The following is a 51,484-nucleotide window of genomic DNA, read 5'->3' on the forward strand; positions in this document are numbered from 1 at the left end:
CGCGCTATCTCAGAGTGGTACTGCGAGAAAAGATAGAGCAAGCGATAAAAGGCAAAATCGGGGAGGATCAGGCAGGCTTCACGGCAGGAAGATCATGCATAGACCCCATATACATACTGGAACAACTGTTGAAAAAGAAAAAAGCAAAAAATAGAGATACATTTGGCATTTGTGGACCTGAGAAAGGCGTATGACTCTCTACCAAGGTCAGAACTATGGGAGGAAATGTACAAATTAGAAATACAGAGGGAACTCATAGAAGCTATAAAAGCTCTGTACAAAGAATATAAACTCTTTATTAAAATGGGAACAAGAATCACAGGAGACTTCATCACAACAAAAGGGCCCCTGCAGGGTTGTTCCACATCTCCAACCCTATTCAAAATATACTTAGAGAAAGCCTTGACTACATGGAAAATAAAATACAAAGGCATGGGAGTACCGGTACGGAACGAATACCTATATACGTTAAGCTTGGCAGACGATCAAGTAGTAATTGCACAAGACCAAGACGACCTCAGCTACATGATGAAGAAACTACAAGAAGAATATACCAAGGCTGGTCTAGATTTTAACCTCGCAAAAACAGAGTACCTATCTACAAGTGAAGAAGACATAGAAGATCTACAGATTGATGACAACGTAACAATCAAAGGAAAGGATAAATTCAAATACTTGGGGTTTATAATTACGAAAAAAGCAACAACAGAGGAAGAAATTACACAAAGATTAGGACAAACAAGAACAGCAATCCGACAACTTAACTCATTATGGTGGGATAGACACCTAAATATGAAGAGAAAAATCCAGATTTATAAAACATTAGTGCGAAGTATGACATATGGGGCTGAAAATTGGATCATCAACAAGAAAAACAGCAGTAAGATAGTAGCAACAGAGGTGGAATGCCTGCGAAGATGCTGCAGAGCAATAAGAATGGATAGGAGATGTAATGACGAAATAAAGCAAAGAACATCATAAGAGACAGACATACTAACATATATGGAACAAAAAAGACTAAAGTGGTATGGACATGTGGGAAGAACTAGCGACAGCAGATGGATAAAGAGAATAAGCGAATGGAGCCCCATAGGAAGGAGGAAAAGAGGACGACCTCGAACATCCTGGAGGAACGAAGTAGACGACGCCATGAGTAAGAGAGGCCTAAACGATAGAGAATGGGACAACAGGGAGAGATGGAAACGGTTGAGCGAGGGAAGGCAGTGAATACTGTAGAATCCCTGAATATATTATTAACAATTCAAAATTCAATATTAACAATTCAAAACAATATATTCAACTGAAAGATAACAAATTTTATTTCACTAATAGAATGACTTCAGCTTAACTGACTTATCTGTACAAATAAGTACGGAATACGAGCACTGTTGTGTGCCAAATTTGATTTTATTCCTTTTATTATCTTTTATTAATTTTAGACTTTTTATTCATGTTAAATAAATTTAACGATATTTAACATATTTTTTTTTGGCAAATGGAATCTAAGACATGTAGTTATACAAACCCAAGTAAAAAAAACATATTCTTCTTGTTGGTATCACTCACCGAGGTTTATTTAAAGGTTTTTTGGTTTTTACTTTATAAAAAGTCAAAGATCACGGAACAATGGGAGGATAAAGTCGCAAAGAACGCGCAAAGTTTGCTAGACGTGAGAACCTGGAAAAATCGGTGCGGGACCGGCAAGGTAGGAGGCATAGTTTGGATATGCTTTGGATAGCCATATCGAGCCTTGGGGGCCAAGGCTCGATCTGGCTATAGTGTCATCGGAGAGAGAGAAAGATAGGTAAAGAGAGAGAGAGATAGTCAATAATCATAGTTATGAAATTTAAATGGGTCTAGGTAGGTAAATTTGTAAATAAAAAATAAAATAAATATGTAGATAAAAATAAAAAGTATATATATTTTAGATAATATTAAGGCTGCCTTGCGGCCGCCATATCAATTAAATGGTTTGTACGCGCTATCTCAGAGTTTTTGTAATTATTTATGCGGCTAGCAGCAACAGAAAACCGTTCGTGATCCAAAAATATTTCTTACAAATTCTGAATAGAGTCATTCTTTTCTTATTTAGCTTAATAATTTAGTAAAAATTGACATTTTTTAACAAGGGATTAAATTGAGATACTAATTTTTAGCTAGGCTAAACTTCTACGGTTGTTATGTACTGAAATATACCAACCTATATACAATTATTTGTACAGATCGTCAGTTAACCGAAACCGGTGTAAGTTCACCGAATAAACTACGTCACATATTATTCATCTTAAGTCTCTATTTAAAACAATATACTCTTACACTCTTATTTTGTTACCGATTTTTGTTTTCACGATGGAATAAGAAAATAAAAAAAGGTTATAATATAGCGAAAGACTGTTCAGTTTTGCAGGCTCGAGAGTCCTTAAACCTCCAAGGGCCATTATTTTCTTAGAGTCTAGATGGAAAAATTGACTACACGGAATTGTTGATAGGTGAAGAGAATTGTAAGACTATGTGGCGTTGCTGGTGCTGCTTTATTGTTGATGAGGGACTTTTTTTATAACAGGAGAAGCTTTAGTAATTACCGCCCTCTGATGAATTTTTCCCGATGGATATAGAAAATTTTATTTTTGCCGAGATAAAATCAAAACCATACTTTTTGGAATTGGTAAATTTATAGGTGTTTTTAAATATCGTAATAAATATATATATATATATATATATATATATATATATATATATATATATATATATATATATAAACAGAATATTTATTTTAAAGCGATTTAATTACCAATACAGAAAAATTAAAGAAAACGGTAAACTCTTGAAATAATAAATTGAAACCACTTGTTTTAAAGTTAACAACATCAAAATTTTTTCGATGTGAAACGACTAATGTTTAAACTGTTATTATTTATTTGTGTTTTTTTTTTAGTAGTCATTATACCCACCCCTAACCCTTATGCAAACTTCAGTTATATTAAGGCGGGAAGAAATATTGTTGTTAACCATAATATTGATACTGGTAATGCTAAGCTAATTCGTCAAACACTTCGACGGTTATCACAGACGAAGAGAGAGGAAGCTAAAGGAATCGCTGAAAAGGAAAAAGGAAATGAAGATAGACAGGGCGATAAAACCCTGTACTAGCTCATAGCTCTCTGCGGTATTCCTGTGTCTTTATCCTGGTTGGTTCTGATCAAGAAAAAAGACGAAACGAAGTTCTGTGTGAACTACCGTTTGCTGAACTATGTTACCCAGAACAATAGTTATTCACTGACTCAGATCGATGAGACATTGGATACTTTAGCTAGAAGTGAATTGTTTTCTACTTTGGATTTGAAGTCTGGATACTGGCAGGTAGAAATAGACCCAGTAGATAAAGAGAAGACAGAATTTACCATAGGATCTAGGTTGTAGCAATTCAGCGTTATACAATTTGGTCTCTGTATCTGTAATGCTCCTGCGACATTTGAGAGGCTTATGGAGAACGTCTTGAGAGGGTTATCTTGAAGACGATAAAGATAAGACCATATAAAGAATTTAGAAAACGTTTTTGATCGACGTGAAGCTTACCAATTGATGTTAAATCTCAAGAAGTGCCAGCCATTTCAAAGTAAAGTCAATTATCTGGGTCATTTAGTCAGTAAAGATTGTGAAGTTGTGGATAAGACAAAAATCGATTTCTTTAAGAAATAGTGAGAATCGACTAACAAACATCAAGTGTACTTACTATCGAAGATTTATTAAAAAGTTTTCAGATATTGCTAAGTCATTAATGCGACATAGAGAAAGCAAGGGATTCTTGCTGATGTGGAGACTGGAGACTTTCAAAAATCCCTTTGAGACCTTAAAGAAGCATTTAATTACAGCACCAATATTATGGTATCCACTACTAAAAGTAGAGTTTAGATACATATGCGAGCCATGTGGGAATTAGAGATATTCTATCTCAGATTCAAGGGCAACAAAAACGAGTCCTTGAATAATTTAGTAAAGTCCTTTCAAAACCTGAGCAAATTATTGCGTCACTAGAAGACAGCTTTTAACAATACTGAAAATAGAAGAACACGTCTATTAGTGCCTTTGGTAGACCTCTCTGTGAAAGAAAGTTTTTAATCTGAACCGACCATGCCGCCCTTAAGTGGTGAATGTAGTTTAAGAATTCAGGGAGTCAGATAATCAGATCGATTGAACGACTCGAAAAATACGGTTTCAAGATTAGGCATCGAGCTGAAGTAAGTCACAGAAACGCTGATTCTCTTTCTCGAAGGCCGTGCCCAGTGGAGTGTTCATACTCTAATTAAACAGAAATAAGCAGCAATACTAAAAAACAGCACGGTTAATAACGGGTGGATGCCTACTACGACCACGCGCTATCTCAGAGTGATCCAGTTTTACAGAAAATTTGAAAATTTAAAGAAGCAAATCGTACATTATCTTGGCAAGAAATATCAATCCTATGCTCAGTAGTTAAGACGTATTGTGCCCATTCCTTTAACATGAAAGACAGCTTACTTAAACGAACTGTAAAATGATGACGGTTAAGAAAAGGGGAGACAGTTGGTGATTCCAAAGAGCAGAATAGTCGAAGTACTTCGTCAGTTACACAACAGTCGATCAGGAGAGCATTTTAATGTAAAAAAACCCTTCAGAGAATTTTTGAACGGTTTTATTGGATGAATAGTTCCGATGATATAAAAAACTGGTGTAAGAAATGTACTACTTGTGCTACGAGTAACGGAACTTACCGCAAAAGAAAATCTTCTATGAGACAATACAATGTTGGAAGTCCGTCTGAAAAAATAGCTCTGGATATTGCTGGTCTATTTCCAGAAAGTGAGAATGAAGGCAAGCACATGTTGGTCGTAATAGATAACTTCACAAAGTGGGTCGAGCTCTACGCAATTACAGACCAGAAGGCCGCTGCTGTTGTAAGTGTTCATCAAACAGTTTATCAGTCGATTTGGGGTGCATTTGAAGATCCATAGTGACCAAGGAAGAAACTTCGAATTATCTCCGATCTATTCCAGGAAATCTGTGATAGACTGGTCATTAAGAAAACAAAAACTACAGCCTATCACCTACATTGAATAAGACAGTTGGTAAGTATTTGACAAAAATGGCATCCAATGGTAAAAAACGGAAGAATGTGCAGCAGTTCTGGGAAGGTCCGTACCTCATTATGCAGAAAATTGACGATGTTTTCTACAAAATAAGCAAGATGTTAAGGGGAAAGCCGATAATAGTACACCATAACCGGCCGGCGTCATTATAAGGAGACCACGACGTAGATTAGGAAGTGGAAGTAAAAAAAAGTCCAAAAAATATCAGACCTCACGTTTGAGAAATTTATGATTGCCTATGTAGGTACCGGTAAAGCAAGACATGGTATTACCACTAAAGATAAGCAAGATGTAGTCGCACTTGATGACTACTCACTGGCTCATACCATCTCGGCCATTATTAAAGATGTACCAGGGTTGGCATCCGCCTTTCGCAGAAATTTTAGTTGAGTTGCTGAACTTCATTGCCAACTGCTAGCTCCCGGAAGAGCTTTAAATGTCCAAGATGCATCACTTTACGTTTTGTAGCTGGTAACAAAAGGCACTGCCGATGACCAACCTACCTACCAAGATGTATGTGAAGCATTACTTGAGTTGAGAGAGCCCGTACTGAAGTCCAACGTGCAAAAGATAGCCATGCCAAAGCTAGAGTGCCGTCAGGTTCTAGTCTTACAATCCACATAGTTACTGGTGCAGTGAGAAAACCGTCCTTTGTTACTTTTGTACAGTTGGTAGTTTTAAAACAGGGTCCAGTTGCTAGTACCAGCATCCAGTACTAATATCGATAAGGTTACAGGAGGAACCATCTCTTAGGGGAAGCAATGTTATGTTAGCTGCCTGTCACCGACCTGTGACCTTGAAGATTCGAGAGTCGACAGGTATATTTCCAAACCTTCGCCACCAATGGTAAAGGCTTCGAAACTAATTTGATAAATCGAGAAATGTCAATCGGAGGTAAACAAACAACCGTTACTTACCTGAAGTCCCGTAGAAGGTCATGGAAGGTTTTCGATAACGGACAAAAGTATAAATTCAGAAATAATTTAAATTTAGTTTAGTCGGTTGTATAAATTCGTTATTGTAAGTCTAACAGACATTGGTGGAAAAAAATAATACTATAATATATAATAATAACCATTAAAAAAACAAAGGAAAAAAAACTACTGAAATTTTAACTGATATACGATTTATAAAAGAATAGACGCGGAAACAGCAGAAAGAATATTAAGGCAAAGTAGAGTAAAGGGAGCTAAGACAACAGTAAAAAGAAAAATTGATAGTCAAACAAGTCGAATAGAAGTGATGCAAAGAAAAATAAAAGCATACCCATACCCAGTGATGACAGTAATAGTGACATTGAATTGTCTGATGTTGTGGATTCCGCGATGTTAGTCTATTTTCAGAAGTAGATGAAATTTCTGACGAAGACATATCCTCACAAATGGTGGAAGTGAATTCATTTATTCTCGTGAGGTTTCAAACAAAGAAAACTTCAAAATTTTATGTGGCACAAGTTACAGAGGTTTTTTTTTCTGGTCAAGAATAAAATGTAAATTTTCTAAGGCGTCACGGAATACAGTTTTCATTTCCTACAGTTACAGATTCTGCCACAATTACAAAAGATGTTGAACTCATTTTAACCCAACCAAAAAGTGCTGGAGCAACACAACGAACAGCAAATTTGATTACTTTTAAAGCGGATTTATCATCTTATAATATTTGTTAAAGATTAATATTACTTTTCTTTTTTAATGAATATTATAAATAAAAATATAATAATTGCAAGTAATGACCACGGTACCTTACCTTTGTGGCCACTGTACAATCTAGTTTGGTACAGTGGCCACATTTTTTGAAAAAACAAAATTAGTTACTCCTGCATAACCTGTATTTTTTTTTGGATTAAAGAGTACATTTTTAATTTACCAAGTGCTTTGACGTTGTTTGAGTTGATACTCATTATTAATATATTATGATTTATATTAAAGTTATCTTGAATTTACTTGAAAGGTGGCCTCTGTACCAGCCTCTCCCCTAGTTTTTAATTGTCGGTATAGGGAAGGAGCGATATTTATAGTTGGTTTGTTTTATACGTATAAAATTTTCCAAGGTATTTTATTAATATAGTTTAACTGTATCGAAATTGTTGACATTTATTTTATTTCTTTCTATCTCTGTTGTATGTCGCAAACTCTGAAAGGTTTTTCAGAACTCACAAAGAAAAAATTTGAACATCTGGTTGTAGTTTCATGCATATATAAAGAATTCTAAGCAGAAAACCGCCATATCCTGGACTATAAGTGATAATTAAAAAATTAATGTAATATTTGAATTAGTCAATAAAATTAAACTAAAAATCTAAATCAGAAGTTAAAAATATAAATATATTATAAATATAATATAAATATAATATAAATATATTGTAAATATAATATAAATATAATATAAATATAATATAAATATAATATAAATATAATATAAATATAATATAAATATATAATATAAATATAATATAAATATAAATGCGTGTTCAGTATTACATGTTTGAAATTAATAATGTGGTACAAAGAGAAAAACTTTGCTCTCCACCTACGTGTGTTTATTTGTTCCTTTTTATTCCTTTCAAATACAAGAAGTCGTCGCTGGAAATAATTTTTAAACAAAAATAAATCTTCTCTCAAGTCAGATACATAAATTGACGTATTCAATAAAATTCAATACGCTGAATAGAATGGAGGTGCTGACATCATGTCACCATATTTCAGCGAATGAATGCATTTTCATTTCTAAATCATTTTCAGTCTGTTGCGGCCGATTCTGTTGTCGCATTTTCTTTTATCGTATTATTCGTAGACTGCGGACTGCGTTTCCAAAGAAAGATATTTCCCCTCTTGCGAAAAATAATTGCCCGTGAAAAAAATATTGGTATAAATCAACAAACTCCAATAGAGATAAATTTTACCAACCATAAGAATATGTCTATGTATATATATATATATATATATATATATATATATATATATATATATATATATAATATAAATATTTATGTATATATATATAAATATATATATATATATATATATATATATATATATATATATATATATATATATATATATATATTAACAATAAGTCAACTAATATAACAAGTTACAAGTTATATAAATATTTACTCTAAAAGAAAACTCATGTCACTACCAAAGGACATGTGATGAAATATTTCATGACCAAATCGACAGCTTTCAATTAATGGAAATTCTTGATAATGCCAACGAAATCGGACGCCCGCAACAACAAAATGAACATAGTAAACTGTCTGATAAAACTAAAATAATGCTAAAACAAAGAAGGAAAATGAGAGTAAGTAGCTACATACAGAGAATACAATACACAGAACTTTGTAAGACAATAAGGAAGAGTATTAAGGAAGGCATAAGAAAATACAATGAAAGATGGGTAGAGAATGCAATTGAACACAGGAAAAACTATAAGAAATATAACTATAAGAAAACAAGAAAAGCAATAATCATTGGGAAGAATCAAATCGTTGCTCTAACAAACGAAAACACCAGAATTACAGATCGAAATACAATAATAAAACTCGTGACTAAATTCTACAATGAACTATACAAAGAATTTGACACACTTAAAGAAGTAATCAGTAACCAAGAAAATGTACCAGAAGTCCTTCCGGGAGAAGTGGAATTGACAGTTACATGAATGAAAAGCAGTAAAACAGCTGGAATAGATAGTATAATAGTCAAACTGATTAAATACGCTGACAATAAAACCTAACAAATCTTTTTAGGTTTTACAAAGCAGGCATATTTACGAACTGTCTAAAATTGAGATGAGTAATAGACCACTGAAATACCGCAAATATAATTCTCATTCGTAAGAAAGGTAGCAAAGAGGATATCAAAAGCTACAGACCTATAAGTCTACTAGCAATCATATACAAGACATTCACAAAGATCATCAATAACAGATTAACAAACGCATTAGATGCTGCACAGTCGAAAGAAAATGAAATACCGCTAGCATTAACCTTCATAGATTTCGAGAAGACTTTCTCGAAGGCAGTAATAGTCACTTTGACCAACCAAGGCATTGACAAACCGCACATAGAAACTTTAGCAAATATATACAGACAAGCAAAAGCTAGGGTAAAAATGTATAAAAATACTTAAGAATTTCACACTATCAGATGCGTTCGACGAGGAGACTTAATATCACTAAATATATGACAGGAACTGTCATTACTACCTGGAACGTACGCAGCTTATTCATGTCTGGGAAATTTGCAAACACTGAAGCCGAGATAAGAAGAATAAAAATAGACATCTAGGGGATGAGTGAAGTAAGATGGCCTGGTTTAGGAAAACAAAATACAAAAGATGGACACATCTATTGGTCAATAGGAACCGACCCAAAACATTAATATGGAACGGTTATATTAGTATCGGACAAAATTGTCCAGTCAGTCATAGACTTTATCTCTCTAAATGATAAAGTAGCAATGTTGAAGTTAAAAACAACTCATAAAAACCTAAATGTTATTAAGGTCTATGCTCCAACAAGTGACAAATCGGAGGAAGAAATTGAAATCTTTAATGACAATATAAAAATATTGCGACTGAAAAAAAGGAGAGATAACAATGATTATGGGTGACTTTAACGCCAAAATTGGTCATGGCGCCGAAGGAAGCAACATAGCAGCACACGATCTTGGTATCAGAAACAATAGGGGAGATAGACTGATACAATTCTGTGTAGAGAACAACCTGCTAGTAGCAAAGACCTTCTTCGAACAACATTCTAGAAGGCTATAAACTTGGAAATTACCTGCAGACAGAAAAGATAAAATTGGTAGAAATAAATTTGACTTTATTTTGCTCGATAACAACTTCAAGAAGTAAATAAAATCTACTAAAACATATCCTGAAGCTGACATGCATAGCGATTACAATTTAGTTATAATGTATTTTAGACTAAAAAGATTTCATAAAGTTAAAATAAAAATGTCTATAGGCCCCAGGTCGACTCAGCCTGAATAAATTGAGTACCTTGGGTAAAACTAGGGGTAATAATAGGCGGTTGAAGCGTAGCACTGGCCATGTTACCTTCCTTGTATACCGTAGACCCTAGATATAGCAGACTACCCTGCTATACTCCCAAAGCCGCAAAGCGTATAAAACGGGAGACTATTATTATAAAAGGGCAAAAGTGTCGAGAAAAATAGACATCTCACAACTGAAGAACCCTGAAAAGAAAAATTAAATATGTATCAAAATTGAGAAAGAAATAAAAACGCTAGAGAACTTGGTACATACAAACGTTGAAGTAACATAGACTGCTCCAAAAACTAAAATGCCATAGATACAAAAAGACGACATCGGGTTCACGAAAAACAACACAAATTAAGAATAAATAACGCAAGAAAATAAAACAAACCCAATAGAATACAAACGGGTCGATAAAATCATTAGAGAAAAGTGCAGAGAAGCTAAATAAAACCAAATGCCAAGAAATTGAACAACTTCAGTAAAGATACGACACCCTTAATGTCCATAAAAAAGTGAAAGAAATGACAGGTAGACACAGAAAGAGACAAGAAACAGTATTAAAAAATAATAATAATGGGAGAATGATAGGTATATATATATATATATATATATATATATATATATATATATATATATATATATATATACATATATACATCTCCTTTTTTGGTTGATTATCTCGGCCTTGCGGTAATCCAGTAATGAGTATTGGACAACCTCACACGTCTATTCTAACCTAACTTTGTTTATGTTTGAATAATAATTTTGTCCAATTCATCTCCAATATATATTTTTTTGTTTTTCTAATTACCGGGTGATCCAGTTTTATAGATCTTGAGTCTATGGTATTTAATTATAATTTGGAGAATATTTTGATCGGGAGATTCAATAATGTTACAGATCTTCTTCTTGTTCTCATTGCGCCGTCTCCTTTCGAAGGTTAGCGATCAAAATGTCAATTGTAGTTTTGGAAACTGCTGCGCGAAAGATCTCTGCGGATGAGCGGTCGAACCATCTCCTCAGGTCTTTCAGCCACGAGTTCTGGAGTCTTCCTACTGATCTTTTTCCCTGTACTTTTCCTTCCAGTATAACTTGAAGTAATTCATATCTTTCGCCTCTCAACACATGACCTAAGTATTGCATTTTCCTCTCTTTTATTATTCTTAGTAATTCTTTTTGTTTACACATGCGACGAAGTACCTCAACATTAGTAACTCTTTGTACCCATGGAATCCTCAACATTCGTCTGTATATATACATCTCAAAGGCATCTATTATTTTTTCTATTTCAGTCCATTGTCCAACTTTCACAGCCATACAGTAAGACAGAAAAAACGTAACATCTGATCATTCGGATTCTAAGCTGAAGACTAAGGTCTGATCTTGTAAAAAATGTTTTCATGCTCATGAATGTTTTCCTTGCTTATTCGATTCTTGATAGGATTTCTTTTTTTGGATTACACTGACTATTGATATTTGTTCCCAAATATTTTATGGAATTTGCCTGTTCTATTATTTAACCCTTGGCATACACCTGTACGTTTATTGGTGTGTTTGAAAATACTAAAGTTTTAGTTTTGGAAACGTTTAGATGTAAACCGAACATTTGGCTGTGGTGAACTACCGCATTTATTATATTTTGTAGTTCTTGTGAGTTGCTTGCTATTAAGACGGTATCATCAGCATATCTGATGTTGTCTATGCTGATTCCGTTAATCTTAATTCCGCCTTGGACCTCGTCTAATGTTTCTCTGAATATAGACTCCGAATACAAATTAAAGAGTAGCGATGATAAGACGCAACCCTGTCTCACTCCTCGTCGCATTCGTATGTCTCCGGATGTTGTGTGCTCTATTTCAATTGTTGCCGTTTGGTGCCAGTATAGTTTTGAGATAATTCGCAAGTCTTGTTCGTCAACTCCAGTTGTTCTCAGAATTTCGATCATCTTTTGATGGTTAACGCAGTCAAATGCTTTTCGATAGTCAATAAAACATGCATATACATCTACATTCATGTCTCTGCATCGTTGCGTTAACACATTTAAAGCAAAAAGAGCCTCTCGTGTTCCCAATCCGTTTCGAAATCCGAATTGAGTGTCACTCATCTGGAACTCGCACTTCTTATAAATTCGTGTATGGATAATTCTGAGAAAAGTTTTAAGGACATGAGACATCAAGCATAATATTCGATAATCATCGCATTGTGAGGAATTCGATTTTTTTGGTAATGCTACAGATGTTGATTTTAGTCAGTATGTTGGTATTTTACCTATGTCATATATCTTATTGAATAGTGCTGTTATTAAATCTAGACTTTTACTTTCGTTATCTGCAATTAGTTTAAGTATTTCGACATTGATATTGTCTGGACCGGTGGCTTTTCCATCTTTCTGAGATTTTACTGCGTGAATCACTTCTTCTTTGGTTATTTCTGGGCCTTTTTCATTTATTCGATTATCTGTGGATGGTGGAGAGCAAGGTCTACCGTCGTCAAAAAGAGTTTGTATGTATTCTTTCCATCTCTCTAGTTTGTCTTCTGTGCCCATAATTATTTCGTTATTATCATTTTTTAATATTGTTGCTTGTCTCTTTTTGTGTCTACCTGTCATTTCTTTTACTTTTTTATGAATATTAAAGGTGTCGTATTTTTCCTGAAGTTGTTCGATTTCTAGGCATTTTGTTGACATCCAGTTACAGACCTATGTATGGTTTTTCACAGAAATTTGTCTTTTAATTTGCAAATAGATCTTATATGTCACAAAGCTATGAAATGGCTTGGTTTCATTAAGACATAACAAAGATTTTTGTAGGATTCTCTAAAAATCTCTAAAAATCTACTTTAATCTGCTCTCAAGTTGAAAACTCAACTCTTTTTTGTTTGCCATTTACGGAAGCATGTATCAAAAAGTTAGAGAGAGTTCAAAGATTTCTGAAATACTGGTCTTCTAAACTGCGTAGACCATATTCTTATTCTGATGTGATCAATTTCTTGAATCTAGATTTTTTTCTTACCATAAGAGTTAACTTTAACTTGATAATTATTTTTAAACTTAATAATCCAATCTTTCCGTTTACTGCTTTCGACTTCACTTTTTCATGTTTCCCATCACATAATTAATTATGGTTTAAATATAGGTGTTGTGCTGCTTCTCATGCATGCTAATTAGTTACCTCATTAGATAGATTTGTTTAACTTGTGTATCAATATCTTTAGGTACTATTTGAAGCACGAAAATGCAAAATTATACTTTGTGTAAATAAGTGTGTATTTGCAACTTCTTTCTTGCTGGACTCTTGTTTAATTTTGGCAGTGAGTTTGCCCCATTTGTTATCAATAAATAAAATTTACTAAAAAATACTGGATTTCTGTGAGATAATCCACACATTCAATCTATTGTGTTACATTCTAGCATAATTTTGCAGTTTTCTTGTGATGATCTGCAACCAGGAAGAACAAAACCAACTGTATTATAACATCATAAAAGTATGAATACCAAAAGCAAAGTCTACAGGCTATGACAATGATGCGAGTAACTAAAATACATTAATTTACTAAAGTTCTTTTATTGTGATAAAAACAAAATGAAAATGCTTCCCAACAAGTATAAACTAAGTTTAAAAGATAGTTGTCGTTTTTCTTGTGATATTTAGATATAAATAACATACGTTTATAAATGTATAAACATTTTAAACTATATTTAGTGTAAATACCATTTGGAAAAATATCACATTAAGTACTATTCGCACATCATCAAGTCCAAGTTATTTAAACAACTTAAAGAGTCACAAATCGATTTAGATGTTAGAGGAAAATAACATTTAGTGCATTATATAATATATAAGTTATTCGAGATGTATGTAAAAATAAAAATTTAATAATTTTATTAGTCTTTCAAATCCTCTCCATTTATTTCTTGGTGAGGTTCACAAACAACTACACCATTTTAAATTTCTTCATTTAGTTTTTCGGCAAAAACTGAATCTATTTCAGATATTTGAGTCAGAATGTTTTGGTTTTGGTTAGCAGTTCAATTTCCTTGAATAATTTCACCTAAAAAGTAACTATGGTATGATATTCATAATATAGACAATAAATGAATCAATCCTATTAACAGTAAAATAAACAATCTATAGTTATGCTATGCAATATTTTCTGCAATGAATCTGCTTATATTTAAAGTAAAAAATATTCCTTTTTTTTTCTTTTCTTCCTATTTCCATGTTCTTATATCTGTTAAACCAAACAATTAGACAACATTCCAGTAGAGTATACAATTAAAAATGTTTTTTAATAACTTACTTTATGAGATCATTACCTCGTTTGCTCATCATCAAACATACCAAGTATAATATCTTTAAATAAGAACAGGGAAATGTAAGTACATAATAAAATGAAAATATTTGTACACTGTTATGTTTCCAAAAACATGTCACACAGAGACTGTTGTATTTATGTCTATAAATAGGAAAAATATTTTGATCAAACAAGAAGGGTGCAATAACAATCATTTCTCATGTAGCTTATAAATTTTAATTACAAAAACCATATAGTAGTAACAATAATATACCGGATTGTAGAAATGAAACCTCTAAAATGTTTCAGATATAATTATTGTGGCTAATCCATATTTACTTACTTAAAATTGATTTGCTTCAAGGGTTTATATAATTATGAACGACACATATTTTGAAATATCTGGACGGTTGTTAATTTCATTTTAAATTTTACTTAAAGTGTACATTTCATTCTTGAGAAGCTGTGCACTATCTGTCGTACAAATGTTTTAACTCTTTCATCATATATGTTGCAAGGATAGAAGTTCGATCGCCAATATTTTTATGACATCTTACTGTTCCAATCTGCTTATATTCCTTAACTGTTCTGTACATAGTTGAATTCGCAAAAACTAAAATTAGCACATTACTTTAGTAAGTCTTGATTTTAACAATAACTTCTGCAAAACTAACCTGTTGCTTGTTTTATTTTTGCTACCATGGCTGTTATTTTCATTCCAGGATTATCATTTTTATAAAATTAATGGGAAATCCCAGTAGTTCGCTATATACCATCGTTTAAAAAAAACATACAGAAGTTAAAACACTTCACCATTGTATTTTGGTTTATAAAATAAACATGTAGTTAAAACTTTTTAAAACTTTTACAAGTGTCGTCAAAATTTATACAGTAGCAGCATAACGTTTTCGATCTAATCAGATCATCTTCAGTGCCTTATGTACTTGAAGCTAACAATGAAATTAGATTTCTATGACATCCATATATGGGTTACATTTTTCCAAACTTAAATTATGTGTTGACTCTAGGTCGATGACAATGGATAAAATATTACTTGAGGAACTACATGTCTCTCTGTTCGGTTTCTAACACGTGGTTCTTGTCAGTTAAGACGACACAGACCAACTGGCTGAGGTGACAGGAATATAATTTAAGCAGACAGCTAAACATGACATAGTATTGGTGTGTTCCGCGACTCATGTAATTATTAAAAATTATAAAAATTTTTAAAGTTGTTATAATAATACCTACTATCTTGCTAATGAACCTTTAATTAAAATTGAATCTGTTTAAATGATAAAAAGTTTTATTTCCCTTTAAATCTGCAAATCTCTATTATTGAAAAAAACAATAAGTCAGTTATTAAGTTAATGGAGTTAATGTTTGAGGTTGAATCTATGACATCATAAGTGGTTTAAAATTGATAGATATGGAAATGAAAGAAATTGATGTGGTACTATCCAAATAATAGTGTAAGAATAATATAGATAATTGTATAAATGAAATGATTAAGTTGGAATCACTGAAATTGAAGTTAAAATTTTTTTTTTATTATTTTATTATATATTTAAATTTGGGTAATGGTGGTTGCCTAACAACAGTAAGAGACCTGGTGTGTAAGTATATGATAGTTTAAAATTGTTTTTCTTTTATTATTAGTTGGTAAAATGAATAAGCTATTAAATTTTTTTTGAGATAATAGGATAACAGGAGATTATATTCTAACTATAATTATATAGTGTTTTGATGGTGTTAATGTAATATTGCCATATTGTGATTGTGAAGTATGTTAAAATTAGTATAAATGCAGATGAGAAAGAATGAATAAGAGTATTAATATAGGAAAGAGGAAATGTAAAATGTTAATTGAGTAATGTACAGTAGCAAGAATAAATTGGATACTATTGTATTGTACATTGTACAGTAAATTGTACATTGTACAATTGTACAACATATTGTAATTGTAAATTACAACACAATATTTTTTTTTGGCATTTTTCGACAAATTTACTGTAAATGTCTTTAATGGCGGCAAGTTTGTCTGACGTTTCACGGTCTCTTCTTGTCCTAAAGTCGTCAAATCGCAGAGATCGTATTAGAAATAAAAACCTTCTATAACTAAAGACGGCTCTAGGTATCATTATTCCTGTACCGTCTTTTGCCAATAGCTCTAAAACATTGACACGGTTTTCCATTTTTATAGAAATTAAAAAAAGTACACCAAAAAGGGCTAGTATTTCATTTCGATTGGTAGGTTTGCCATGTCTCGGTCTTGAATACTTCATAACTACTTTTACCTGAATAAATAAATTAGTCGATGTAACAATTTCGTCAATCATCTCAAGAGAAATGGATTTTAAAAATGCTTCCATCTTTGAATATGTCTTTTTGACATGTATAGTTGGCCTAGGTGATATTTTGACAATATTTTTAGATTTAGTTTTAGTATCTGATACAAGCTCTTTACTACCCCATATTGTGTCATTATTTTAACTTATATAAAATCTTTTGTTTTCATCTTCTACCTCATTCGATCTCATGTCTACATCTATCGCCATAACTTCCTCTTCAAATTCAATTTCAGGTATCTCGGACTCGCTCTCATCAGAAATATGATCAATGTGCTCCTCTTCACCGTCGCTTTCATCACTAAAATCCACTATTTCTTCTTTATCATCACTCCATATATGTGCTGCTATTTCTTCCAGCTCATCCTGACGTAAAACTTTACAGTTTGTAGCATTTCTGTTCATAAAAAATATCTATAGGTAATACAGTTTGCTTTGTTTCACGAAAAATACGGTGATATAAAAATATCTAAGATCACTTACATGATTAGTCGCACAATGGAACAGGGGTCCGAAAAAACGTACGTACGTATATCAAAGACTGATACACACTGAAGGTAATTTTCTAGTCGGGTGATGTCGGTATAAAGTGTTGCTCACCATTGTCAGAAAAGCATACCTAGGGACATCATTCAATATAATGATGAATATGTAAACCATTTCAAAATGCATCAACAGTGCAGACCTCTGTTCCCCGACGCGACTGCCGCAGGGTTAATAAATTGTCTGTTACCATTTTGTGGTTACGAAATGCCAGGTTACGAGATGTCATGGAACCAATACGTAGTATTATCTACACTAAATTTTAAAAATTAACACAATATACTATATTGACATTATATTACACATAATACAAAACTGAAATATTTTTTTTTACAAAAAGAGTACAATTATATCAATTTTTATATGTCCTATTAGATGTATAAAAACATTTTCAGACAGATTTTAAGCTTTTAGTTAACATCTAAAAAATATTAAAATTAATAATAAGCAATTGCATATTTATTATAGACAAAGATGTCCCCAATCTTCCCTATTCGACTCACAGAACGACCCTTTAGCGGCATATATTCTTTACTTTCTTCATAACTCAGGATTACCGTCCTTCTAACCTTATTTATAACATGGAAAAATTTAATGTCACGCAGATGTTTCCCGACGAACAAAAGAAAATTTTTCATACTTATTGCTCACTAGTCACAACATATTTCCTTTCTAAAGAGTTTCGGCTAAAAACAAGATATGAGTTTATTTTTATATTATTTTCTTTATGACGTCAATCATTTAAACCTGTTATTCTGGTCATATTCAGAAAGGTTTTTTTTATTAAAATATACACTGCTACAGAGAACTGTTCTCATTTGTCCTTGATTTGTACAGGAAAAGTCATTTGCATGATTTTTTTATTTAATACTAAAAATTTATATTTACTTTATATCCTGATCATCTTTGAACTAAATTTATTTTAATAGGCACATAGTTTTCACTTTTAGGTTTCTTGTTATCTAATTATAACGGCATTAGAATAACTACTGTATGAGACTCAGTTTATTAAGGATCAGGCTTGTTAGTGTTGGAACCAATCCGACACTTTGATTTAGACTTTGGACTATTTAAGATATTTAAGATTATTGGTCTGTTGACTGCTTTGTAAATTCTGCCTTTCATTTCTTTCCCAATATTTTTATTTCTCCATATCGTTCCGTTCAGGCAGTTAGTGACTCTGTTTGCTCAAATTACCTAATCTTCCACTTCTGTTTTGAGCTTTCCGTAGCTAGATATTGTAATGCCTAGATTTTTAAAAGTAGTAGGTAAATAGTAAGTAAATTTGCTGTTATAGAAATGTATTTAATCTTTTTTCGGAAAACTAATATATTTTATAGCGATTAATGCAGCATATTTTGTATATCATCTTCACTTTGAGAGAACGTGTTGCGTCGTCTGCATAGCAGATTATTTTAAGGTGTTTTCTTCCCATTTAGTATGCTTTTTTATTATTTCATTTATAATAAGGTTAAAAAATAGGGGACTCATAGAATCCTTCTGTCGTATTCCTATGGAGTCTAACATAGTCTTGGAACAGGAAATTAGAAATACCAGAAGAGACAATAGAAGAAATATTTTTAACATGTCCTCACAAATATTATCGCCTATACAAAAGATCTTGCTATGCTATAGGCAAGCTACAAGAAATGTACACCATTTTCTCAAATACTTAAAAAAATATGAAATACATAAAGGCCTGCGAATAAAAAAAGAAAAAACCAAAATGGTGACGTCAATACCCAACAACAGAGCTAAAGACATCGGTTCTTATTCACTGTTGTTAACTACTTTTCACACTTGATACCCTAATAACCAATGAAAACAAACTTATACTGCCAATGCTATCCATATGGATAGGAAACATGGACCATCACCAAGACAGTTGAAAAACACAGTCCGCAAAGATTTTGATGTCTAAGAACAAATGTGATTTTCTAGAATATTTTTTGGCATTAAATCCAAATCCGTTGCGATTTTTTTCCTATCACCCATAGTTTTTTTGCTACATATATTGCATAACTAGGCTATACATTTAGAAATGTGATGCTTAGAAGGTTTTATTATCTGGTGACGAAATTGTTGTGACTTGTTTAAAAATGTGTATCAACATTTTTAAACAAAAATGAGTGCAAAATAATTATTTCGCAGTATTGATAAAGTACCTAGTCGACGGGAAAGTTTATCTGTATACATTTGGCAACCCTGGTAATTATGGCAGGAGGTATTAATTAGCCTCCTGATGATAAGCTTAGTCAAAATTGAAGAGACAGAAAGCGCTTCAGTTTCAATTAGAAGACCTTGGGACTAGAAGGGGACAAGCCACAATTTCGTCAAAAATGAGTTAAGTTAGAAATCGCACACTTTAAAACCATATTAATGTCCTAAACAAAAAATTTCAGTTGTTTTCTCATAGTTGGCACCGCTGTAGTAATTCCCGTTGTGTCACTATTCCGTTATATTGCAGCAGTAGTAAACAAAATGGCCGCGGAACATTATCGTGCATGTAAACGGAAAATAGACTTTTCTGAGTTTGATTCTGAACACAGTGACCAAGATCTGTTTTTAAATAAAAGCGAATATGACAAAGTCTACACAGTGGCTTGGACAATGTGTGGCTTATCCCCTCAAGCGCAAAACTAAAAAAAATCTAGGTTGTGAATATATAAATATAAAGGGAAGAAAATAGAACCAAATAATTTAGGTGCACCTTGCGGTTGCACAAAACAGTATAGACAGCTTTTGGCGGGCAAGGAAAATGATATATTTAATGCCTTTTGGAACCTGGATAATTATGAAAAGTAAAATATTTATCTATTCTCAACTATGAAAGTAATTCCAAAGAAGAGAGTTACCCAAAGAAAACAAAAAGAGTCTATTCATCCAAAAATGTTTCAGTTAAATATAGAATAAAAATAAATGGAGATAAAGTTGATATTTGTAAGAACAAGTTTATCTCCATAAACGGTATTTCAAAAAAAACTTATTGAAAGACTGTTGAAAGAAAATCAAGCAGGTGCTTCTACTCCGAAGTCATACACAAGAGGTAGGCATGCCAACAACAAGAAGAAAATATCAGAAGAACACTGTGAGAATATTAGACAGCATATTAATTTATTACCAAAATACACAAGCCATTACAGCAAGCAAAAGAACTCAACAAAAGTCTACCTAGATTCAAATCTGTCAATTTCCAGTTTATACCATGATTATTATCTTGAGTAATACCGCCAAAATAATTTTGTGATAGTTACCCAAGATAAATATAGGAGCATATTCTGCTTCGAGTTCAATATAGGCTTTAAGTTGCCTAAGAGCGATACCTGTAAAGTATGTGATTCAATGATTATAAAAATTAATAATGAAGCTGACAAAGAAATTGCAGACATTGAAAATTGATTTGAATTTACATCAAAGACGTACCCAGGCCATGCAGGATCTAATGAAACAAGACACAGAGGAGGCTAAAGCTACGGTAAATGCAATGATTATCAGCTTTGATCTACAACAGGCTATGCCAGTGCCAAATTTAACAGTGGGAGCAGCGTTCTATTCAAAAAAAGGCATGGGTTTATAACATCGGCATCCATGACTGTATTAGTAGAAAGGCCTACATGTACATGTGGCCAGAAAATATTGCCAAGCGAGGTAGCGATGACATTGCCAGCATTTTATATAAACATTTTCGAACTAATAGACCCACTGATGATAAGATTATAGTGTATACAGATAACTGTAGCGACCAAAACAAAAATAATTTTTTAATTTGTTTATGGCAACAGCTTATTATAGAAGGCATTTTCACTTATATTGGGCACACATACTTGGTAGTAGGACATACAATATTGCCCTGTGATCATGATTTCGCAGGAATTGAAAATTATAAGCTTCATCGAATAAAACAAGTGTATACTCCAGACGATTGGTACGAAGCAGTGAAAAAATTTAAAGGAAAAAACTGCTTTGAGGTGATTGTATTGAAACAATCTCATTTTTTTCTTTTCAACAATTACAAAGCGAGATTATGAAAAAAAGTCATACAGATGACAAGGAAAAAGTTAACTTTTCCAAAATATCAATCCTCAAGTTATCATCTGAACAACCTAACATAATGTATATATCAAACATCTTGTAAATAAAGGCTATAAGGCTTTCCAGGGATTTAAAATCAAAATACAGTGGGCGTATTCCACTAAACAGAACAAAAATTGAAAGTATTTCCCAGCTCTTACAGTTTATTTCGCCAGCTTTCCTAAACTTTTGTGAAGAAATTGTTGCTTGCCAACAGATTCTACCAGATGCTGATAATGAACCATTGGAAGACATTGAACATTTTGACGATTTTTTAGATATTGAAAATATTGACAACTGAATTTTTTATTGTTACATTTTATGTTCATTTTTTAGAATATAATCTTTTTATACTAGAGTGAATAAGCCTCATATTTTTTGAAAAATGTTCAAAAACTCAAAAACCGGTAAAAAGAATTTGTGTTACTTTTATTGTGTATTTCCACGATACATGTAACATATTTCCAAACGATTGTAGACCTACTTCCGATAAAAATTAAATGACGATAAAGTTTAAAATGATGTTTTCTCCAAAATATTCTTGGTATTGTTCTGTAGGTATTTTTTTGTGGCATTTTAAATTAAATACTATTTTATTGGCAATAAGCCACAATTAAAGGTTAAAATAAGTTTATTGACGTTTCAATTTCCACTTCGGAAATCGTTCTCAAAATACAAACATTAATCAAAATAAAATTAAAATGTTTGTATTTTGAGAACGATTTCCGAAGTGGAAATTGAAACGTCAATAAACTTATGTGAACCTTCAATTGTGGCTTACTCCCAACAAAATAAAATATGGTTTAGTGGCATGTCCCCTTCTAGTCCCAAGGTCTTCAATTCTAATGTCGTGTCTTATGAACAGACAAATGTGTTTTTATTAAATCTTTTAAAATAATCAGTCTCATAGATCGTATCTGAATAGCCCTAATGTGTTTTGTTATATTTGTGGGGGTTTGTGGTTGTAACAGAGACAATGTATTACCAAATTTATAGAAAATGTGTACTTTTCATATTTAAGTGTTAAACTTGGCGATCAAGACAAGGCATGAGCCATAGATATAGGTCTTCTTAAATCACTATTGTGAGAACTTGCTTTTTTAAAAGCCATACACATAATGGAGGAGAAGGCATTTTGACCAGTCCGTGTTAGTTACATCGTGGATATTTAATATTGTTATTTTATTTAACTAAGTAGGGTTTTTAAAAAAAGACCTAATAATAAATTTTTTCTGTCAATGAAGCCCTCCATTAAAATATTAGTAATTCTAGTGCTTCAATCCGAAGTGGTTCCACAAGAGTTGAACACATTGCACCCAAACAGAGTCTGAGGGAAGTAGTTTTGAATTATTTCCAATCGTTTTAAAGTGTAAGAACTGGCTGATCCATATAACTTACATTTTTAATCCAGGACAGACCTAATAAAGGCTTTTTAAAACGTTAAACACGTTTGTGGATCTGCTCCCCACCCGGTTCTTCTTACGAATTTTAAAAAATTTACACTTTTTAAACATTTTGATTCTATACTTTGTGGTTTGCAGCTAAGTTTTTGTCAAAAATAATTCTAAGATAAGTTACCCTATTTAAGATTATTAATCTGTCCAATATTGATAATACAAATGTAAATGATAAAGATCTGGTAAAGTCAGTAAAATAGATTTTCAAGGATTTAAGGAAAAACCTAACGTTTCAAATTTCAAAGCAGTTAGCTGTATATGTGACGTGAGCTCAGTTATGCCTGCTTTTAATAATTTGTTGGTATTATTAACGACAAAACTATTAGCATGCTGTATAATATTATAATTATTTTTTTCGTTGTGTATTTCTTTTGTACAAATTTACTCATCAACAAAAATATCGAATATTATGGAATTTTCCAATTTTTTTTGGTAGTCACTATTATTTCAAAATAATTTTAGATTACTAATTATACTCATAAAGTAGGCTGATGTACTCAACTGGTTTAAAATATTTTGATATTTATTTTGACGTTTATTCAGTGGTTAGTGTCATTCGTACATTTTATCATAAAAATCCTTCTTCACGTAAAGGAAAAATCATACTAATTCGGTTATTTTTAGTTTAATTTATTAAGTTTTATTTAATATTGTTTTGATTTAACTAAGTTTAAAAACAGGTATCCTACCAATTCGGCACTGCGATGAAGTCCAAGTAGTACATATTGTAATTTTGTATGAGGAAGGATATGCACAAAAAGGTATCGCACGACGTCTCAGCAGAACTGAATCTATAGTTTTAAATACTCTAAAAAGGTACCGCAAAACAGAAAATTTTGTACGAGGGCCTGGTCAAGGATGCACAAGGTGCACAACCGGAATTGATGACCGTTTTTTGGTTCTTAATTCTACACGAAATCGTTCATTGACATCGATGCACCTCATAAATGAGCTATTAAATGATAGACAAGTTAATGTGAGTTCACAAACAGTTAGACAAAGATCAAAAGAAGCAAACTTAAAGCCCAGATGCCTCGCCAATGTTCCACGTCTTCTCCAAAATCATAAAGCTCGTCGTTTGGAATTTGAAAGAACACATATTTAGTGGAATATCGACAACTGGAAAAACGTTATTTTCACTGATGAGACCAGAATCCTATTATGGAAGCCAGATGGTCAAAACTACGTCTACAGAAGAGTTGGAGAACGATTCGCCAGCTGCAGTCTCGCCCAGACCGTTAAATTTGGAGTTGATGGCATACTTCTTTGGGAAGGTGTTAGTTGGGAGGTACGTAATGCACTTGTGGAAGTGATTGGACGGATGACTGGTGATTTTTACGTTTAAAACATCCTGCAAGATCATGTTTTGTCATATGTTGGTTACATTGGATATGAAAGATTCACGTTAATGCACAATAATGCTTGACCACATGCCGCTGCCCAAGTGAGTAATTATCTTGATGAGGTCCAAATTCAAAGATTGGATTGGCCACCGTCTAGCCCGGATTTAAATACAGTAGAGCACATGTAAAATCACCTATAACGCAGCATACGACAAAGAAATCTCTTTCCAAATACGATAGAGCAGCTTTGGCTTGCTGCACAGGATGAATGGTATGCAATTTCCCAAGGATATGTCTAAAATTTACTTGCAAGCATGCTGAGAACAATGCAAGCAGTAATAAGAGCTAGAGGGGGGAATACTCGTTACTGATCATGCACTTCTTTTAGTTTAAACCAGTTGTTTAAACAATTTAAATTATCATTTATTTAGAGTAAAATAAGCTTATTTACCTAATATTAAACATTTATTTTTTTCACAATTTTTTCCGCATAAAAACTTAAAAACTGTTTATTAAATATTGTTAAAATAAACTCTATTTTACAATAAACGACTTGCTTGACCAGAATTTATTTTGAAAAAAACAAAAATTTTAAAATTCCAAAATATTCCTTATTTTTGTCCATAAGTGTATTAAACAAAAGGGGAGATGTAGCGGGGCCCTGTAGTAAACCTGTGGATAATCGTTTGGGGCCTATTACGAATTGTTATTCGACCTTAGATAAACTTTTATTTGCGTTAGACATTACACACTCTCGCAGGAACATCCGCCAATTTTTCTCTTAACATATTAATATTAATTGCATCGTAGGCACCTCTTATATCGAGAAACGTGGCACCTAAGTTTTATTTATTTGAAAAACATAACTAAATGTCTGTTGTTGAATAAGAAACCGTGTCCATAATACTAAATTAAACCCTTTTTTAAAACCAAATTGTTCTAACGGAAAAGGCAGTACTACCCAAATGAAATTCTAGCCTGTGCTTAACAATTCGTTCAGTTTTCATGACCCAGGATACTAAGGAAATAGGCCGATAAGATTCTGCAAGGTTGGAATTTTTCTGTGGTTTGGAGGTTGGTATAACTGCAACATTTTTCCACTCTTCAATGACAGCGTTATATAAACAAATATCGTTAAACATTTCTAAAACAAATAATTTAATGACAATAATTCCATATCATATCGTATGTAACTTAATTCATACCTGGATCTGTGTTACTGGTACTTTTTAATGCAAATTATAGTTTGGTGAATTTCCAAGAACAATTAAATAGATTATCATAAACATCTGCTTTATCTATTAAATCATTTATTTCCTGATCAGCCAAATCGTTCTTTTTTTGTCTATACATTTATGTCGCCTAATATACTCTGATTGTTGTTTGTCGGAAAATAATACATTTCTTTTAACTTCTTGTTGAAAACCCCTTTTGGTGCTATATTTTGTTATTTTATCAGGCTATTAGCATTAATAATTAAGAAAATATAAAAGTTACTTAATCTCTTATTTATTGATTTTAAATCTAAAACGGTATTCTAGTTTTTGTTGTCAACTAAAAAAGCCCACTCCAAATTTTTTATTTTGGTTTTCTTTTCCGCTATCTAGTATTGTGTATATTTTTGAGTCTTTCATTCCATTTCCCTGCACTTTTCTTCCTGGTATTTTTAGCTAGTTCTCTTTTATTGTATTTAAGTCGTTGATGGAAAGACTGATATTTGTGACTTGTTTGTATGGCTCCCAGTCTTATTTTTCCTTAAAAGAATGAGTCACTAGTCCACTGCTCAACTCTCCTCCTTTACACTGGCTTGAGACCAGCAGTACTAGTGTGGACTACTCAATACACCCATGTGGCAAAGGCGGAGTTATAAAATGTGATAAACTATTACTTACGCAAATTTCTGTCTGGTGAATAGTTAGTTAATTAAAAAAAAAACATTTATTTAATTTACCCCCTTTTAATAAAAATCCAGCAGCTTTTTTACGTTCTATTTGATATATAAATGTTGTTTATTTTTTGGGTTTCTATTTTAAAATTCACACTTTAGGTCTAAATTTACCGCTTTACTCAAGTGGCAAAGTTACGGTTTTTGATAATCGAGTTATTCTACTTATTAAATGAGCGCCTTAAAGTTAAATGAAACGAATTAAAGAAAAAGCTTAGAAATAAAGCTTTTCGGCAATATAAACAGCACACTTAACTGAGTTGGGGAAAACTTTCTCAATCGGAAAATATTTAAGCTTTGTGTTTTGTTACGCAAGATGCTATTTTTTGGTAGCAGTTTTTTTACTGTTACAAAATACTGTACAGCTATAAAATTGTTATAGAGACTGTTATATAGCATATCATTGTATAAAAATGTCTCACTATATTAGGTGAAATTAGATTTGATTCTAGATCTGATTAAAAATAAAATAACAATATTATATTGATTATTTGACTAAGTATCTGTTTCACAGAACATAGTTTTTGAAAAGAAAAAATACTTAAATATATTGTGTAAAAATCGTCAAACTATTTTTTATTAAAAGGAACTGTCAAAAGTACAAAAAAAGTAATAAAATAAAAGTAAAGGCGATTTTCTAAAAATTGTATGAAATGACACTCAAATAAAACAAATTTAAACCTAAAATATTTCTCTGAAAAGGTAAAAAAGAAAAGAAAACAATTGTCTTGTATCCAGTCAGATTATTAGTGGTCTGTGATCCATATAAAAATATAGAAATATCTAAGGAACACAAAGTTTTTTTTATTTTATTTTATTTATCCGCATCAACCACTAGGGTTATTAGCGGTAGGTTTATGATACCAATAGCGAAAATAAGATACATTTTAAAAGTCATGACTTACAACAATATAGTACAATGTACATGTAAGGTCCATTCGCTCAACTCGGGCATATTTTGACAGATTCATAGCTGGAAACCTACAACACAAAAATTCCTAGCTCACAGTATTAACAGCTTAAATAAAACTTTTATTACAGACTTCTTTCATTAAAAAAAAAGAAGAATTAGTATAAATAGTGGGAAGTGTATACTAAACCCCATAAAATTTTAGGTAGTATATATTAAAAAAGTATATTTTAGTTGTTATAATTTGACATAACTATTTATTATATGTGGTGCAGATAAATAAAATATGGCATTGTCGGTATTTCGTAAAGTTCTATTTTTTTTACCATTTAGTTTTTTTACTATTAATATTGGCTATAAGTACGTGTTCTTAGTTGTAATAGTCATTTCCAGCCACTTTTAGTCTGTAAAAAAGTAACTAACTAATAAAAAATAATTACTAAATTCACTAGACAGTTCGGACTGGGAATAGCGAACCGACTATAACAAAAATTAAATCATAATTTATTATAGAGTTTTAAACAAAGACAGAACTTCATTGAATTTTGTAACCAGTGCTTCTTTCAGGCTATTGGGTATCTTGAATATCGCCTTGGCTGAGGTGTACTCTGGACATTCTATTAATATGGTTGACTGTGAAAGGTGTTTGTAATCTTTGGCACTTTGGTGGTGGTTCTTTGGCGATTATGTAGCCGTGCGTAAGTCGTGTATGTTCAAGCCGGAGTCTGCTGATAATTACCTGGTCTTTTTTTTTCGTGAAATAGGAAGATTTTTTAAAGATACGTCTGGTTTGATGCTTTAAAGATTTGTGTTTGTTTGATCCCATATTTCTTGCTAGATTTTGTTTACATGAGTCTTAAATAAAGTTTTAGTATTTGATATTGGTATACCTGTTGTAGTCGGAATGTTCAGATTGTTTATTGCTTTGAACGCTGTTTTGTCTGCTGGCTCATTACCAGTTATTCTGACATGGAATGCGACCCACATAAATGATATGGTTTTCCCAGAAAATTGGAGCTGTTGCAACGCATCTTTAATTAGGAATAAATTAATGTGTGTAGGATAAACGTATTTAATGGCTTGTAAAGAACTTAATAAATCTGATAATATTAGTATTTGGTTTTTTGATTTGTGGTTTTACAATGATTTAGTGCGTCAAGTATTGCTTGGAGCTCTGAGGTATAAATACTTCAGCTGTCAGTTAATGTAGTGGCAGAAATTGCGTTTTCTGATACAGTAGCGACTGCTACTCCGTTGCAATCTTTGGATGCCAGCAGTGAAGAACAATTTGTAAGTAGAATATTTGAGTAAATTTGCATGATACTGAAGCCTGACCTCAGCAGAAATGTGTAAATGCTTATTATGCTTAAGTAAAGAGAGGTCTACTATAGGTAAAGAAACTGTCCATGGAGGTGTCTGGTAAATTTTTATGGGTGCTAAGGTGATTTGATTGATATAATACGATTGTCTTTTAACTCGTTCGTAAAATGGTACTGTCTTGGTGGTGTAATAATGTGTATTATTCTAGCGAACCTTCCGATACTAAACTTGCGAGGAATGTATGATCCTTTGCGCTTAGAATTTTTGAAGCGTAGCATAGTGATAGATATTGTCTTCTGAGGTATAGTGGGGATTTTTATTGGCTAGCACTTGAAGGCTACTTATTGTAGTAGTTCTAAAGGCTCCAAATTATTAGTCATAGAGACGTGGTTTGGATAACATCCAGTAATTTTAGTTAATTTTTATTTACTGTTATATAGTACAGATGCATCTGTAGTCGAGTTTACTTCGTATTAATGTCTGAAATAAATTTATAAGAATTTTAGTGTCATAACCCATCTGTCACTGTATAAAACTCTTAGTAAGTTTATTCTTTGTTGACAGGATTTGATCAAATGATTGATATGTGAAATCCATGTGAATTGTGAGTCAAATAGTATACCCAAAAATGTGATTTCGCGGATTTGTTTTAGAATAATCGCGGAATAGCCGATTAGACACAAGTTTAAGTTGTATTCCGCTCTTCTTTTGTCAAACATTATTACTGTTAGTCTTCTCAGTTGAAAAAGTCTCTTCTAAGCTGTTTAATGTTCTCTGTAAAATTTGCGTAGCTAATTCTATATTTTTACTTTTAAACATATATATTACTAGATCATCAGCAAAAAGATAGCTTTTACGGGAAGCTTTATGTGTTTTTTTTTACCTCATCAACCCCTAGGGTTATTAGCGGGGTGGTGATATCTTTTATTTTTAGAAAAGTTACACTTAGTATATTATTAAAATTTACGTAACAGTTTTGGAAAATACAAACATTTGATGTTATGTTACAGTTTGTTATACAGTTTACAATTTTTGATAAAATTTATTGTATTACTGATGTCTTCTTTTAAAGTTTCTTTCAAATTGTGTTTTAGTTTTGCTGTCGATCTTGCTGTTGAGTACACTAGACAGTCTATCATTATTATGTTGCACTGAAAATGGTATTTGACAGGTTTGGCAAATCGGCTGAGGGTCCTTGGAGATGATGTATCCATGTGTAAATTTTGTATGACCTAGCCGCAGTCTGTTAATAACTACTTGGTCATGTCTTTGAACTGGGGAGCGGTAGTAAAGCAGAAGTAACATCTGGTTTGATAATTTTTAATTTTGCTTCTGTTTGGTTTCATTTTTTTTTTTTTTTTTTTTTTATTTAAAGAAACAAAGTCGCATCCACCCAAAGGTTATTAGCGACACTCCTGTAACATTTGTAATAATATTAAATTAACGTTTGTAACAGTCAATCATTGTAACAATTAATTACAATTTGTGAACAATTGAACATTTGTAACAATTAATTAAGTTAAATTTTGTGTAACATATTTATACATTTTAAGTAACCTAATAAATTGTCCGGAACTAAACTTTTGTTGAGTAGTGCTTTCAGGTTATTTGGCAAATTGTAAGACTGTCTTTGATTTACATATTTAGGGACAGTCTATCAAGAAGTGCTTTATACTGTCTACTGTATTGCATGCTTCGCATTTTGGTGGTTCACTATTTGAGAAGAGATAGGCATGAGTATACCTACAGTGTCCAAGTCGTAGACGTGTAATAATAGTTTGGCATCTTCTACTTCTGGCTGTGCACTTCCATGAAAAAATATCACTTTTGATGGTTCTGAGTTTCGAACTAGAGTCACTCCACTCCCGATTCCACGCACTTAACACCTTATTTTTGAAATAAACTTTTAGATCGCCTGCGATACTCCGACACTCTGTTTCTGATACGTCACTGGTGATAGCGTTACGCGCACTAGTATCTGCTTCTTCATTCCCCTTCTATGCATGCCTATATGAGATGGTATCCATAGGAAGTGGACTCTTCTGAAATTTTCTTGAGCTTTCATTAATTCGGCCCTGATAATTTTCTCAATGGGGTGTTTAGGGTATACATTTTGCATAGCTTTGACTGCGCTGAGAGAGTCAGAAAGGACTAGACAACAAGGGATGTTTTTAATATTTACTTGCTTGATGGCTTTGAGCAAACCAAATAGTTCTGCAGTATAGATGCTTGAATTTAGAGGAAGTTTAAATTGAAAAGTGTCATTTGGGGTTACCACTGCTACTCCAACGCCAAGTTCCCCTTTGGATGCATCTGTATAAATTTTAATCCACTCATTGTATTGTTGATCTAGGATTGAATTTAGTTTAACTTTAAAAATAATAGGACTAGTTTCATGTTTATTATATATGCTTAACGCTGTAATGACTTTGGGCTGTTCAATAGTCCAAGGTAGATAGTTATTGGTATTCGTTTGAAATACTGTTGGGAATTGAATGTTCAGTCTGGAGCTATATAATCGGATTCTCTCGTAATAAGGTTTGGGAGCACGGGGCTTATTATTGTAATAATTAATATATTTGTTACTAAAAGTATTACAGTAGAGGGGTTTTTTTATATTTGAGGCTATAGATGTAGCATGCGCTAGAGCTAAGTACATTCTTCGGTAATTTAGAGGTGGTTCGCCGGCTTCGCTCAGTATGCTTTCGGAGGGAGTTGTCCGGAAGGCTCCGAGTGCAATTCTAATACCAGCGTTGTGTATGCTGTCAAGTTTTTTAAGTAGTGTTTTTGAAGCAGATGCATATGCAATTGATCCATAATCTAATTTAGATCTAATTAGTGTTTTATATATTCTCAACAGAGTTTCCTGATCTGATCCCCAATTTCGGTTTGCCAATGTTTTCATTAGATTCAGTCTTTTATGACATGTTAAAACTGTTTGTTTTATATGTTCTTGCCAAGTAAGTTTTTGATCAAACCACATACCTAAGAACTTTGCCGTTGGTTTAAATGGTAGCGTAGTGTTGTATAATTTTAATGTAGGGGGCATTGATGAGACCTTTTTGGAGAAGAGTATACCTGATGTTTTTGTTACTGAAAATTTGAATCCGGTCGTTAGAGACCATTGTTCTAATTGGTTTAGAAAACATTGCAAAGCGTTTGTCATTGATTCGGTGTTATTTCCTTTGATATAGACAACAAGGTCATCTGCGAAAAGTCGAGCCTTTAGAGGTTTAGTAAGGTTGTTAATAATATTATTTATTGCCACTAAGAATAAAGTAGGGCTTAGGACTGATCCTTGGGGTGTTCCATTTTCTTCACTTTTCTCCTCTGAGTAAGTATTATGTACTCTTACGCAAAAAGATCGGTTCTGTAGAAAGTTTTTAATAAATTTCAGGCAATTTCCACGAATATTCCATGAATGTAGTTCTTTCAGAATATTGAATTTCCAACAAGTATTAAATGCCCTTTTCAAGTCGAAAAATATTGCAATACAATGTTGTTTGGTTGCTAGCGCTTCATGAATGTCAGATTCTAGATCAAGAATATTGTCAATGCCCGAACGATTTTGTCTGAAACCGTTTTGTTCCGGAACTAAACGATTTGATAATTCTAATATCCACGTTAATCTAAGATTTACCATTTTTTCCATCAATTTGCTCATAGAACATGTTAAGCTGATTGGTCTGTATGAGTCAGGTTCTAGGATTGATTTTTGAGGTTTTAAAAAAGGTAATATAATAGCTTTAGACCAAATTGATGGAAATTTATTATTTTGCCAAATTAAGTTAAAAAGTTGAAGAATAAATAATTTTGCTGAGTAAGGAAGATGTTTTAGAAATATTGCCGGGATATCGTCTAGGCCCGGGCTAGTATTTTTTAATTCGGATAAAGCATTTTCCAGTTCTTCAAAAGTGAAAGGTAGATCTAATGGATCATTTAAATTGTCATTTGCAAAAAGATCAGTATTCTCTATTATTATTTTCCTTTCAAGGAATGTATCACTGTAGTTACTGTTTGAAGACATTTCTCTAAAAGATTCAGCTAGGGTATTAGCTATTTCTTGAGGAGAAGTTGAAATCCTATTGTCAACTTTTAATTTAGAAATCATTGGCGTGTATTTCAGACCAGAAATTTTTCTTATTTTTTTCCATACTTCGCTGACAGGAGTTGAGGTATTTATTTCTGAAACATACTTGGACCAGGAAGCCTTCTTAGCTTGTTTTATAATAAGTTGTGTCTTAGCTTTAAGTGATTTGAACATGGTTTTATTTTCAGGTGTTTTATGTCTTTTATATTTATTAAATGCAGTTTTACTTGCTCTAATAGCTGCTCCACATTCTGAGTTCCACCAAGGTACAGGAGTCTGATTATTCTTTGTCTTTTTTGATTTTCCAACGAATTGCTCAGCACTACTTATGATAATGCTATTCAAATTGTGTAAGGATTCATCAATGCTTTCAGCCATTTTACAGTTCGGCATTGAGTTGTCGATATAATTTTCGAATTTTAACCAATCAGCAGTTTCAGTTTTCCATCTGGGTATGAAAACGTCATGGGTCAGAGCCATAGAGTTTTTTATTACTATAGGATGGTGGTCGCTCCCATAAGTGTATTGTAAAACTTCCCAAAATAATCGAGGTGTGAGTGCAGGGTCACAAAGACTTAGATCAATTGCTGAAGAATTTCCGGTATTAATGTTAAATCTGGTTGGAGATCCGTCATTAAGAAAATTCAATTGAAAATCTGAAATTATATTTTCGACAATTTTTCCTCTAGCATTTGAATAAGAGGAGCCCCAAATAATATTATGGCTATTAAAATCTCCCACGATGATGCGAGAGGATGGTATTTGATTGAATAACTCCTTTAAATCGTTGTACGTTACTTGGCGACTGGAGGGTAAGTAAACGTTGCAAATAAAATACCTGTTTGATGATTGTATTTCCACGACTACAACTTCCAGATTTGTAGTCACTGGAAATTCTTTCGCCGATAGTGATTTTTTTACTAATGTGGCTACTCCGCCTGAAGAAAAATTATTATTTGTTATCCTGTCTTTGCGAAAACAGTCATATTGGTTGGAGTTATATTTTTTTGGGGGATTCAGATTAGTTTCCTGTAGGCATATTACATCAGGAGATTGTTCACCAATTAGATGATGGAGCATAGCAAGGCGATGGAAAAAACCATCAATATTCCACTGAAGTAGAGACTTGAATTTAATGTTGACTTAACTGAGATGTGTCACTTTCCGCTTCCGATGTCTCACTGTTAAGATAATTATGGATTTTTTTCCTTATGGACGTGAATTTACGTTTTATGGATCTTTCCTTTAAATGGGGATAAACTTGACTGAGCATATCGGACAAAGCTGATAGGTCTGTGGTATATTCTTTAATTGTGGTTATAGGATCTGTTGACCCCGTGATATTCATTAGGAGCATGTTAAGTTGATCAACGTTTAGAGGGAAAGGTAGAGGGTGATTTTCTATGAAGTTTTTAGCAGGGTCAAGTAAGAGAGAAAATGAGCATTCAGAAGTGCTTGCTGAACTAATTTTAGCTTTTTTAGATTTTGCTTGGACTTTAGGTGGTGGAAAAATGTTACATTCTTTTGAAGATGGATCTGCTTCAGGTGAAATAATTTCATCAAAGTTTCTTTTTGGTTGATTAATTATGTGACTGTCCTTATTTGATGCATCTACTTTGTTCGGTATCTCCGGGATATTAGAAATAGACATTTGTTCACACTGAGAAGGGTTTATGTCATTGGATGCTTGCAAGGATATATTTGTTGCGCTGGATACCGATGCTTTATTGTTTTGGTTGGGGTTTAGTTGAGCTAGTGGTTCGGAGCACTGTGAAGCGATGTGTCCTGGCTTCTTGCATCTAAAGCAATCTAAACTGTCTTGAGAAATGAATATTCTATATGTCGTGTTGTCAAAAACAAGAGTAAATGACTCTGGTAGTGTTAGATTGTGTGGACTGGTATAGATTTGTCTTCGAAAACTAAGGATGTGATTGTATTCAGGCATAGAAGCACTTATTTTGAGAAAGGTCATGGGGGAGACAGGAACTATGCCGATTTTTTGTAACTCATTGATAAGCAAGTCGTGCGGTATTGAAGGACACACGCCGGAGAGCACAAGTCGTTCCGCTGGTGTAACTAACCTTCTTGCTCTGACAATTTCACCTTGTATTTCTATTTGACCATGATTATTCATAAAATCGTCCACTATTTGTTTATTGGATAAATACATACATATGCGATTATTAGACAATCTAGAAGAGAAGATTATATTCTTCGGTTGAATTATATTTCCAAGTGGGAGAAGGTAGTCTTGAAGTTTGGTGTTTTCTAAGGCACTAAAGATAATTGCTTGGGACTTTAAAGGAAATTGCACTCTCGACGCTGCCGATGAGTATGACTGTGATGTGTTTATTTGTTTTTGATGGTCTTGTATTGTAGAACTGTTGTGTGATTCCATGTTTAAATTCATTTCGATAAACGTTTATGAAAAGTAAGTCCGACTCTGTACACCTGCTAAAACAGGTATATCGGTCTTTACTAAAAGCGGTTATTTGCTGGTAAAACTGGATTTGTTTATTGACAACAATAGCAAATAATTGCAATTTGCTGATTTGAATGCTAATTTAACTGGATATTATGTAAAAAAGAGTTTGTACACTTACAGTTTATTCCAATATATCACTAAGATTCACAATTTATAACTTACATTAAACTTTGTTAATATTAAAAATATTCGGAGTCCACATTGAGTACAACATTATAGTTATCGATGCAGAACCGAACTCCCCTTTGCGCACTCTTATAAACCCGCTTTTTAAAAGTATGCATTTAGGATTGTAAGTTTGCTCACGTAATTTTATGAACATATGTCGTATTTATAAGATCCAAAACCTGCGTACGCACTGCACTTTTCATGCCACCATTCAGCATATAATATGTACTTAGTCCAGTCTTCTATGATAGGTTATTTAAATGTTTCGTTGCACCCTGAACAGCGTCAAATTTTCTCATGAGGCGTTGTTTTTGGCTTTGTGAAAACAGATTTTTCATTTTTTTGTATCTTCTCTGCCGGTCTGAGGTTCATATCTGATTTCCTTTTTAAACTCGCTCCCAGAAGCGCTTGTGGTGGTATCGCCAACATCAAGTTTGAGTTTGTATTGCGGCTTTTTTTTCTTATTTTCTTCAATTAGTTGGCCTTATATGGAGAGCTGGGGATAATTTCCGACTTTTTACTTCTACGATTTCTGGATCTAACTACAATTAATTTAGGTAACGGAGAAATGGTTGTTAATTTAATATAACCTGATGATGTTCCAGATTTTGGTTTGATAAATCAATGTTTTTGTTTCTGGAGCTATATCAACTTTTTCATCCAAAGTTGTTCCAGGTGTGTTGGAAACCAGATCTGTAAGCTAAGGGGTATTGTTTTTGATCTGTAAAATCCTTCTCGTACAATCGGGTTTAGATGTATTTCGCTGATTATGGCATCTCTTTTATTAACATGAATATTTTCCTTGGTAGTGGAATTCTCAAGAACAATAGTTGGACTGTCAAACCATTGGGAGTATTTTCAGAGGCTGATTCAGACATTTAATTTGGTTGATTATCGATTTCAGACGTAGAGTTTTTAGCGACTCCTGATTGTACGTAAACGCTTCTAGTTCCGTAGTTATTGCAGCTGTAGCAGGTTCTTCTCGTTCTGTTACAAAAGTGGCCATAAGGTCAGCGTCAGTAAATATGTCATTAATAAAGGGACATATCCTTTAAACTTTAAAACCTTCAATTGCATTCGTTATAGTAGCAGCTTTAAAGTATGTAGAAGCAAATATTGAAGCAATTTGGTAAACCGTAATTACCCGCGCTGGATTGTTCGTCGGCCATTTTTCACATTCGTTGAAATAAATCTTTTTTAGCGGGCTAAAAAACATCTGTCAAGTGGCTGCATATGGTGACTACTATGAGGAGGGAGTGTTAATGCGATAATGATACATTATCGAAAAGAATCAATTTCTGCAATGAAACAATTTGAAGTGTGATTATCTATTATCAATAGAACTGATTGTTCCTTTGTCGGCTTAACGTGATCTCTAAAATGTGTAGACTACTATCGGATACTATTCTAACTGATGATGGTGGAGCTCCATCCAAAAGTTCTGTCTTCATTCTTTTACGTGGATATATAAATGCGGGAGGAATATATTGTCCACTAACACTCATTGTGTATACAACAGTAACATTGGTTCCCCGTGTTGTGTTAGATATTTTATTGACACACCTTTTTTCCTTTTATAGAGAAAACTTTAGGAGACCTGTTTGGGACAGTGGAAAATCCCGATTCATCCATATTGTAAATTGCATGTGGCGGGAATTTATATGTATTCATTAACTTCGAGAGATTTTTATAAAACCGCTTACACTGCGGTTCATTAAACCCAATAGCCCTGGCGACGATAGTAGCGGTGGGTTGTCTCAAACTAACATCTTTGTGTCGTTTCAAAAATCCATGTAGTCAGCCCTTGCCTGCCGTTTTTAAAGTTCTATTAAAACGATGTTCTATTTTATTTAGTTCAGCGAACTCAAACGCTAGAAGTTAACCCATAAAACATGTTGTTTATTCTTTTTATATAGTTGCACAACTCTTCATCTGTTCTGCTGTTAAAGTAATGTCGTATCTTCCCAGTTTTGTAACTAAAGTTTTTATTTTAGCCTTTATCTTAACGTACTTTCCGCCATTTTTTAGAAAACGACCATGGTTTAACAAATGCTAGTGCTGCCTCCATCTTGGTACAAAATTGTAAACAACGGTATGATACACACGATTATTCTAAGTTTATTGCAAGAATGGTAAAATATTACCGCGAAATTCTTACAAACTACAGTTGTGTACAATATCAAAAATTTCAAAATATAATAGGAAAATGGATAAAACTAACTAAAGATACCTAATAACGTTATTATTGGTATTTATTTACCTAAAATGCTCAAGACACATACAAACTTTTCGCTTAATCGGTACGAACTAAAACTTTGTTCCTGTCGACGACGCACTACCAAAATCGACGAGTGCGCACTATTATTGACCGAGCACTCTTAAAGCACTTTACCCTACACTACTCCTGGACCAGATTATAAATTATCTGTTTTTCTCAAATAACTTCCCAATTTAGCCATATAGGTAATGCTATAGATATTTAATTTTATATAGAAATAACACCAGTACCCCACAATTTGGACTAAGGCTATTGTTTTTTCCACTTCTTAAATCTCAAGCTCCCCGTCAAGTTTCAAAGACCCAGCACCTGCTGGAGGTACAATATTTTGAAAAAAACTTGAAATTATCGGTTCTAGAATACTCCTAATCTTTTAATAAGGTATTTAAAGGATTTTCGCGCTACATCTCGTAAACTAGCAACCCTACAGAAAATCTTTTTAGACACTATTTGTAGCAAATTACATTATCTACAAATTTATTTGTGTTACTTTTTATCGTAAAATAAAAAATAAAACAGTTATTAGCAAAAAAAACTAAAAATTTTTGAAAAAATTTTCTTTTGGGCCTTTTTTTTTAATCATTTTACGATAAAATTATATCAGCCCAATATTATAGAGGGTTGTTCAAATAATCATTTTCAGAATAGTTTTCTTGAAGTTGAACATGTTCTTGATTGCTCTGAAGAATACGATAAAAACGAAACATTAGACTTTGTTGTTGCAGTAGAGTTGTCTATTGTTTTTTGTTTGTGCTATATGTTTTTTTTTATTCTTATTATTTTAAATCAATTTATCATTTTTATTAACATTATTCTTATGTTATAATTGATTGATTATCGACCCTTTCCGTCACTACAAAACTTTGTTGTTGTTTGTTTAAAGAAATTGTTTAAACAATTTCTGCCCAAAACATTTTGGCGCGCACCCTTGATTTGTTTAATTGGGATATTTTTGAATCGGAATCCGCAAAGAAACTGAATCAGAAACATTTTTCATAAGGGAGCGGCATCACAACCTCGATTATAATACTTTTAAAGCCGTTGTTAACAATTTTTTGTACTGCATTTTGTTTTTATTGATAACTGATGTCAGTATTATCAAAATATATTCATACCTTACAGAATTTCTTGATCAAAATATACCACTTATCATAGGAACATTAATTTTCTTCTCATAAGCATATGTACCGTAAAAAATGTACGACATGTACAAAAATGTTTTTTAATTTTATGCAACCAAATTTAAATCATTGAGTTTGATACTGACTCAAATCACCCTTATACTACTTAAAAATAGAGGGATGCACCCTGGATTTCTCACCCCTGTACCAGCCGATATGTACGGCACTGCTAAAAGAGTAAACTAAATAACGATCTGAAACTATACAGGGTGGTCCTTAAGTAATTGTACAAAAAAAACAGTAGATTCTACACTTTAAAATATTACGATTTAAGCCAAATGGCTTTAATAAAATGTTGATATTAGGAAAGATACAGGGTGTTGAAGTGCAAAATTAAAATTTTATTTTTCGCTATACCTTTCATATTTGTAATTATTTATGTATAAAAATTTACAACTGGGTACTTTTAAATATGAGAAATTATAATTTGATGTACACTTTGATGTAACTGATAATGGGTGCCACATATGCTACATATGTAGTATAAATTTGCACTTAACTTGTTTGCTCCTTAAGATACCTATATTTGGGATAAACAATATTAAAGATACATTATTTTAACAAAAAAAAGCAATACTTGTTAATAACTTCAAAACTCAATAGTTTTCGGGATAATCGCATTTTAAAAATCAGCTGCATAATTCTGATCTAAGGCAACGAAGAAAAAATAGACAAAAATATTAATACTTCTGAATTTTGCTATATTAATAGTTAACGAAATATTAAATAAAATAAATATATTAGCAGGATAATTAATAATAGGTTTTGACAAAATAACAGAATAATGAATAATTTTACATCAAACATTTTACGTTTTATGTTAAATTAAAGTCATAATCAAAACATTTTGTTTACAAACCAAATTAAGAAATAGTTAAACTAAATAACATGACTTGGTCAAAGTAAGTGTTCGATATGTCCCCCATTTTCTTTAATTCATTTGTCAATATATTCCGTAAAAGATCGTCTCATATTAAATAGCATCATTGCTATTTCTTCCCATAGTTGGTTGCGAATGTTTATGGGATTCTTACAGACACGTTGTTTTAATGCGCCCCATACACCAAAATCAAGCGGATTAAATTCGGGGCTACGTGGTGGCTATAATGTATAATGGATGAATATATTATTTTGGATACATATGCAAATCTTATGCTATATTATGCAACTACATCTTATTCGTCGCGAAAGTTAAATATTGTATTAAACTGTGATGTATCTCGTTCATTGGTTACTTATATACACACACACGGAATAATTTTTCGATGACATTACTTATTTATATGATTACGTTACAGCTTACGATTAACTATAATTACATCTCAAACAATGGACTATTATGATTTACTAACGAACTAATATTATGCTGAACTAAATTGAATGTGTGTTTACTATATTTATAACAATATCGGTTATTTGGACAACGATGATGTTTTTGTAAAAATGCTGAGTCTTTCAGGTTAGATTTGTAGCAAAAGTTAGAAAGTTAGTGTAGAAAAAATTATAAAACACGACACATTATGTGTTATTCAATACCTGTGCTCTAGTTTCTATTTGTCCTAATAAAAATGGGTAAACAATTTACGTAATGAATAATAAGTATTCTTTTCAGATTTTTTATAAATTAAATAATTATATCAATATCTCACCACATTGCCAAGGAATATGACTACCACGACCAATCCAACGTTCAGAAAAGTTGTATTTAAGTATGTTCTAACTGCCTTCTCTCTAGAACGTGGTGGTGTACCATCTTGCATAAATCACATATTTTGAGTTTTTAGCATTTTACAATAGAGAAAAAGTAATACAACGTCATTATAGAAACTTAAGAAGTGATAGCAAAGGAAAATTGTAAACATGATGATGGCCAACGTCTGAATATGGACACGGCACTTAAAGAAGAAGTTGAAATATCTTTTCTTCAATAAGACATTTATCACCCATAACAAAGCATTTTGTGATGTTACATTATCATCTTTGAGTTGTTTTAATAAGAATAAACTATGAGTTATGCTTATCTACAGGTATTCAGTGCTTTACCGCACAAATATCAAATTAATAATTATTGTGCAGCTGACTTATAAAATGCTTTTATCTCGAAAACGATTGAATTTTCAGGTTGCTAACAACTATATCTTTTCTTTGTAAAATTAATTTATCTTTAATATTTTTTAACACAAATAGAGCTAACTTAAAGAGCAAAAAAGTTAGGCGCAAATTTATGCCACACATTTGACATATGTGGCGCCCTCTATTAGTTACATTAAAGTAAGTATAAAATTATAATTTCATCATCATCAGTGGTGCTACAGCTCTAGTTGAGTCTTGACCTTCCCCAGTCTATTTCGCCAGTCGTTTCTGTTCATCGCCAACCGTTGCCAATTTGCCGCGCCGATTTTCCTTGCGTCCTCGTCCACACCGTCCCTTCATCTCAGTCGTGGTCTGCCTCTACTCCTATTTCCCACTGGGACCGATAATAGAGTTCGTCTGGGTGGGTAATTTTCATTTGCTCTTGACACATGTCCAGCCCATCTAAGCCTACCTATTTTTATGAAGGATATTACATCTCAACCATTTACTATTTTTTTATACTTCTCGTACAATTCGAAATTATATCGCCTTCTCCAAATACCATTCTCACAGAATGCGCCCATTATTCTTCTTAGTATCTTCCTTTCGAAGACGAGCAGAAGATTTGCGTCTGTTTTGGAGATGGTCCATGTTTCTGACCCATATGTCAGCACTGATAGGATGAGTGTTCTATATATTATTAGTTTGGTTTTCTGGCTTAAATTTCTGTTTTTTAGCTGCTTGCTTAGTTCAAAATAACATTTGTTTGCTAGCAGTACCCTCCGTTTTACTTCTTCAGATGTGTCATTATCGTTTGTTATGAGAGAACCCAAATATGTAAACTTATTTACTACCTCAAAATTATATTGGTCTATACTGAAGTTTTCTTCGGCGTTTCTAGCTCTATCTCTGTTATTTGGAATAGATGCTAACATTTTGGTTTTTTCCTCGTTTATTTTAAGGCCCATATTTTGTGCGGCTGTCAAGAAGGTGGAAGTCATCTCTTTAAGTCCTCGTGTAGTACGTGCGATCAAATCCAGATCGTCAGCGTAAGCCATAATCTGCGTTGATTTATTAAAGATTGTTCCCCTATTGTGTAACTCGGCATCTCTTATAGTCTTTTCTAACGCTATATTAAAGAGAAGGCACGCCAGCGCGTCTCCCTGCCGTAACCCTGCATATGTTTCAAACGCTTGTGACATATCGCCTTGTATTTGCACTCTGCAGATCACTTTACTCATAGTTGTTTTTACGAGCCTTATTAATTTATGGGGAATGTTAAGTTCATTTATGGCTTCGTATGATTTACCTCTTAGGACGCTATCATACGCTGACTTAAAGTCCACAAAGAGATGAAACGTGTCAATATAAAATTCATTGGTTTTTTCTAAGATTTGACGTAGCACAAAAATCTGGTCAATTGTTGACCTACCTGGCCTAAAACCGCTTTGATACTTATCAAGGATTTCTTCCACGTCAAAATTATAATTTATCCTACTCAAAAGCATCCAACTGCAAATTTTTGTTCAAAAATATTTACAAACGTAAAAGTTATAGCAAAAAATAAAATTTTAAATTTCCACTTTAACACCCTGTATCTTTCTTGATATCAACATTGTATTAAAGCAAGTTGGCTTAAATCGTAATATTTTAAAGCGCAGAATCTACGGTTTCTGTTTGTACAATTACTTAAGGAACACCCTGTATAGAATGCCGTACTGTATCAAATTGCCAAAACTGGGGTAAAAATTTTACGAAAATCAAAGATTGCCCCTGTTAAAATAAATAAAATTGGTTAAAGTCTTCGTCAGCGAGATAGCCTGCCCATTATCTTTATTAACTGACTGGGGTCAAACTGCTGGGAGAAATGTCCAAAGTTATATTATAAGTTTCGGGGGTATGGATAGTATCATACCGGCTTTATGCTGGAAAGATCGACAATAGATCAGCTTTTTGTTGTATTTTTTTTTATAAATTAATTTTAGCAACACTTTATTGCTGTTCATATTATATTGGTTATTTTAAATACGCTTATGACTTATTATAAAAAAGTTTGTTATATAACATCATAAACAACTGCCCTTCGCCTATCATTAAACACCCTTTCGAAATATGTCCGAATAATGAAGGTGACGATGGACTCACCCACAGCCAATGGGCTGACTCCGACACTGTTCAATCTGGCCATTGAATATGTCATAAGCATAATAAATCTATATGTCGGAAGTGCTCATGTCCTAATAAACAAATCAGTATTACTTGCTGCCTACATGGTCAATATTGACATTATTAATAAATTAACTGTAAAAATGCTACAAAAAGACTTCGTTCACGTCAAAATCTACTTTAATTTAATGACACAGTAAATAATACTAATGTACTTAATTAATATTTTGTAGAACAAAGGCAGTGAGTACAGAAATTCTATCTTTTGTTATGTAAACATTGCCACTCCTGAATATGAAAATAGTACGCCTCGCTTAACTCTAAATATTATATTATTATTTAGGTAGAGAGTCCTTCAAAAAGATCTTTTCATGTAAAGACTAAAGCTTAGATAAGAGCATTCAGAATTTGTGGTCCCTATTACCTTTACAGGTTTAGTTTTTTGTAGAGGAGGTTTTGTTTGTGACCCTTGTTTTAGGGTAGAAAGCATGTTTATCACTGGCGGGTAAATATAAGCTACTACTACCGTAATCAAATATTATATCGAATATTCTATGCCATATTTAAATATTTTAGAGCATAAATAATATGGGAAACAATGTTCAATAAAAAGTGGTACAGAGTTTTATAAAATAAGATTAAAATTATGAAGTAATTATAATAACAAATTTCTAGACTAGCCCATGCACAAATAGAAAGGGTGAAGAGAGTCTGGATAATGTATTTTACAGAACTATTAAACGAAGGGGTAAAACTACAACAACAACAACGGCAGTAGCATGAACAACAAGCGCTATAAGAAGAAGAACTGGTGAAAGATGAAGTAGAGAATATAATAAACTTAACATACTAAATTAATTAAGTAATTAATTAATTTCCTAAAATTGGTAAGGCACATGCATAAGCATAAAAATCATATTAAGTGTCCATGATGGTGAAAAACTTTGCTAGTTGTTTAAATCTAAATGGCTTTTTTTGTTGTTCTGAGAGCTACGATGATTATGACTTAGATAAGATCCTGAATTTCAAGTATTTGGTGAAGCTAGCTGGATCAACTTTCTACAAAGAAGATAAATTACTTTATATTCTTGTAATAAATGTTCGCAAGCAAAAAAGTGGTAAAGAATGTACTTAACATCCACCTTTATTTTACATAAAATCTTAACATTTTTTACTTGCGAAAATGAAAATGAAGTCTCTCCAACACTAGCATTCTGCAATTTATATTTGAATGTTTAGAAATCCTTTAAAAGAATATGAAGCTTAAATAATGTCTTCTCATACATATCCAAGTACTTAAGAAGAAGAAAAAGAAGATAGATACTGTTCCAAAGAACAATCTAGAAAAACCAAACGCAATATAAGTAAGCAAGTAAAAACGAAACAACATAACTCACAGAAAATTATATAATCAATAAAGAGGTAAGCGAAATATTGTTTTATCAAAAACAAAGTCCATCGTGTAGTTGCCGTAATAAATACTATGAGTTATTTTCATCTAATGAAGAACTTCAGACAATTTTCAAAAACTTTTAAGACATGAACCATTTTTGATAAACAAAATGCTTACTTACCAGGTTGTATGAGATCTAAAAATGTTACTAGAAGAAAACTGAGGCAGTAGTGTCGAAAAGATCTTAAAGTATTGACTATACATTAAAATCACAAGAAAACGATGTTAGGGTATGCAAAACGGCGTTTCTAAATATCCATGTGTTACAGAAAAAACGAGATCGAGTTGAAAATTTAATGAGACAATTAAAAATTGGATCAAATACTCTAAAATCAGATCTTTAAGGTTGACATTTAAATTATTTTAAAAAATATTCCAATTCTAATGTAGATTTTCTAAAATATTTTATTGAAAGCTTACTTGAGTACAAAAGCCATTATACCCGCGAGAATATATGAGTAGCCTTGTAATGAGAAATATGTAGGAGAATGTATTTTGAAAAGAAAAGTGAGGTTTCTGCAAATAAATTCAAAAGAAAACTTACTGAAGAATTTAATACAAGTTTTAAAACTCAAAAAATGGATACATGTCACGCTTGCGATAACTTTTCAATAGCTTTAAAAAGTACTGAGCTATATAATGATGACACTAAGATTAAACAAATTTAAACTGATCGAGAACTACTTTACTCTACTCAATAGGTAGTTAAAGATGCAGAAAAGGAAGAAAACTTGAATCAAAATGTGCATGCAATAAGTTTTGATCTCAAATCCTCTTCACACCAAAGTTTACCACTGGTCCCGTGTTCTTTAAAAGAAAACTGTTTGATTATAAAAAGAAAAAGATAGCTAAGATTTGATTTCAGGTGTAGTGCGTCTGTGTATCCGCTTATACGTATTTCGCCCGAAAAGGACTCTTTAGAACGGCTATTCACAGTCGCTCTGAACGTGAAAATAAATCTTTTTTGTCTTAGGAAGCAACTCTAACATGGCTTCGTATGGACGCAAATAGCAACATCTGATATTAAAATCCGTAGACTAATTTTCGAAATAAAATTCGCATTTTTTGCTTTAATATCTGCCTTCCAAGATTTGCAAGGCAAAATAGACGTTGATAAAGATGTTATTAGAGATATGGGGAATCTAAAAATTGCATTCCACAACATATCTCCTCAACTAAGCAAAATTCCTTAGCGAATTGGTTTCTAGTACTCGTACAGAGTATATCGAAAGACTAAGAAAAAGACAGTTAAAAGGGCTCTTCAGAACGGCTTTTCTGCTGTTTGACTATAATTTGAACATATATTTCCTTGGGGATGGACAAAGTCACTTTTTTATGTGGGATGTATCCAAAGATATAAGTGTGTCAAAATATACTTTGAGAAAAATAATATTCGTTGAAGAAAACTAGCCATTTCAGACAATTGCTGTGAAAAAAATAAAAACTTGTCCATCAATGGTCTTTGATTTTACCTTTTGTAAAATTAATATTTTAAAGAAATAGTTCATATTGTATTTCCAGGTGGGACACACAATGTTGCCAAGCGACAGAGACTCTTTTGTTGTCGAAAATTATGCTAGGAGATACATACGATTTTTCAATACTGCAAAGGTATTTTAATCAACCGGTATGCATTTTACAAAATACTGTGAAGTTATGCCTATCTTTTAAAAGTTCATGTCTTTGAATAAAAGAGGAAGACCCACAGCTGCAGAAGAAAAATTTCCTACACTTGCCCAAAAATATAATCGTCCTCTTAGAATTCTCCCAGGAAAACTAAAAGATATAAAAAGGTCATTTTTGGAATTGATTCCAGCTGTTTACCACGAATGGTGAATAAATTTAGAATAAACTTGTCGTACTCACCAAGTTTTGTTAATTCAACAAGAGTTACCACGTTAAGTTAAACTACTTAAAATATTTTAGGTAAACAACATTCAGTTGCAGTTTATATTTTCATATTTTTCTGAATAAACATTGTAAAAATATATTTGGGTTTTCATATTTTGCCTACTTATTAGCGACATTATTACACATATTAACAATACACACCAGAATTGTTAAAACTCTTGAATATGAAATTAGTGACACAAATTGGCTTGTCTGAAATGGTATGCGTACAATGTGCACAATGATGCATTGTTCGGATTGAATGTACTGCCCCAGTAATGCATAGATATGAATCAGGACATTTACTTATATTTTGTAGATTTTAAAAAGGCATTTGATAAAGTTTAACATAAAAAACTTGTAGATATATTAAAAAGCAAGAGTGTTGACAAAAGTAATACAAAAAATTATATCTAATATATATTGGAATCAAACGGCCAAGGTAAGAGTTGACAACCAGAACACCCGAGATATCAAAATACAGGGAGGAGTCCGCAAGGGTGGCGTGCTGCCATCACTCTTCTTCAATGTCTACAGTGAAGCGATATCTATCAATGGAGAAGTTTTAAATAGCTTGCGATTTGCAGACGATACAGTAATAATGACAGAAGGCAACAATGATTTACTCAACGTAATGCAACGACTTAATAAATGCTGTCATGAATACGGACTAAGAATGAATTTGAAAACAAGAAAAACTAAATGCATGATCATGACTAAATCAGCAGATGCAAACATCCCATTGATTATTGGGGATACTGTAATTGAGAGTGTAAATACCTGCAAATACTTACGAACATGGATAATATCACATTTAGACAAAACCAAAGAAATTAAGACACGTATTGACATAGCACGTGCATCATTAGTTAAACTGAAAAAGTTTCTGTGTTGTCGGGATATAAGGCCTAAGAATGCTTTGGTGTTATGTATTTACTACTCTTCTGTATGGTTTGGAAGCATGGACATTAAAACAAGTACATCTGAATAAGTTGTCCGTCGTTGAATTATGGTGTTACAGAAGAATCCTATGAATATCATTGACTAAAAGAATATCAAACGCAGAATATACTAGAAGAATAGGAAAGGATCTGGAATAGAAATAAGAGCTGAAATAACATTGACTACCAGAAGAAAACCTGAGTACTTGGGCCATGTTATGACAGGGCAAAGATACTTATTATTGCAATTGAATATACAAGGCAAAATTCGAGACAACCGAAATGTGGTAAAACGAAGAATATCGTAGCTTAAGAACTGGAGGGAATGGTATGAATGCAGTAGTGCAGAATTATTTAGAAATTATATTGTAGTGATATTTACAGATATACTTTCTTGATCTGGCTATTGCTGTAGGTTATATAAAGGTCATATCCAGACAAAACAAAAAACGTAAAACCATCTGGTAAGAAAAATTAACTACCAGAGTATCCTCTAGAATTGTCAATTTCTGAGAATTCGGCTAAGACTAGACATAAATATTATTATAAATGTTACTAAAAGCAGAAAAAATTGGTTTTTGTATTGTTAGTAACATAATAACAAAAAGTCACAATAACAAATAAACTAGTGTGACATAAAACGAGTATTCGCATGGCCAAATAATATGTTAAAATAAAAACTCGACACAAATATAACAATTGAAAAGAAAATGAAAGAATCCGATCTATTTCCACATGAATCGCTTAATAAATACTATTGTCGCTTTACGTACTTTTATTGTCCCCGTCGTCGTCGGAAAAAGCTTTTTCTGTGAAACTGATCCAATTTTCCTGTTTAAGTAACACAAAAAGCACTTAATTCAAAATCAAGTAGAGAAAGATAGGGGAAAAGACAAAATCGAATAAATCTCTTCAACCGACTAACCTTCGACTTATTAATAAATCAACGAAGTAGTAATCCCGGTTAGCGAGGTCGATAATTAAGGTTAGGTCTATGAACGAAAAGATGTCGTTTTTTTTTAAGACATAAAAAGGATTTGTTTTTCACAGAGGCAATGTTGGTAGTAGGGGTAATATAAAATAAAATATTGGAAAAAAATACACGAGAAAGAAAGGGGGTTATTTGTTATAGGAAAATACGTTTTGTTATTGCCATTTTCAAAATTAATATTGGTACAAAATTTTATAAAATTGGATGATAACGTAAAGTAATATGTACTTCGTGATAAATTAATAGAATCTGGATAAATGATATAGTAACTCCTGGCTTCCTGGCTTAGTTATTATACAGTACAGTTCTTTCAGTGCGACAGAGAAAACTGACACCAAGCAGTCCCTGCGTCTCTTTCTAATGGGACGGTTTTATCAACCATGTGACATTTTCATTGGTGATTTAGGTCACATGGTCGATAAACCCGGCCCATTAGGAAGAGATGCAGGGACTGCTTTGCAGAAGTTTTTCTGTCGCATTGGGGACCCCATATTGCAACACTCAGTCTATTGGTAATATATGTCTATGGTATTTACAAGTATATTAATCTTCTTAGATTATATGTATAATATATGCTAATAATATAGAGATACTAATGGTCCGGAGAACTTTGAAGAAAAGAGGTGTAGAGCAAAATCATGAACCAGATATACTGAGAAGAAAAAAACCTCTAAATACAAACTTTGCGAATACAGTGGGACAGTACAAAATAATAATAAATCACTACTTATCTGCGAAAAGGTATGGAATGGAAGAATAAAATTAATTGTATTATACTAATAAACTAATGTACTGATCCTAATAAATTAATTATTAGTAAAACCTTCCTTAGTATCTCTTCAACTTTTTTTCGTTTTCAGGTGGAATCTCATTCTCTGTTATGACACTCGTTCGGATTGAGTTTCAGGAATGTAACATTCCCATAATAAAAAAATATTTAATTTTTCTTAATTGTTACCGCCATTATGCATACCGACAATTATTCCACAAAGGAGAATTAAAAAAAAAGAAACAGAGGACTATGAATAGACTTCTTCTTCTTCTTCTTGTGCCTACTCGATTATTGTGCGTTTACTATCAAATTGGCTATACAAATTTTGTTGACGACAGAGAATTCAATATCCCACTATCTTCTTCTCATTGCGCCGTCTCCTTTCGAAGGTTGGCGATCCAAATGGCAATTGTAGTTTTGGAAACTGCTGCGCGAAAGATCTCTGCGGATGAGCGGTCGAACCATCTTCTTAGGTTTTTCAGCCACGAGTTCTGGCGTCTTCCTACTGATCAACTTCCTACTAATTCATATCTTTCGCCTCTCAGCAACATTAGTAACTCTTTGTACCCATGGAATCCTCAAGATTCGTCTGTATATATACATCTCAAAGCATCTATTCTTTTTCTATTTCAGAGTCCATTGTCCAACTTTCACAGCCATACAGTAAGACAGGAAAAACGTAACATCTGATCATTCGGATTCTAAGCTGTAGACTAAGGTCTGATCTTGTAAAAAATGTTTTAATGCTCATGAATGTTTTCCTTGCTTGTTCGATTCTTAATAGGATTTCTTTTTTTGGATTACACTGACTATTGATATTTGTTCCCAAATATTTTATGAAATTTACCTGTTCTATATTTGACCCTTGGCATACACCTGTACGTTTATTGGTGTCTTTGAAAATACTAAAGTTTTAGTTTTGGAAACGTTTAGATGTAAACCGAACATTTCGCTGTGGTGAACTACCGCATTTATTATATTTTGTAGTTCTTGTGCGTTGCTTGCTATTAAGACGGTATCATCAGCATATCTGATGTTGTCTATGCTGATTCCGTTAATCTTAATTCCGCCTTGGACCTCGTCTAATGCTTCTCTGAATATAGACTCTGAATACAAATTAAAGAGTAGCGGTGGTAAGACGCAACCCTGTCTCACTCCTCGTCGGATTTGTATGTCTTCGGATGTTGTGTGCTCTATTTCAATTGTTGCCGTTTGGTGCCAGTATAGTTCTGAGATAATTCGCAAGTCTTGTTCGTCAACTCCAGTTGTTCTCAGAATTTTGATCATCTTTTGATGGTTAACGCAGTCAAATGCTTTTTGATAGTCAATAAAACATGCATATACATCTACATTCATGTCTCTGCATCGTTGCGTTAACACATTTAAAGCAAAAAGAGCCTCTCGTGTTCCCAATCCGTTTCGAAATCCGAATTGAGTGTCACTCATCTGGAACTCGCACTTCTTGTACATTCGTGTATGGATAATTCTGAGAAAAGTTTTAAGGACATAAGACATTAAGCTTAATATTCGATAATCATCGCATTGTGAGGAATGCGATTTTTTTGGTAATGCTACGAATGTTGATTTTAGCCAGTCTGTTGGTATTTTACCTGTGTCATATATCTTATTGAATAGTGCTGTTATTAAATCTAGGCTTTTACTTTCGTTATCTGCAATTAGTTTACGTATTTCGACATTGATATTGTCTGGACCGGTGGCTTTTCCATCTTTCTGAGATTTTACTGCATGAATCACTTCTTCTTTGGTTATTTCTGGGCCCTTTTCATTTATTCGATTGTCTGTGGATGGTGATAGTATCCCACTATACATTTGTTTTATAGATTATCTTCACAGTGTACGACAATGTCAAATGGCAACACTGATGGCTGATAATGACGGAAGTAGTCGTAATACAGTGAAATTAAGGGTTGTGGTGTAGGCACACCACAACCCTTAATTTCACTATAATGTTTTAAAACCATTTTTCTTGTGCATTTTAAAGTAGATACTATCTTAATTTATTTATTTAATTTATTTATTTATTTATTTATTTTCATAATACAAGTTATTGACGTTTCAATTTACACTTCGAAAATCGTTCTCAAAATACAAACATTAATAAATTAATCAAATTTTGTTTTTTGTTGCTTCGTCAAAAATTTTTTTAATAATTAATTTTATCTGTCTTATTTATATTGAGAATTCAGACATTTATGTACATTTTAAAGTAGATTACTTTAAAAGGACATTGCCAATACCGTTTAGTTATACATATGTAGTTATAGTAATATACAGATAACGACATTGTTTTGTTGACCATAGGAATTAAGATTTATTGCAATACCATCTCTAGAGTATATTTATTATAATGCTCTAAAACTAATTTTTTGGTTATTTTTTAGCCTTAATAGCAATACAAATAAATAAGTAAGTAAATAAGTAATATGCTTTATTGTCACTGAAAATTGTACAAATTTTATGTACAAAGCTTATAACAATAAGACGAGAAAGAAGAAAAAAAATCAAAATAAGAATCGTTTGTAATTAAATAAAAAAAAACAATAAATTTCTTCAAACTTAAACAAAAAAAAATACTACCTAATTAAGAACCTACACTCTGAGATAGCGCGT

The 51,484-nt window shown here is 32.5% G+C and overlaps 1 protein-coding gene across 1 annotated transcript; it reads right to left on the reverse strand.

Moving 5' to 3' along the window:
* Positions 1-16,917: 16,917 nt before the first annotated feature.
* On the reverse strand, positions 16,918-36,277 carry LOC140431480 (uncharacterized). Its single transcript, XM_072519397.1, has 4 exons — positions 36,253-36,277; positions 32,683-33,393; positions 32,213-32,583; positions 16,918-17,190 (listed from the first exon to the last, which is right to left on the reverse strand). The coding sequence occupies exons 1-4, from the start codon at positions 36,275-36,277 to the stop codon at positions 16,918-16,920; spliced, it is 1,380 nt and encodes a 459-aa protein (XP_072375498.1).
* Positions 36,278-51,484: the final 15,207 nt, after the last annotated feature.

Source organism: Diabrotica undecimpunctata, unplaced genomic scaffold, assembly GCF_040954645.1.
Source record: "Diabrotica undecimpunctata isolate CICGRU unplaced genomic scaffold, icDiaUnde3 ctg00001079.1, whole genome shotgun sequence".
Taxonomy (NCBI): domain Eukaryota; kingdom Metazoa; phylum Arthropoda; class Insecta; order Coleoptera; family Chrysomelidae; genus Diabrotica; species Diabrotica undecimpunctata.

What these genes read in the sequence shown, in the direction of transcription:
- LOC140431480 (XM_072519397.1), bottom strand. Translation starts at nt 36,277, where the DNA reads ATGGCCGACGAACAATCCAGCGCGG. An exon ending in CGACGAACAATCCAGCGCGG is followed by an intron (nt 33,394 to 36,252) that starts GTAATTACGGTT and finishes ATTTTTCTTCAG; the next exon opens with GCGGAGTAGCCACATTAGTA. An exon ending in TGGAGCAGCTATTAGAGCAA is followed by an intron (nt 32,584 to 32,682) that starts GTAAAACTGCAT and finishes TTATAAAACAAG; the next exon opens with CTAAGAAGGCTTCCTGGTCC.